Source organism: Vitis riparia, chromosome 2, assembly GCF_004353265.1.
Source record: "Vitis riparia cultivar Riparia Gloire de Montpellier isolate 1030 chromosome 2, EGFV_Vit.rip_1.0, whole genome shotgun sequence".
Lineage (NCBI taxonomy): Eukaryota > Viridiplantae > Streptophyta > Magnoliopsida > Vitales > Vitaceae > Vitis > Vitis riparia.
Genome location: NC_048432.1, coordinates 8,755,163 through 8,827,251, shown reverse-complemented (window position 1 = coordinate 8,827,251; position 72,089 = coordinate 8,755,163). Strand labels below are relative to the sequence as shown.

Below are 72,089 nucleotides of genomic sequence, written 5' to 3'. Positions count from 1 at the left end.
AGAATTCGGCAGCTGACGCCCTTTCATGAAAACAAAGTAGCCCGGTTCTTCACAATATCTTTATTCCTCAGGTTAACATATGAGAGGAAATCAAGCGAGCTGCAAAGGAGGATCCGTATATTCAAAACATGAGTCGGGTAGCTGCGGACCAGCCCCACGGCCACTATGTGTGGCACAATGGTCTACTACGTTACAAAGAACGAGTCATCGTACCAGCCGATCCTGCCTTACTTTCCAAGCTGATGCACGAGATGCATGACACCAAGATGGGCAGACACTCAGGCATACTGCGCACATACAAAAAATTAGGGCAACAATTTTATTGGCTAAGGATGCTTAGATCGGTCCAGGAGTACATCAAGGGTTGCATGGTGTGCCAGAAGGCAAAGGTTGAAACCTTGGCACCGACAGGACTCCTACAACCGTTGCCCATTCCAAATCAAGTATGAGATGACATCACGATGGATTTTATTGAAGGGTTACCGATTTCACAGGGCAAGGATACCATCATGGTAGTCGTCGATAGGTCAGTAAGTCAGCCCACTTCCTTACTTTAACCCATCCCTTTACGGCTAAGGGTGTTGCAGAAAAATTTGTGGAAGGTGTCATTAAGCTACACGGGATGCCCAGATCAATCGTTAGTGACCGAGACCCAATTTTTGTGAGCAACTTCTGGCAAGAGCTCTTCAAGATGTCGGGCTCCAAACTGCAGCTCAGTTCTGCATATCACCCGCAGACTGATGGACAAACTGAAGTTGTCAACCGCTGTGTTGAATAGTATCTCAGATGCTTTGTACATCAGTGGCCACGCAAATGGAACTTCTACTTACCTTGGGCTGAATACTGGTACAATACCACTTACCACATCTCCATGGGAATGACCCATTTTCAAGCATTGTATGGTAGATTGTCACCCACCATTCCTTCATACAACGAGGGCCTTTCACCAGTGCATGAAGTTGATCAGCAACTACGAAACAGGGATGAATTACTCCAACAACTCAAGGCCAACCTTACACGCTCGGTTAATCGGATGAAACAACTAGCAGATAAAAAACGACGAGACGTGTCGTTCGAGGTTGGAGAGCGAGTGCTGCTAAGGTTACATCCATACCGCCAGCAAACCATTTTCAAAAGAGTTCACTAGAAATTAGCCAGCCGTTTCTATGGGCCCTACGAAATCTTGGAGAAAATTGGTCCAGTTGCATACAAGCTCCACTTACCAGAAGGGTCGCGCGTTCATCCCGTATTTCACGTATCCCTACTCAAACGATACAAGACAAACGAAGAAAATGGTGTGAACCATAGCGAAGAGTTGCCACCATTCACAGACGAGGGGATAGTCATGTTGAAGCCACGGGCTATATTAGATCGCCGTTGGATAAAACAGGGAGCCCAGATTATCGAAGAGAGTTTGGTCCATTGGGAAATCTACCAGTAGAAGAAGCAACGTGGGAGCCCACCAAACAGCTGTTGGAAAGGTTTCTGAGCGTGGACCTTGAGGACAAGGATCCACCTAATGGAGAAGGTATTGATATGCCACGACGGTCAACAAGGGCCCTTAGGCCAAATCCCAAATATTTGGGATGAAGTTGGACGTGGAAAGATAGTTGCATGCGACATGCATGCAGGATTGTACGTGGGACATACGTGGAAAGAGTCGCAGGCGAAGTGCATGTAGCTGGGGTAGACTGGGTCACCTACAAGACTGGGTCACTGGCGTTGTGGTAGTGGCGTTGTGGTTGCGAGTTTTACGTCATTTTCTGTTAGTCATGGTTTGTGTTTAGTATGGGTATTGTTATGTTTCCATTTCCAGCTTTCCTTTTATTTCGGTTTCCGTGTATGGCTTAGCTTATTTAAAGCACCCGGAAGATATCAGTGAAAAAAAATAATCAATTGCTATTCAGAATTTTGTGGTACTTTCTCACCTGAAGAGAAACCCATTTACTAATTTTTTTTTATATTATTTGAGTTTGGGACCTATCACCCTTCATCTAAGCATATCTTGCAACTAAAGTCTTTATCACTAACCAAATGTTTCATGCCACCTAGAAGAGATACTTAGATATGATGAAGTGAAACTCATCAATTCGGTAAATATGCACCTAATTGCCCAAACAAAAGAAGTTCAAGCGAGGATGAAACATAATAAATAAAAGAATAATCTAAAAGATTGAAAATTTTAAAATAAGAGAAGCTATCTACAATTACCTTTTTTGAAAACTTCATGCATTAAGAACATTGGCTCATCAAAATAGATTTACACCCTCTATTTGAACAAGATTCTATTCAAGTGATTAATGTGGATATCCTAAAAAAAGGTACGTAATACAATTATACTATAGATTCATTTATCATACTAATATAGTTTTATTCATATTTTATTTTGTTGTTTCTTATTATCCATTTTTTAAAATTTCGTACTTCATATGCGTTATAATTAATGGTGTTATAATTTAAAAAAAAATAACAATAAAAATTAATTGATCCAACAAAATTTCATGGTAAAAAAACATTAATCTTTGATTTCTTATGTTTATTTATATAAAACTGTCTTTCTCTTGTTTATGCTAAAAATGTAAGTTATTCTTCCTAAGCATGGGTGTTGTATCCCATAGATTATGATTGTTAGATTTATGGGAACGTGTTTCTCAATAGTTATTTCTTAATATTGATTCATGTAGTCAATTATTTAGTACCTCTCAAAGCTCAAGAACTACCCTACTTTCATTACCTTTATGATATCTATTCTACATATTTCGGTTGTTGTTAAGAAACTAGAAAGAAGTTTTAAAATTATTCAAATTTGTTTAAACAATACTAATAAAATTTAAATAATTAAATGAGTAAAAAACTATCATTTGTAAGATTTTCTACCTCGATTAAATCCATGCTTACTAGTCTTGTATTATGTACTTTCCTTTACTTAGTGTGAGTAGATAAGTAGTTGAGCTAGGGATTTCATTTCTAGTGAGGTGACTTTTGTAAAATTTATTCTACAAGTAAAATTTGTTACAAATTTAAATGATTGGTTGAGTTAATTAATTCTTTTGTTCGTTTTAATTTAATATTTTGTGTATTCATAATATTTTTGTTTTAATTTTTTGAGGTTGGATTATTGTTGTTGCTTGTCTATGAACATTGCATATTTTTTTATATAGTTGGATAAGCCCAATTGGACTAAGGATAATACAAGATGCCAAATCTTTTGATCTATGAAAACCCCATCAATCCATTGAAAATGGACGACGACAATGGAGAGACTAAGAGGAACCACCAATCCCAAATTGGAACACCTAGGAGACTATTTGGAACAACCAAAAGCTAGTGTACCCTCTTGAATTGTCATACATTACAATATCAAATTCTTCAATATTCAAAGGGAAATTATCAAATTATAATTGCATGTCAAAATACAATATATGTGTCTTCTAAATAAAAATTTCCATTCACATTCAAGGTTAAGGGGAAGTTGGGGCTCAATAATCTTAAATGTTCAACTATATAAATGTTAGTTGAGGTACAAATGATGTCCTTTAAAAGATACATTCCATTCAAATGTATAATGACTTTCAGAAAGAAATTTATGATATTGACTTCAATGATAACACGTCATGACATGATTAAAAGGAATGATATTAGGAATTGATCAGTTTATACCTCAATCATAGATTTGAACCATGGTACACGGTAAACTTCTTTTAGAATGGGTTAACTTGAAAAACACATAATTTTTTTGAAACATGTGCAATGAAGAGTTTGTGAACAATGACCCTAAAGAAGCCTATTACTTCTTTTTGTAGTTGGATGAAAGTTTCAAAGCCTAGGTTTCTCATTCAGCTTAGTATATATGAATGACCAAATAAGTAGTAGTTTATGGCTTGGGTGGATATTTGTTTAAGCTAAGGAAATTGGTGTTATTTACCCTTATTGTGTTTGAAAAAAAATACTATAGAGGCAATTAAGTTGAAAAATGAAATTTAAAATGAAAAGTTTCATTCCTACTATTAAAAGAGTTACATGTGTGCTTTGTGATAACACTTCATACATGACCCATTTCACCCCCACAACCTTGGATTCAAGGAAGGCATTAATATTGTAAGCATTCCAAATGTCTTCTTAGAACTCTCCTTTCAAAGAAATATATTCAAGGGGAAAATCAACACAAGTTAAATTGAATGAAGAGTGAAAAAAGAAGTACAAAACAAATTGCTTCTCCACCATATTTCCAATGGTGGTAGATGTCATCAAGCTCTATCATAAATTGCATAATAGGTTAAGTAGATGGATGATCCAACATTGGTCTTTTAGTTTCTATTCAACTTCAAACTGAGGAAATCCTCATGAGAAGGTTAGCTAGTTTTGTATTGTATTTCTAACATGAGAACCCAAGCTGTCAATCCCATGTCTTGTTAGTTGTATAAGAAATTTTATAGGTGATTATAGAGCCAAGTGGACGAAGGAAAAAAATGGACAACCTAAAACAACATTGAAGAATGAAAGTCACATATGCTTGAATGACTATAACACTTGTTCACCCTACTTATACTAATTTTAGTAAAAATATATATATTTTTTAATATATTTATGTGCAAGGAACTTAAAGACTTAGTTGCCACTAATAGTTTATGGCACATTCCTAGGCACTGGTAGCTTAGGTGAGTTGCAAAAAAATGGTACTTAGCAAGGTTGCTCCCATGAATCCTAAGGAACCATGAATTAAATAACTTGAGTTCTATGACAAATTCTTTGCCCAAAAGCACATATCACATATAAATAAATGGTGAAGTGCATACCTCACAAATGCAACTGATATAATTTCATTTTGCCTCTCAAGAATAGTTTTGTAAAAGCCTTCGAAACTTATTCTTGGGGAATTTGACCTAAGAAAAATGAGGTACAAGTGATAAGGTTAGTATATAAAAATTAAAATTAGAATAAAACATGTTGAAAAGAGACCATAGGTTTCATATTTGTGGAGAAAAATGGTAAAAACTACTTGTAGAATGCTAGTTGAAAGACATGATTAGTTGTGCTTAACCATAGTTGTAAACCACACTTCAAACCACATTGATTTGAGTGTGAATCACTGGTTCAAAGCATCCTTCCATCACTATTGCATTCTTGTAGTTGCATACGTTCTGTTATATAGCTCCTCTACTCGGAGAAATAATTCATTATTATCAAGCATAAGTAGAGAAAGCCCATAATCTTTATACAACTGTAAAAAAGTTGTATTCAATATAATCTCAACTTTCCATTGTACTAAGCAAAAATTATAAAAGATAATCAATAAACCTCACTTTACACATCATCATCCAATTTTCTTGACTTTTTGGGTGAAAAATGATTCATTTGGAAACTTTATGAAAGAAGTTTTAACATTTTTCTTAAGGAGCCAAAGAGACAAAATCTAACAAAATCCTAATAAAGAAAAGGTCTATCCAAATATGAATCTCCTGAAAATGTTGATTAATAAGGTACATAGTATATAACTTGAAATTAAATAAGTTAGATTACAAGTGTGCTTACATATGCCATAAGAATATCATGTTCTAAACAGGCAAGATTCTTTCTTTTGGACATTTTATGGTGATTGATTTAATTCCATCATTTTACTAAAAATATTTATAAGGATGTCATCCCTCTAACTCCACCATGGCTTATATTTTCATACATGTAAATAGATGCATTAATTCATTATAATATAAATAACAAGTTAATGTCAATTAATCTAACACTACACAGGTTAATTTTCTCAAATGTAAAAGTAGTTAGACCAATGGCCGCACCATTACTCTCTAAAATTTAAAAATGCACATTGAACAAAAGAAACTATTTATAAATATCATTATTTTCATCATAAATAAGATATGCACTACAAAAATTCTTTTTTCTTCCAAACAACTTACGAAAGATAATTGAATAAAAAAAACAACATTTTATGATTTTATAGTTTGGTTTATAAATGTATGTCCCTAAATAATATGTAAAGACCTTCACCACATATTTTGAGAATGGAAAATGAAAAAACCATACCTATTTCTGACTCCACTCATGCCATTGTATTTACAAACCATGAGAAACAATCCTACATTAAGAAAGTAAAAAGGAAATAAATAATTTATCATCATAAGAAAAATATAAATAAGAAATTTATATATGATATGAATTAAAAAGATAAAAAATAAAGAAATAAACTTTTCCATATTGTAGGAATTAATGGGAAAACAAATAGGCAAAGCCATGGACACCAAATATGCAAACATAAAAACACACATCTAAATATGTCTAGCCTCTTAAAAGAAACATAATCTTTGTAGGTATGGGAAAGATAGACTAAAATATTATCTACCTTGATGCAACAATTCAAACATACCATAACTTATGAGATTCCCATTGCAAGTTGAAAAAAAATAAAATCTATAGAAATGGTAGTTCAATTATTCAAATGTTGTCACTAAAATTGAATGTCTGGTATGAACATTGGTTACAACATAAAATGACAACTCTAACTCTAATTAAATTACCAAGAATATAGATTATTATAAAGACCTATAGCTATTGAAGACTAGTGAAACATATGATAGAGATACCAATGAGAAGTTTATACAAAACTAGAACTCTGTGAACTAATTCTAGCACTAAAAGATTCTGAAATGTAGAAATTTAAAAAATGATTTAAAAGCTCGTTGAGATATTTTATACTAAACAGTCGACTATTGAAAACGCCAACATGTTGGCTTATTAACACTAAAGCCTAAATCTGAAAATGGAGTAAGTCCACGAGTATTTGTATGAAATCACTTGAAATTTATTTTATAGCTTAGCATATATTGAATAATTTACTAATATGAAAAAAAAAATTAAAGATCTATGCTCTTCAAATGGAGCTCACAACCCAATCTATTGCAATAGAAATTCAATAAAGAGATTGCATGCATTAATTTCGTAGGCCATGGGATAAATAAAAACTATAAAAAACAACAATGAGCCTATTCTACAATGGATCAAATCATACTTTCCCTAATCTAAGGTTTGTTTAAATATCTGAAAACTCCATTGCATGTCGTAGATCAATAGGATGCATGCCTCTAACTTCCTAGGGATACTAGATCTTGTTGGGATAGAGCCCTTAAAATATGCTATGATGTAAGCATAAATAAAATTTATTAATATTTATATTATGATTTTGAAGCTCATTTTGAGAGCATAGGGGTTTTCTTATTGTTATCTTTATATTCTTTTATTCTATGAATGTAATTAAGATCAAATCTATTTTTTGGATCCCAATCAAGGCAAGCACCAATTTTTAGAGGATTGAGATGGCTTTCAAGAAGTAAAGGATGCATTTCTCCCTAGAAAATTTGGGGGAAAATGTGATAGAACCCCTGATAGAGCACAATTATGTTGACTAACATACATTTAGTATTGACATGAATAAAAATGTGAAAACTACATAACTTATTCTTTTATGAAGAAGTACTAAACATCCCAATTGAGGGTTATATTAGTGATAGGAGTCGCATTTGACTACTTTGCAATTTCTATTAAGAACTTGAAAGGCTACTCAATGAGCTAATTATTGTAGAGACTAAACATTAAATTATAAGAGGAAAGACAATAACTTTACCCATGCCTTAATATAGCCACACCCAACTTTTAAAGTTATAATCATTTAAAAATAAAACCTCAAAGAGTGCTTATTAAAGTTAGAATAAATAATTTGATGTCTCTATATACCTATAACATATTATGAGTGAAAGGTTAGAGGTTGGTATCTAGTGTTTGTTTGACTCAAAATAAAACTCTTTTCTCTTCTTCAATGGAGCTTAATGAAAAGACTTGACATTGTATGAATGCATGACAACTATATTTTGCATTCATGCTATAAGTATGGTTATCATTGAGAATGTTTTTCTTGGATAAAAACCCCAATATTAGAGGAAAGGTATGCATTACCCTCCTTCCCCCCCAAAAGAAAAAAAAAATGTTTTTAATGTGAGAATCTCTTTGATGGAAGGTAAAAACTTTAGTACTAGTAGTAAAAAGGAAAAAAAAGAAAGAAAGAAAGAAATAAGTTAAAGGTCATACCATAATGTATGCACAAAAGTGATCCAACTCCACTGATTCGAATAATTGCTACCATAACATTGTCTCTTAACTATTTTGCATTCCCAAAACCACATCTCAATCTTCATTGTCTCATAGTTTTCCTTCATCCATTTGGTTATGGTGCAAGTTAAAACAAGGATCAAAGATCAAATTAGCACCACTTGATATGAATAAAGTTAGTTACTACATTGTTTTAGAAAAAATTTATATATATGAAAAAACATACTCTTAACTTTTCATAAATGAAATACTAAAGTTTGGTGATCTAGGTTATGATATACCTAGAGAGGGGAAAATAGGTATTTATTTCTTTTAACCCAAATTCTTTTAATTTAATTCCTTTTTAGTATTTAGAAATTAAAAAAAAAAAATTGAACCAAGAGACAAAGATTTTTCATGTGAAAAACCACCCAATCTCATAAAGCCTATGTGAATGTAAAAGCCATGGGTTAAAAATTGTAAGTCACAAATCCACTATTGAAAGAACAATACACAGTTTTACCTCACAAATGTTATCCCTAAGTCTTACTTCCCAATACCTATAGTCTTCACATTTGTAACATAGCATCACAAGTGCTCCCAATGGACTCGACCTCAATGCGGGGATACAGATCTATCTCAACCCAAAGAATACGGAGATGAACTTCTTGAGAGTTTTGAATGTGAGGAATACTCATATGATTTTTTTTTCAATGTTGGCATCAAAAAACAAAAACCATCTTGGCATGGTATTTATAGGATAAAAACCTAGTGAATAGGATCTAAAATTTTCAAAAAAATAAAGCCAATTAAAAGTATAGAACAAAATAGAATTGTTCAGGGTTTAAATTTTATTGCAAGCACTTAAGCGCCCTTACAAAAGCTTGAGCGCTCCAAGCAGCTTTCCGAGTTGCTCTTGACTACTCTAAGAGCTTTAAAAACATTTTTTTTTTAAAACCATTTACACTCAATTTTAAAACATAATGTTCACTCCATGCCATAATTGAACCTTGTTAGGCTTTCTTGAACCTCCCTATGCTTACTTGTGTCATTCCATTTTATCACACAACAATCTCAAGTTTTCAATGGAGAATAAGACACATAAAACTAGAAAATTTCAAAGTTGGGATGAATGGAACAAGATTTCTAACTCAAACTATATATCAACAAAATAGTCTTGCATATTTTCACATAACATCTCATATTACTTTGAGCTATGGAATGAGATTTATAATGAATATTGAATACCACAAAAAATGATGGTTTGATATATTTTATGAAACTTTGGTTCATTACAAGTATTAATTATCATGGAAAAAACCTTCCCCTACAATAAAGGACGTTTAAGGTAAAACCTATAGTTGTTAAGATTAATCTAACAAAGAAAAGTAGCTTAAAAAAATAGGTAATGCCAATATGATTTGGTATTAAGATTAGCTTTGTTAAATAAAAGAACAAGTAAATTCTAAGCTCATATATGAAAACCTACCATTTAACTAGAAACCAATAAACACATATGTAGCTGGAATACAACATAAATACAAGTGCTCGATTAATGAAATGACAAAAGTTGAACTAGACATAATTTTGAAGATATGAAAGATATTAACACCTATCTCACAAAAAAAAAGGTATAATATGAAACATTTTCATTAAAAAAAAAATAGGAAATATATTAAACCCCTTCAAGAGGCTATGCTTCCATATTTTAAGTCCCATTGAAAGTGTTTTTCTCATGCAAGTCTTCCTATAGCCTAAATAAGTGGTTGATTTCATATCATAAAATTAAGAATTTTTTTTTTTATTGAAAAAGTAATTTAACATTTAAAACGTTTATATAAAATACCGTAAAGTGTTGAAAAAAGCTTAGTAAAATAAAAGTTTTACTTTTCACATGTTCCATGCAATCAAAAAATTTTAATTGTTCCCTTCTTCCTACTCTTTATCCCTAATTAGATAAGCCATCAAATACAAGGCCAAAGTATAGAATTAGTCTAAATTTTTGTATGGAAACATTTTATCTAATAGGTAGAAATATAAAATCTCAATCTACTTTGTTTTACCTCCTTTACATATAGATTACTACACTTTCAACTGAACACATCAAACTTACATTTTGTTTAAATGATGTAGTGTGATTTATTATAAGGAACCCATAAATGGCAATGAAAATTACTTTTTACATTCAGTTCTAGGTATTTTAATAAGAAGAAATTTTTCTAATTATCCTTATAAGTTAAAGGACAATTATTTAAAGAATTAAGAGACAATGATTTTGGTACTTGACTTATCTTCTAGTCACCTAAAGATAATTTTCAAAAAGCCAATAGAAAATAGACCGTTATCTTACTAACCTCTATAAATAGGGAAAGAGTTGTACAAAAGAAGTTGTAGAAAGAGAAAGCTACATTAGAGGCTCCAATCTTCACTTCCTCAAAGGCTCAAGTCTTTAAGTTCTCACATTATAAAAGTAAAAATTTCAAAAATTTAAAACCCCTAGAAGAAACCGGGTTTGTTGTTTTTAGCTTATTCAATGCTTTTGCATAGACAATAATCATTTTTATTGTACTTACAAAAATTTTGTAATGCAAAGACAAGGTAGTAAGTGAATGGCAAGAACTTTTAGATATTTTTCATAAATATATATATATTATAGCTTATGAGAATTCCTTAAAATTCCTTTTACCAATTTTTGAGTCTAAATTCATACCATAACATATATATTTTTTTATTAAATCATGCAACCTTCTTCATTTATTTTCTATCAAAATTTAAAAAGAAAAAAAGAAGAAAAAAAGAGAGGAGAAATAGTGAATGAATTTTAGCCTTTTGAACAATGAATTTTGCAATGCAAAATTCCTTACAATGTTTCTTATTTTTATGCGCTTAATATTGTTTATTGAGGAAGTTGAAGAAATAAAAAAAAAAAAAAAAAAGTTTTCAAACCTACAATCATTCCTTATCCCTTGCACACAAAAATAATTCCCAAAATTCAAATTTTTACACTTTTTCTTTATTTAGTTAACTTCTCTTATACTATATAGAGCATAAAAGTATTCTTTACGAGACACCTAGTTGAATATAATGCATAAAATTCTCAAATCCATAAATCATAAATAACTATGGACATTCTCATCTTAACATAAATTTAATCATAAAGCCAAAATAGCCTCGAGAAGAAATAATCAACACCCTTGATTTTCATCATAAAGAAATAATCAAATCCCTTAATTTTCATCAATGATAAACCTCTAAGATAATAACCCATAAGAGATTAGCATCCAAACCCTTCACAATCCTTTATCAACTTAAGCCTGAAAAGCTTACTAGCATGAAGGAGGCATACAACCCTTCACATCAGAATTGAACGCAACCAAGAAAAGTTATCAAACCCTAACTATCCAAAAAAATCTAGTAAGAAGAAGTGGAAATCTGTAAAATGACAAAAGAGCATAAAAGAAATTTGTAAGTCAACAAACCTTTGTTCTGACCATGATGATAGCGACAAGAGAGGCTTTAGATTTATGTTCTTAGCGGACAACTAAGAGAAAACCCCTAGTGAGATGATTGTTGAGTTGAGAAGATGAGAATTGTGAAATACGGCTATGGAGCATGTAAGAACCGAGAGAGAAAACCTAGGGTTAAAAGTGAAACCAAGGTATTTATATATCTAAATTAGGGTTTCTTGTGTGTAACAAACATATTGTAGGTGGGTTGACTATAACATGACTAAGTCGTTTAAACATCCTTAATGGGTCAACCAAATTTTAACCTAAACTTATTTATGTTAAACATATACTTTATTCCTTCATATTGGTTTGAGTTGTCTTACCTTTCTAACTCTTACCTCAAACCATGGAAATAATTTTTTTTTCTCTTAAGTGATGTTCAATAAAGGTGATTCCCCATTTTACATGTTGGAACTTGGCTAGTCACACTAGGCTTCTCTGATCTATTTTGGTCTTGGGCTGCTCATCCTTTTTCCAATTGTGTTAGCTGTTAGAGGACTAAGATAAATCTGGCTTTTTCTTTTCTTTTCTTTTTCCTATCACTATAAATTATCATTGCATAGAAGAACGATAATATATCATTTAAATGAAAGCCTGGTTTGACCCAAACACTAGTAGGTCATTAAAATTTTTCCTTGTAATATTATATTTTCTCATTTTTAACTTAATATAATTAAAATGATATTTGTCTATGAAAGTACCATCAATATTTTAAATACGGATTTTCTTTATCTTATGACTAATGCAATAAGATTTTTCTTTTAAAAAATAAATGTATTACAAAATACTAGTGTAGATAATGTTAATTTTTTGTAAAAAAAAAAATTAAGAATAAATAAAAAACTTAATATCACAAACCTTAAATATTCCTTTTGACCTTGAATATCTTCTTGAATGTGTTAATTTTTTCTATGCCAAAAAGTCCTACAAACATAACTCATCAAAGTTGAAAACCAAAATATAAAGCAAAAAATTCAATCCATCATTTTCCATAAATAAAACATCTTTATATATTATTTATTTTATATAATAAGCTTTCAAAAAAATAGACTACTAGCTTATTATCACTGACTTGGGCTTTGTCTAAGCTCACGTGTGACACTTAGATAACTCAACCCTCTTGATGTTGATAAGTTAGCCTTCCTCTTGTACTTAGCTAGCTAGACTAAGGTACATGAGCAAGTTTTGACATGAGCAGGCCAATTATATGAAATTCTTGACTTCAAGTACAAAATTTAGGATAAAGTAATATGATTTTTTTTTTCATTTTTTTTGTAAATAGACAGCATAATTAAATAGAATTTTTTGCTATCAATATAAAATTAATGATAAAAAAATGTTAGTTCAAAATCTCCTCTAATGAAGTTTTGATAATAATAAAATGGAGTTAATAATATTAGTGGTTTCATCGATTGAGCTTGTCAGTTTTGGTTCTTGTGAATTAAGTCAAACTAAATAATGGATAATCTTGGATTAATAAAGACTTGGATAATTTGACAAACTTAGGAATCTTGTATAAGATTGGTTTTACAATGAATTAGGGTTAAATTAAATATTTCATGCGTTTAACCTCTTTAAAATCATCCATAACATGCCTCAAATTGAGTTTATTTTGTAAAAAATGAATGAATTCACATTTGACTCAAAATTTGGGTTTTAATCTTCTAAAAACATGTTTAGAAGGTTTATAAAAGGTTTAGGAAAGTTTCTTATGGTTCTCTAACTTTGATTTGATCTTAAAACATGCAAAATACCTCAAGCGGTCAAGTTTTAAGGGAACCATTCAAATCAATTGGGATTTTCGAATCCAAGGGAAAGACTTGGCTTGAAGTCTTTTGAATATTAGTGTATACCATTAAACTTGGATCAAATATGGGATTGTCAAATCACTATAAATATCATTTTTAATATCTTATTTCTTATCTCTTTATTTCTTCCCATTGTGTTGTATTCATTTATCACATTAATTTAAAATTAATCAAAGTTTTTAAAAAGTAATTAATGCCCAATTTACTCCCTCTTGAGTGTGTACCTAGGTGGGATTAACTAGATATTACAAATAATCGTGCAAAGCTATCTATGATAAATTGTGTCTCGGTTAAATATGAACCCTATGTTGTAAAAAGATAATTCATCTCTACAAAACCAATTTTTCATTAAAAAAGAAAAAATATCACCAAAAAGTCATGATTTGTCACAATGAAAATATGTTGTTACAAACACTAGTTATGACCCAACAATCAAATTAAATCAAGGAAAAAATAAAATAAAATTCAAAATTTTCTTGATAAAAGTAGAAGAAAATAAATCATAATGAGCTTTACATTTAATTTTTATCATTTGTATTAAAGAATAACAACATTAAAAAAATGATAAAAATTTAAAGAGTTTATATTTATATATTTCTAGTTTTATTCATTTTTTGGTTTATTTATTTATTTTATTTTTAATTTACTTTTTCTCATGCCGTTGTTAATTCATATCAAGGCTTGAATTGATGAAAAATTTAATTTAATAATCTAAATAAAACAATTAATTGGAAATTGTTAGGACATTGAGTTTTGTGTAATTGTTAGCAATTTTGTTTCAATTTATGTTTGGTCATAGAAGTCTTTTTAGATAGTGACTTACTCTCCATTGAATATCAAGGTTTGTTGTTCATCCAACAGGGAAGTCACAAGTACGTCAAAAAGGTTTAGCTTGTGGCATATAAGGGTTTTTTAAGGTATAAAAAGGTACGATATCATTTTGGGACTTAAAAAAATGTTTTTAAAATGATTTTTCATAAAGTATGGGACACTCAAGCAATATTGAACACTTAAGCGGAGTGCTTAAGTAGTCTAAGTATGCTTAAATGGTCATATCAATCCTACCAAGTTTGGAAACGTATTTTAGATGAATTTCACTCAAACTCTAATTTGGAAACTTAAGATACTAGGAAACTTTTGTCTTATGCCTATATATACCTCTCTAAAATAAGGGTTAGAGATTTGGGCTAAGAGATTAGAGATTGTAGAGATCTAAGAGTTTAGAGACCTCTTATTCTAAAGGGGGATTCCTTGGGAGGACTTATTATCACACCATTCCCGATCTCTCATTCAAGGATTTGATTCTTTGAATTGTAGGTTGAAGATACTAGGGAGCAACAGGGACTTGTTGCGTTGCGGATGTGGATCAAGTTGTAGGTATTAGAGAGTAAGTCTTTAGGGTAAAATGACTAAGTAAATATGTGTAACTTGATTTCGAATAGTGGATTTAGATTGGTAGGTCATAGACGTCGTGGTTTTTTTTATCTTCACAAGTTTGTGGGGTTTTCCACATTAAAATCTTATGCCTCATTGTCTATATCCTTTATATTTCAAACAAATATAAACCCTCCCCCCCACCACCCCCCCCCCCCCCCCCCCCCCCCCCCCCCCCCCCCCCCCCCCGCCCCATCTCCATAGCATTTCATTCACTCATCCATTTTTTGTTGTGATTTAAAACATTCAAGTCCTCTGTAACTTCAAGTCTAGTCATTTCTGTTTTTTGCCAAATATTTGGCATTCAAGAGAGTACAAATCTCTAAATGATTCATTGTTTCTTTTGATTTGAAGTGCTATTATCACAAGAAAATGATTGTTGTACCTTAGAAGATGATTGTCAATAAACCATAAGCACTTGAGTGGGACAAATTTGTCCACATGAATGGGACAAATTTGTCTTAAAGACATAGAGTCAAACTATAGCCTCGATCAACCTTTTTTTATTTGGATAACAGTGGAAGTTGCAAAGTTCAATAACAATTTGAATATCTTATAGAAGTCCACATTATATTAATAGACAAGTTCTATAATAGTATTGAATCATTGCCTATCAAATATTACTTTGTATGTTTCTTAAGTCCCACTCAATTTATATCTTGGTTTTAATGTTTTTTATATTTTAGTTCGTTATACATACATATACATATATGTATATATATATATATATATATATATATATATATATTCAATAATAAAAATTACAAATTAGATATTAACTATATAAATACCCTATCAATTTCCTTAAAAATATTTTTTTCATCTGGGTAACGGAGTTGTCAACAAGTTGCTCTATCCTAGAGAAGAGGTCAAATATAGAAACTCAAGTCCTTGATGATCTCAAAATAAGAAACTTTGAAAAAATGATCTTCTATGGATATTTTAGAAAATGAAACTAGATTCTCTCATAATTTTCTAAGGATATATATTTTAGGATCTTTTAAGTGTTGGATTCTTGACTTTCCTAAGTTGCAAAACCATATGTAGCTTACCCATGAAACTCATGGGAGACAACCCCAATTTTGAGTCAAGGTGAATGTTGTTGTGCTCCCATGAAATTGAAAAAAAAAAAAAATTGTTTTTTTTATTCATTCAAAGGGATAAAGAAACTTGGTAATGTCTTGACTACTTGAGAGCCTTATGTCATGACTCATCTTAGGTCCTATCTAATGTGTAAATCATACACACTAGTGCACTCACCATGGGAAACATATCTCAAAGGCCATGACCAACCATCCCCCCAACTAGGAGGTAGTGCACTACACCCTTAAATGGATTGCCTAAGTCTACACATCGGTTGTGAACAAATCATCTATTTGAAAGGAACCTATGACTTTAATTTTCTGTGCAACTCCTTATGCACTCAAATCACATACAATACAAAAGATGCTAGGTTAGAATGCTCATAAAGTGTAATGCGTGGAACAAGGATAGATAAAAGTGAAATTGAATACCATTAAATAATAAATTCTAAATTTGTTACATCATGTCATGCTTGTAAGGGCTCTATCTTAACAATTGTATCATACATGATGGGTTCCTTTCTTTAAAGATTCAAGTTATGGGTTCCTTAAAAGCATGATAGGATAGAACCCTTAAAAGAATGACATGATGTAACAAAATTTGGAATTTAGTTTTTAATAAAGTTCCATTTTCTAATAAAGAAATGCAAAAATAGAAAAATAATTCGAAAGAATAAAATTTTTTGTTAGTTTTTCCTACTCCTAACTTATTAGGCACATTGCCCCTAAAGTGCATTGAAAGAAAAATGTAGGAAAGGAATAATCACCTTAAAAATGGAGATCAACAACTTTTTACTTCACAAAAAAAAAAAAAACCAACGAACAAGAAGAACAAGTTAGAACATTTATTTAAGGAATGAAATGCAAATTGGACAAAAAAAAAATCCCTAAATGATAAAAGAAAATGTCAATAAAAGTTAGTACAAATGTTAATGGAAAATCATGCCAATTAAATAAGTAAAAATAAAAAAATATAGCAATGTATCCCAATATCTAGGAAAAAAGGGAGAATGGAACAAAAGTCATTAAGCATCATGTATATTCCCAACCATAAGTAGCATGAACCTTTTATTTTTCCTTGTATCAACAACCTCTTCCTCCTCTTACGTAACAATCATTATAATCTCATCAAACCCTAAAATAGACTCTTAATCATCATCATCAGGAGTAGAATCATCCTTAACCACTAAGAAGAAATTTGTCTTCTCAGGTACTTGTTCTCAAACATTTTCTTCATCTTCTTTTTCTTCTCTCTAAGTATCTTCTTCAAATAGTATGGTTACCTAAATTTTAATAAGAGAAGCTTGAGAACCATCCATAATTACAACAAATGTGGATCTAATAAACATCTATTGAATTTGAGTTCTACTCACTTAAGAATATCATTTGAGCTTGAAACAACTTTTAGAATGGTAATGTTGTATACACTCCAAGCTGAGAATAAGAAATATTGGTGTTTGTTAAATAAAAGAAAATGGAGGATATATTATTGATTGAAATATAATAATAAACTAAGATAAATAACAAAGTCTAGTTATGTGTGTCATATATAACTATTTTAGGTTGCAAATTGTTTTTGTATTCTAATGTAGTAAAGGTACAAGGAGAATCATGAACAATAAAGAAAATAAATAAAAAATAAAAAAACACGTGTTCTTACACAATTTTCAAAATCATGATAAAAAAGAAATAAATAATGTCCTAGAGAAAATGACAAAAAATGTAATATCATAACATATTAGAGTATAACATCAAATTTACGTCAAACTTGTGCTAGACCTAAATATTCATTTTATTTTTTGTGTTTGTTTCCTTGTAATCTATACATAGTTGAAAAAACTTGCAAAAATTGATTATCATAAAGCTTTTTCAATAACTAATATAAATCCTGAAAAAAAAAAAAGGAAATGAATATTTTTTTTGGGGAGAGAATTCTCATAAAGTCCTATTCAACAAAAGAATTCAAATGGTGCATGGACAATAACCATTTGGCATAATAAAGAAAAAAATGGAAAATGCTTTTACACAACAAATGAGATATTCAAAACATTAAATTGAGAAACCAAAGGCTTAGTGATCAGCTATTGTCAAACAATGAATAATACGTACAACCAAGAAGATACATGTGAACATGGACGATGTCATGAATTAATAAAATTGATAGCACCAACACTATTGAAATCTTCCATTAGTGTAGACAAAGAAACTCTTCATAAACCAAAACAATAAATAAAATGAGTACCTATTCCGTAATAAAATAAACATGAAGTAATTTAATTTTGTTGCATAATGGAAGTAAGTAATGATAGTCCATTAATTGTTTTCCTTCTTCCTCCTTATCATCATTTATTCAGTAGAAAACAACCTTTTCCCATCAACCAAATAGATGAGGTGGCATGGAAAAGTGGTCATACAAGTCAATTCAATAAGCTAGCTAATCATAGGTTCAATTTAAATATAAGATTAATTACCATGAGTTGATTTCACATGACACTAAAAAAATATCGTATTAGTCTTCTTATCATATGAGCTAACATCAAAATTGTAGAAAATGGAGAAGACAATATTTTTTGGAAACTTAAAGGATGAAGAAAAAATATGGCCATGACATTTGGATCTATGCATGTTATATGAGTTATAGATTGTATCAATAAGGTGACTCATCTTAAGTTTAACTTAAAATCCAAAACATTCATGCACTTATTTGACGTGACAATTGAACAAATCCCATATTAATTTTCAATCATATGAACTGACACTTAAATAATAGAAAACAAATCAAATGTTCTTTTCAATTTTAGATTAAAATCATTTTTGCTACTTATATATATTATTTTTAATTGAATTTGAAATTAAAAAGAAAAAAGAAAAAAGTGCAGTAAAAATCCATCTTCAAGGTAAAGGATGCACTCCATGTCATGAAGAAAATGTTTTTAAGAGCATAATGCACTTTGAACATGAAATAAGGTAAATTTGATGGAATCCACCATTCAAGTTGTACAAGAAATGAATTACTTCAAAGAAAATAATAGTTGTATTTACTTAGATGAAGTTATTGAAAATGACATGACACAAGCTCACGGTTATTAAAACATTGAGAAGACCATTGCTTAGCATTTTCTACAACTAATGGTTTCAAACCATAACACATTCACTATTGAAAAATTAATTTCATACTTTTATTTTCTTAAATATGATATAGTTACCAATCACTAAGTATCTTAAAGATTTAAACCAAAAACTCTCACATGGAATATGAATAAAGGGTATCAATGTAACCATCCTTCTTTAGCATAAGGAGTCGTTCTCCTAAAAAGAAGTCTTCATTGGGATAGTTATGGTAAGTAGAACTACTTCTATGTTGTTTTATATTCCTTATCATAAAATTCAAAATCTCCTCCACTTCATAAGGAAACATACTCTCTAAAGAAAAGTTATTTCTCTTATAGTTTGGTCTCTTTTGGCAATTCCTAAAGTTATATGAGCAACATAATATTTGAATCCCAAAAAGGGTCACATATATAATTAATAAAACATGAAAAAATCTTATGTAAGGAACTATTATAATAAATCATTATTGTGTTCAATTCATTCATATTATGTTTCTTTAAATATTCGTTGTGGAAGACTTTATGACATCGAGAGAACTAAAACAAAAACAAATATATATAAGCATTAGTTCTTATAAAGACTAGCTATAAAGAAAATCAAAGGACAAAAATGAAAAATGTAAGTATAAGGAAAAAAAAAACGACAATTATAAGGAGTATTAGTTACCTAATTATAGAGCACAATAGTGTGAGGATGAAATTTGGATTTACTAAAATTGTATTTTCTATATACATCACACGAATAATAGATTAGCCACTCAAAACAATGAGATGAGAAGTTAATCTTTCAATGTAGCATACATTTTCAAAATAAGAAAAGGAAGATTTGAAAAAAGAAAAAGGATATTTGTATAGACCTATTTTATGGAGGAAGAGCAGAAGTATGTGATATCAAATTTTTACAAGGCTACTAACTATTTATATGTTGATTAAGCTCAAACTAAAAAAGGATAAAACATATACTAGAGCTTCTAACTATGCAAATCAAGTTTAAAAATTTTTTAGACGTGCCTGAACAATGCACATCTTCCTACTTCATCAACTTGAGCTTTTTAGATTATTTCACATTTTTTCCATTGCATGTGTCCACACATGCTACCCTTGCTACAACTACACCATCAGAATTGTGTTATATAAATTTTGCAATAATATATTGTAGAATGGAAAATTTATAGAACCACTAACCCTTATCGATGTTTGTCATTGACACATATTCTACAAAAGAGAAAATTAGCAGTCAACCTAATGAAAGGAAAGTAATTTTGAAAATGTCTAGAGCAATAGAGAAAATTAGTAGTCAACCCAATTAAAGGAAAGTGATTTTAAAAATGTCTAGAATCTTGCATTGTCTATGATGTGAAGTAGAGAAGTGGTTGATAAGTACATGTAATGTGAAATAAAATAACATTCGATTAGATGAAAGTTGAGTTTGAAATATACCATAAAAAGTACATTAAGCTAATCATTATAAGAAAATGAAAATACAATAGTGATGTAGAATTATCGTGAGGAAAAATAAGGAAATGTTAAATGAGATGTGCCAAAAAGAATGCTTATATTTTAAAGATATGATATTTGTCGTTATCAAAACCCTAAAATCAAATAGCAAGGCATTATTGAAAATCACAATTGGAAAACAATGCCAAATTATTTAATGTTGATTTGCAATATCATTATAATGCATTAATTAGAGGAGAAAAAAAACCAAATAGTGTTGTAGAGCACATTAATTGACAAACATACTGAGTCATATAGTGGAAAAAATCCCTTGAGTAGTTTCACAGATAAAAAAAATGATAGAGGAAAGAGTATCAAACTTAGTATCTTCATTTATTATATATATATATATATTCCCTTTTCTACCTTTAAGCAAGTCAAGCTATGTAATTTCAAACAAAGACACATGCACATATCTAATTCCATGTTTCCCTTCCATTCTTACATGAAATAACAAGGCTTTTGATGCATAATAACAACAATATCCAAGTTAGTGAATAAAAGAAAGACATCCACCTTTATGAAAAACCCTTGGGTATCATTAACAACAACGTAGCAAGGTCCCTTCATCTAGGCATATGTTGCAACTAAAGTCTTTATCACTAACAAAATGCTTCATGCCACCTAAATTGAAGAGATACTCAGATATGATGAAGTGAAACTCATCAATTGGGTAAATATGCACCTAATTGCCCAAACAAAAGAAGTCCAAGCAAAAAATGAAACATAATGAATAAAAGAATAATTTAAAAGATAGAAAATTTTAAAATAAGGGAAGCTATCTACAATTACATTTTTTGAAAACATCATGCATTAAGGACATTGCATCCTCAAAGTAGATTTACACCCTCTACTTGAGAAAGATTCCATTCAAGTGATTAATGTGGATATCCTCAAAAACGTTATGTAATACAATTATACTATAGATTCATTTATCAATCCCATATAGTTTTATTTATATTTTATTTTGTTGTTTCTTATTATCCATTTTGTAAAATTTCTTACTTCATATGCGTTATAATTAATGGTGTTATAATTTTCAAAAAAGAATAGTAAACTTTAATTGATCCAACTAAATTTCATGGTGTAAAAACATTAATATTTTATTTCTTATCCTTATTTATATAAAACTATCTTTCTCTTGTTTATGCAAAAATGTAAGTTATCTTTCTTCCTAATTAATCATGGGTGTTGCATCCCATATATTATAACTGTTAGATTTATAGGAGCATGTTTCTCAATAGTTATTTCTTAATGTCGATTCTTGTAGTGATCAATTATTTGGCACCTCACAAAGCTCAAGAACTACCCTACTTTATTTCATTACCTTTATGATATGTATTCTACATATTTCGATTGTTGTTAAGAAAAAGTAGTTTTAAAATTACTCAAATTTGTTTAAACAATGCTAATAAAATTTAAATAATTAACTGAGTAAAAAACTATCATTTATAAGATTTTCTATCTCAATTAAATATGTGCTTACTAGCCTTGTATTATGTACTTTACTTAGTGTGAGTAGATAAGTAGTTGAGCTAGGGATTTCATTTCTAGTGAGGTGACTTTCTTAAAATTTATTCTACAAGTAAAATTTGTTACAAATTTAAATGATTGGTTATGAGTTAAGTACATCTCTAATTATGGTTTTATTTTTTATGTGGCTTTAAGTATGCTTTATAAGGCTTAAAAAGTCATATATAAATAGAGAGCAAAAGTAGAAAACCATTGCTTAGTCATAATTCTACTATTTTTAATTGCAACTTGACATTAAACTCTCTTTATTATAGAAAGTTTCCTCACAACCATCAATTTTTAAGAATCAATTTATTAACCTTAAAAGCCATTCACAAATTGTACTACTTCATCATCTTCAATCCTTTAATTATGACTCTTTTGTATGACATCAAGTTCTTTTGATTAATTTTACTTTAAGTTCTACACTTGGGACATTTTACGTTGCAACTAACCGAGTTTATCAAATTTTTGGAACGGTTATAGGTACCTAAAAGAAGGATGGAATTTCTAAGAGTTTTATTTTTAGTTTTGATCATCACCACGATTTCATTTTGCTTAATTCTTCTGTTAGTTTTAATATAATATTTAGTGTATTTGTAATATTTTTATTATTTTTGTTTTAATTTTTTTGAGGTTGGATTATTGTTGTTGCATGTCTATGGACATTGCATATTTTTTGCATAGCTAGATAAGCCTAATTGGACGAAGGATAATACAAGATGCCAAATCTTTTGGTCCATGAAAATGCCCATCAATCCATCGAAAATGGACGAGGATAATGGAGAGTCTAAGGGGAACCACTAATCCCAAATTTGAACACCTAGGAGGCTATTTGGAACAACCAAAAGTTAGTATATCCTCTTGAATTGTCATACCTTACAATATCCAACTCTTCCATATTTAATGGGAAATTATCAAATTATAATTGCAAGTCAAAATACAATATATTTGTCTTCCAACTAAAAATTTCCATTCGCATTGAAGGTTAAGGGGAAATTGGGGCTCAATAATCTTAAATCATCAACTGTATAAATGTTAGTTGAGATACAAATGATGTTCTTTAAAAGATATATTCCATTCAAATGTATAATGACTTTCAGAAAGAAATTTATGATGTTGACTACAATGATAACACGTCATGACATGATTAAAAGGAATGATATTAGGAATTGATCAGTTTATACCTCAATCATAGATTTGAACCGTGGTGCATGGTAAACTTCTTTTAGATGGGTTTAACTCGAACAACACACAATTTTTTTGAAACATGTGCAATGAAGAGTTTATGAACAATAACCCTAAAGAAGCCTATCACTCCTTTTTGTAGTTGGATGAAAATTTCAAAGCCTAGGTTTCTTATTCACCTTTTGTACATATGAATGACCAAATAAGTAGTAGTTGGTGGCTTGGGTAGATATTTTTTTAAGGAAATTGGTGTTAGTTACCCTTAGTGCGTTTGAAAAAAACTATATATAGAGGCAATTAAGTTGAAAAATGAAAATTGAGATCAAAAGTTTCATTCCTACTATTAAAAAAGTTACATGTGTGCTTTGGGGTAACACTTCATACATGACGGACTTCACCCCCACAACCTTGGATTCAAGGCATTAATGTTGTAGGCATTTAAAATGTCTTACTAGAACTCTTCTTTCAAAGAATTGTATTCATGGGGGAAATCAACACAAGTTAAACCGAATGAAGAGAGGAAAAGAAGTATAAAGCAAACTGTTTCTCTACTATATATATTTCCAATGGTGGTAAATGTTATCAAGCCCAATCATAACTTGCCTAATAGGTTAACCAGATAAGCAATCTAGCATTGGTCTTTTAGTTTATATTCAACTTTAAATTGAGGAAATCCTCATTAGAAGATTAACTAGTTTTGTATTGTATTTTTAATATGAGAACCCAAGTTGTCAATCCCATGTCTTTTTAGTTGTAGGAGCCATGTGGACTAAGTAAAAACATTGGACAACCTAAAACAACATTGAAGAATGCAAGTCACATATGCTTGAATGACTAGAACACTTGTTCACCCTGCTTATACTAATTTGAGTAAAAATACTTTTTATTTGAATATATTTATGTGCAAGTAACTTACAGACTCAATTTCCACCAGTAGTTTCTGGCACATTCCTAAGCTCTTGTAGCTTGGCCGGGTTGAAAAAAAAAGTCACTTAGCAAGCCTACTCCCATGAATCCTCAAGAACCATGAATTAAATAACTTGAGTTATATGACACATGCTCTACCTAGAAACACATGTCAAATATAAATAAATGATGAAGCACATACCTCATGAATGCAACCAATATAATTTCATTGTCCTTCTCAAGAATAGTTGTGTAAAAGCCCTCGAAACCTATTCTTGGGGAATTTGACCTTAAAAAAAAGGTACAAGTGATAGGGTTAGCATATAAAAATTAAAATTAGAATATAACATGTTGAAAAGAGACCATAGGTTTCACATTCATGGAGAAAAATGGTAAAAACTACTCTTAGAAGGCCAACTCAAAGACATGATCAGTTATGCTTACCCATAGTAGTAAACCACACTGCGAACCACATTGATTTGAGTGTGTTTATCAATCACTAGTTCAAAGCATCCTTCCATCGCTACTGGATTATTATAGTTGCATACGTTCTATCTTATAACTCCTCTACCTGGAGAAATAATTCATTATTATCAAGCATAAGTGGAGAAAACCTACAATCTTTTATACAACTATATAAAAGTTGTATTCTAATATAATCTCAACTTTCCATTGTACTAAGCAAAATTTTTAAAAGATAATTAATAAACCTCATTTTACACATCATCATCCAATTTTCTTGACTTTTTGGGTGAAAAATGATTCATTTGGAAACTTTATGAAAGAAGTTTAACCTTTTTCTTAAGTAATGAGCCAAAGAAACAAAATCTAACAAAATCCTAATAAAGAGAAGGTCTATCCAAATATGAATCTCCTCAAAACTTTGATTCATAAGGTACATAGTATATAACTTAAAATTAAATAAGTTACATTACAAGTGTGCTTGCATATGCTATAAGAATATATGTTCCACATAGGCAAGATTCTTTCTTTTAAAAATTTTATGGTGATTGATTTAATTCCATCATTTAAATATACTATCATTACTAAAAATATTTATAAGGAAGTCATCCCTCTAACTCCACCATGGCTTGTATTTTCATACATTCAACTAGATGCATGAATCCATTATAATATAAATAACAAATTAATGTTAATTGATTTAATACTATATAGGTTAATCTTCTTAAATGCAAAAGTAGTGAGACCAATGACCTCACTAAAATTTAAAATGCACATTGAACAAAAGAAACTATTTATAAATATCATTCTTTTCATCATAAATAAGATATGTACTAGAAAAACTCTTCTTTCTTCCAAACAACTTACGAAGTATAATTGAATATATATATATATATATACAACATTTAATGATTTCTTTTAAACTTAATTCCTCTTTAGTATTTAAAAATTTTTTAAAAAAAATCAGTTGAACCAAGAGACAATGATTTTTAATGTGAAAAACCACCCACACAATCTCATGAAGGTTATGCAAATGTAAAAACCATAGGTCAAAAATTGTAAGTCACAAACCTAGTATTGAAAGAACAATACATAGTTTTACCTCACAAATGTTATCCCTAAGTCTTACTTCCCAATACCTATAGTCTTCACATTTGTAACATAGCATTACAAGTACTCCCAGTGGACTCTACCTCAATGATTGTGGGATATAGATCTATCTCAACCTAAAGAATACGAAGATGAACTTCTTAAGAGTTTTGAATGTGAGGAACGCTCATATGAATTTTTTTTTTTCAATGTTGGCATCAAAAAACAAAAACTTTCTTAGCATGGTATTTATAGGATAAAAGCAAAGTGAACAGGATCTAAAATTTTCAAAAAAATAAAACAAATTAAAAGTATGAAATAAAATAGAAATTTTCAAGTTTAAAATTTTATTGCAAATGCTTAAGCGCCCTTACAAAAGCTTGAGCACTCCAAGCAGCTTTCCAAGTTTCTATTGAGTACTCTAATGTTCACTCTATGCCATAATTGAACCTAATTAGGCTATCCTGCACCTCTCTATGGTTACTTGTGTCATTCCATTTTGTCACACAACAATCTTGAGTCTTCAATGGAGAATAAGACACATAAAACTAGAAAATTTCTAAGTTGGGATGAATGGAGCAAAATTTCCAACTCAAACTATATATCCTATTGAACTAACAACATAGTCTTGCATATTTTTACATTGCATCTCATATTACTTTCAGCTATGCAATGATATTTATAATGAATATTGAATACAAAATAAAAAAAAATGATGGTTTTGATATATTTTATGAAACTTTGTTTCATTACAAGTATTACTTGTCATGGAAAAAACCTTCCCCTACAATAAAGGATGTTGAAGGTAAAACCTATAGTTGTTAAGATTAATTTGACATAAAAGTAGCTTAAAAAAATGATGAGTTTAATTTGAGAGAGGACAGGAGAGATAGGAAATGATGAAGTTTTGAATTCTACCATTTTTTTATTCACTTCATGCAGGTGCATTTATAGATGCATAGATAACTGAAACACAAATAGTGGCCTATGACTAAGGAAGTGGCACAAATCGAAATTCAAAGGAGGGTGTGGAGGTGTTGCCCACGTAACCATGATCTGAGAGTAAATAGGAGTGTTGCCCACGTGATCTGCATGCAATAGGAGGAGTGTTTCCCACGTAACTGTGACCTGCATGCAATAGGAGTTGGAGCAGGGATTTTGTATCATTCCCTCCCCCTCAAAGCGTCCTTGTCCTCAAGGATGGAACTCTGGGTATGCTTTGGAGAACCGCCATGCATTCTCCTAGGCGGCATCTTCAATTGGTGCGCCCAACCACTTCACCAAAAATTCGGTGCGAGGTCTGTACTTCCCTTTGTGAATCACGCGTTGAGCCAGGATGGACTCCGGTTGTGGCAATAATATAGATTCGTCCGAAACTGGCGGAAGTTGAGCGGATGTGGGGGTGATTGACCCCAAATGCTTGCGTAAGAGGCTAACATGAAATACATCATGAATTTGGGACCCCACGGGAAGAAATAGTCTGTAAGCCATTGGTCCGACCTTCTCTAGAATTTGGTATGGGCCAAAAAAACGGGGAGAAAGTTTTAAAGACTTCCTGAAAGCTACTGAAGTCTGGCGGTAGGGCTGCAACTTTACGTAAACGAAGTCCCTAACATTGAACTGAACATCTCTTCGACATTGGTTTGCATGACTTTTCATTCTATCTTGTGCCATCCGAAGATTGTGACGTAACTCCTTCAAGATTTCATCCCAATCTTGGAGATATTCATCCACTGCCTGGACCCGCACTATGCCCGGTATGTAAGAAAGGAAGCTTGGGGGAGGCACCCCGTAGACTACTTCGAATGGGCTGAATTTGGTAGAGGAATGGGTGGAGGTGTTGTAACTAAATTCTGCCCATGGAACCCATTCTACCCATTTCTTCGGTTGTAGTCCCGCAAAACACCGCAGATACTGCTCCAAGGTGCGGTTGACAACTTCAGTTTGGCCATCAGTTTGTGGGTGGTAACTAGAGCTCATATTCAATTTAGTCCCTTGCAACTGGAATAAGGTCTGCTAGAAGGCACTTGTGAAGACCTTGTCTCTGTCACTTACGATGGATGTAGGAATGTCATGGAGTCGAACCACATTAGAGACAAACGCCTTTGCAACTGTGACCGCCGTGTAAGGATGTTTAAGAGAGATGAAGTGGGCATATTTTGATAGACGATCCACGACGACCATGATGACAGAATGACCATTGGAGTTGGGCAGTCCTTCAATGAAGTCCATCGAAATATCTGACCATATTTGAGTTGGAATTGGCAAAGGTTGGAGGAGACCTGCTGGTTTCATACAATCAGCCTTGTATTGCTGGCATACCTCGCAAGTTTGTAGAAACTCCTTCACCTTCCGCCGCATATTAGGCCATACAAAGCTCCTATTAATTCGGTGTAGTGTCTTATAAAACCCAAAATGACCACCCGTTGGGGAGGAGTGGTTGTCTTCCAATATCAACGGGAGCAAGGTGGAAGAAGGGCCCAGATAAACCTTTTCATCATAGAACCAAACCCCGTCGCGCTGCACAAGGTTATGTGAAGCACGTCTGTTCTCTAAGTTGGTGTAAAAAGGGTCTTGGAGGACCTCCCTCTGAAGTGTTTGCCACCATTCTGCACTTGGGATAGAAGTTGAGATGAAACAGACTTCTACCCTGCGAGATAAGGAGTCTGCGACTTGATTTTCTGGCCCTTTCTTGTATTCGATGGTATAATCATACCCAAGGATTTTGGGCAGCCATCGTGTCTGTACGGGAGTGGTAATCCATTGTTCCAGCAGATATTTAAAGCTCCGGTGGTCAGTGCGAACTGTGAATGGTTTACCTAGCAGGTAGGGACGCCATTTTTTTATTGCCTTGACAACTGCCAGTATTTCTTTCTCATAGGTGGATAGTGCCAAAGCTGACCCTTTAAAGTTTCACTGAAATAAGCCACAGGGTGGTTATACTGAGTGAGAACTGCCCCTATCCCAGTCCCGCTTGCATCACATTCTATCACGAACCTTTGAGTGAAGTCTGACAGACGTAAGGTTGGCGGATTGGTCAACACCTCTTTTAATTTGTGGAAGGCTTCTTCTGCTTCACTACTCCACTTGAATTGGTCCTTGGTTAGGATTTTGGTTAAGGATGCTGCTATGCCACCAAAATGGCTTATGAATTTTCGATAGTGTCCTGCTAAGCCTAGGAACCCACGTACTTCTCTAGCTATAGTAGGCTTAGGCCAAGTGACTACTGCTTGTATTTTGTCCGGGTCAACAGATACTCCTTTTTCTGAAATAATATGGCCCAAGTAGGTGACCTGTGTAACTCCAAATTGACATTTTGATTCTTTGACAAATAGTTGGTTAATGGACAGTATATCAAAAACAATCTGGAGATGCGATAAATGATCATTCCAAGACTTGGAGTATACCAGTATGTCGTCGAAGAATACGATGATGAATTTCCGGAGATAGGACCGAAAGATATCGTTCATGAGGCTTTGAAAAGTTGTTGGGGCATTGGTGAGCCCGAAGGGCATGACCACAAATTCATAGTGTCCTTCGTGGGTCCTGAAAGCGGTCTTCGGAATATCTTCTGCTTGCATCCGGATTTGATGGTATCCTGATCTTAAATCCAGTTTAGAGAAGAACTTGGCCCCATGGAGTTCATCCAATAACTCGTCTATCACTGGAATAGGGTACTTGTCCTTGATGGTGATATGGTTCAAAGCCCTGTAGTCGACACAGAACCTCTAAGAACCATCAGCCTTTTTGACCAACAACACCGGTGAGGAGAAAGGGCTCATGCTTGGTCTAATTAGTCCCGAACGAAGGAGTTCAGCCACCATTCGCTCTATTTCTGCTTTCTGGTAGTATGGATATCGGTATGGTCTCACATTGACTGGTTCAGTGTTAGGCTGCAGTGGAATTCGATGATCGTGTGGGCATTTAGGAGGCAAGTTGTTTGGTTTCTCGAAAACCCGAGCATATTGGTTCAGCAGCTCTACCATTTCTGGCGATTGTCGAAGTGAAGGGGACTGGTTATGGGCAGGAATAATTTGAAAAAAAATCTTGTGCCCCATAGATTTGTACATTCCCTGTCATCCAAAGCCTCAATGTTAAAAATTCCAGTAGTGCGTCTTACCCCATGAAGAGTATGCTTGGTGCCTCCCGATTTGAATGACATAGTGAGAGCCTTATAGTCTGATTCAATTGGACCTAGAGTCTCCAACCATTGGACCCCCAAGACCACCTGACAAGCTGCCACTGGTAGGATGTAGTAGTCTGTCGTGACAGGAATTCCTTGGATGGTGAGCATAAGTCCTGGACATTGCCCCGTGCACTCGATCCGTTCTTGATTTGCCACGATTACCTGAAGTTTCTTCTCTCTTACGACTGGCAATCCGAATCTGGAGACAACCGTTTGATCAATGAAATTATGAGTGCTGCCACCGTCAATCAAGACAGTTAGGTCTTTGTTCTTCAATCGGCCTAGAACACGGAGGGTTTGCGGGTGTTCACCCCCGGTAATGGCATGGAATGATATCTCAGGTAAGGTGTTAATCCCCTTTGTTCCTTGCTGGTTGTCACCTAGAGCGTCTTCCTCTTCTGGTGGTGTATTCGTGATCATGAAAAGCTAGGGCCATTCACATCGGTGTCCCTGGAAGTATTTTTCATCGCAATAGTAGCATAATCCCTTCTCTCTCCGCTCACAAGCCTCCTGATTGGTGATTCGGCGAACCGGCAACGAGGAAGGATTTATGCTATTATTGGACCGCTGGGTTGGATTAGGTCCAAGAATTCCCGCGGAAGGGTTAGGTCCCTTCTGTAGCGTCGCTGTCATTAGGATGCAGCTAGGAGTTGCTGTTTTCTTTTGAAGGAGATTACGCTCTTCAATCGGTCTTGCTACTCCAATGGCACTTGCAAGCGTGCGTGGTTGCTTAATCTTGACGTCTAGGCGAATGTCATCACGTAACCCTGCAATAAAGCAACCGATGAGAAATAACTTAGGTAATCCGTCGACCTGGTGGGAGAGTCCCTCAAATGCCTCCTGATATGCAGCCACTGTAGTTGTCTGCTTTAGGCGGGATAATGCTTCAGAAGGATCTTCATATTCGGTAGGACCGAACCTGAGGAGAATGGCCTTGGTGAAATCATTCCAAGAAAGGGGTCCTCGAAACTTCGTCAACCAACGGTGCCACTGGAGTGCAATGCCTTCAAGATGGAAGGAGGCAAACTGAACTTGGGTTTCAGCTACAATGTTCTGAAACTCAAAATATTGTTCAGCCCTGTAGATCCAGTTGATTGGGTCTTCCCCATTGAATCTGGGAAAATTCAACTTAAGGTGTTGTGGAAGATGTGGGCCAGTATTGGTGATTGCGGTAGTGGTGTGCGAGTGGTGAATTGATCCCTCTGGTGCAAAGGGGTTGATTTCTGGTTGGGAGTGGTTGGCACTTCGAGTTACTCGCAAAGCTTGGAGCTCCATCAAAACCGCCTGTAACGTAGCATTCACTTGATCAAAACTTGACTCATGTCGAGCCAAGGCTTCGTTGACCTTGTTGCGAAACTCAGCATTGGTTTTCTCTCGTGTGTCCATGAAAAAAAAACGCAGCTCTGATACCAAATGATGAGTTTAATTTGAGAGAGGACAGGAGAGATAGGAAATGATGAAGTTTTGAATTCTACCTTTTTTTTATTCACTTCATGCAAGTGCATTTATAGATGCATAGATAACTGAAACATTAACTGAAACACAAATAGTGGCCTATGACTAGGGAAGTGGCACAAATCGAAATTCAAGGGAGGGTGTGGAGGTGTTGCCCATGTAACCATGATCTGAGAGTAAATAGGAGTGTTGCCCACGTGATCTGCATGCAATAGGAGGAGTGTTTCCCACGTAACTGTGACCTGCATGCAATAGGAGTTGGAGCAGGGATTTTGTATCAAAAAATTAGGTAATGCCAATATGATTTTGCATTAAGATTAACTTTGTTAAATAAAAGAACAAGTAAATTCTAAGCTCATATGTGAAAACCTACCATTTAACTAGAAACCAATAAACACATGCAATTGGAATATAACATAAATATAAATGTTGGATCAATGAAATTACAAAAGTTGAACTAGACATAAGTTTGAAGATATGAAAGACATTAACACCTATCTAAAAAAAAAAAAAGTATAATATGAAGCATTTTCATTTGAGAAAATAGGAGATATATTAAACCTCTTCAAGAGGCCATGCTTCCATCTTCTAAGTCCCATTGAAAGTGTTTTTCTCATGCATGTCTTCCTATAGCCTAAATAAGTGGTTGATTTCATATCATAAAATTAGGAAATAATTTTTTTATTGAAAAAGTAATTTAACATTTAAAATGCTCATATAAAATACTGTAAAGTGTTGAAAAAAGCTTAGTAAAATAAAAGTTTTACTTTTCACATGTTCCACACAATTGAAAACTTTTGATTACTCCCTTCTTCCTATTCTTTATCCCCAATTAGACAAGCCATCAAATAAAGGGCCAAAGTATAGAATTAGTCTAAATTTTTATAGGGAAACATTTTATCTAATAGGTAGAAATATAAATTCTTAATCTACTTTGTTTGACCTCCTTTACATATAAATTATTGTAGTTTCAACCAAAGATATCAAACTTACATTTTGTTTGAATGATGTAGTGTCATTTGTTACAAGGAACATGTAAATGGTGATGGAAATTACTTTTTACATTCAGTTCTAGGTATTTTAATAAGGAGAAAATTTTGTAATTATCCTTATAAGTTAAGGGAAAATTATTTAAAGAATTAAGAGATAATGATTTTGGTACTTGACATTTCTTTTAGTCACCTAAAGATAATTTTGAAAAGGTTAATAGAAACTAGACCCGTTATCTTACTAACCTCTATAAATAGGAAAACAGTTGTACAAAAGAAATTTTTGAAAGAGAAATCCACATTGGAGCTCCAATCTTCACTTCCTCAAAGGCTCAAGTTTTTAAGTTCTCACATCATAAAAGTAAAAATTAAATTTCAAAATTTTAAAATCTTCACAAGAAATTGGGGTTTATGATTTTTAGTTTATTCAATGCTTTTGCATAGATAATAATCTTTTTTGTTGTACTTAGAAAAAGTTCTTACTACAAAGACAAGGTAATAAGTGAAAGGCAAGAAGTGTTAGATATTTTTCATATATATATATATATATATATCTTATGAGTATTCCTTTGAATTCCTTTTCCAATTTTTGAGTCTCGATTCATACCATGACATATTTTTTTATTAAATCATGCAACCTTCTTCATTTATTTTCTATCAAATGTTTAAAAAGAAAAAAAAAACAGTGAATGAATTTTAGCCTTCCGAACAATGAATTTTGAAATCCAAAATTCCTTACAATATTATGTACTTTTATGCCCTTAATATTGTATTTTGAGGAAGTTGAGGAAATAAAATAAATAAATAAATAAATAATTTCAAACCTACAATCATTCCTTATCCCTTGAAAACAAAAATAATTCCTAAAATTCAAAATTTTTGCACTACTTCTTTATTTAGTTAACTTCTCTTATACTATATAGAGCATAAATGTATTCTTTACAAAACACCTAGTTGAAGATAATGCATGAAAAATCTCAAATCCATAAATCATAAATAACTATGGACATTCTCATCTTAACATAAATTTAATCATAAAAACAAAATAGCCTCAAGAAGAAATAATCAACGTCCTTGATTTCATCATAAAGAAATAATCAAATCCCTTAATTTTCATCAATGATAAACTTCTAAGATAAGAGCCCTTAAGATATTAACATCCAAACCCTTCACAATCCTTTATCAACTTAAGCCTGAAAAGCTTATGAGCACGAAGGGGATATACAACCCTTCACATGAGAACTTAACTCAACAAAGAAAAGTTATCAAACCCTAACCATCAAACAAAATCTAGTAAGAAGAAATAGAAATCCCTAAAATGAAAAAAAAAAACATAAAAGAAATATGTAAGTCAACAAACCTTTGTTCCTAACCATGATAATAGCGACAAGAGAGGCTTTAGATGTATGTTCTTAGCAGCCAACTAAGAAAAAACCCCTAGTGAGATGATTGTTGCGTTGAGAGGATGAGAATTGTGAAATGCGGCTATGGAGAGTGAAGAACCAAGAGAGAAAACCTAGGTTTAAAAGTGAAATCAAGGTATTTATACATCGAAATTAGGGTTTCTTATGTGTAGCAAACATATTGTAGGTGGGTTGACTATAACATGACAAGCCATTTAAACATGCTTAGTGGGTCAACCAAATTTTAACCTAAACTTATTTATGTTAAACATATACTTTATTCCTTCATGTTGGTTTGAGTTGTCTTACCTTTGTAACTCTTACCTCAAACTATGGAAGTAAATTTAATAAAAAATAAAAATAAAATCTCTTAAGTGAAGTTCAATAAAGGTGGCTCCCCATTTTACATGTTGGAACTTGGCTAGTCATACTTGGCTTCTTTGATCTATTTTCGTATGGGGTGACTCATCTTTTTGCCAATTGTGGCAGTTGTTGGAGGACTAAGATAAAGGTGGTTTTTCTTTTTTTTTTTCTATCACTATAAATTTATCAATGCATACAAAAACAATAATATATCATTTAAGTGAAAGCCCAGTTCGACCCAAACACTACTAGTTCAATAAAATTTTTCCTTGTAATATTAAATTTTCTTGTTTTTAACCCTACTTTTAACTTAATCTAATTAAAATGATGTTTGTCTATGAAAGTACCAGCAATCTTTTAAATAAGAATTTTCTTTATCTTGTAATTAATGCAATAAGATTTTTTTTAAAAATATATGTATTACAGAAAACCTATGTAGATAATGTCAAAAATTAAGAATAAATAAATAACTTAATAGCACAAACCTTAAATATTCCTTTTGACCTTCAATATCTTCTTGAACGTGTTAATTTTTCCCATGCCAAAAAGTCTTACAAACATAACTTATCAAAGTCGAAAACCAAAATATAAAACAAAAAATTCAATCCGTCATTTTCCATCAATAAAACATCTTTATATATTATTTATTTTATATAATAAGCTTTCAAAAAGGTAGAATAACAGCCTATTATCACTGACTTAGGCTTTGTCTAAGCTAGATAACTCAACCCGCTTCATGTTGATATGTTAGCCTTCCTTTTGTACTTAGCTAGCTAGACAAAGTTAGGTACATGAGCAGGTTGTGATACGAGCAAACCAATAAATGTTATGATTATATGCAATTCTTGACTTCAAGTACAAAATTTAGGATAAAGTGTTATAATTTTTTTTTTCTTTTTTTTTTTCTGCAAATGGACAACATAATTAGATAGAATTTTTTCTATCAATATATAAAATTAATGATAAAAAATGTTAGTTCAAAATCTCCTCTAATCAAATTTTGATAATAATAAAATGGAGTTAATAATATTAGTGGTTTCATTGATTGAGCTTGTCATTTTTGGTTCTTCTGAATTAAGTCAAACCAAATAATGGATAATCTTGGATTAATGAAGACTTGGATAATTTGATAAACTTAGGAACATTATATAAGATTGATTTTACATTGCACTAGGGTTAAATTAAATATTTCATGCATTTAACCTCTTTAAAAGTATCTATAACATGCCTCAAATTGAGTTTATTTTCTAAAAAAAATGGATGGATTCATGTTTTACTCAAAATTTGGGTTTTAATCTTCTAAAAACATGTTTAAAAGGTTTAGGAAAGTTTCTTATGGTTCTCTAACTTTGATTTGATCTTAAAACTTGTAAAATACCTCAAACAATCAAGTTTAAGGGGAATCAATCAAATCGGTTAGAATTTTCGAATCCAAGGGAAAGACTTGGCTTGAAGTCTTTGAATATTAGTGTATACCATCAAACTTGGATTAAACATGGGGTTGTCAAATCACTATAAATATCATTTGTAATATCTTATTTCTTATCGCTTTACTTCTTCCCATTGTGTTGTATTCATTTATCACATTAATTTAAAATTAATCAAAGTTTTAAAAAAAGAAATTAATGCCCAATTTACCCCATCTTGAGTGTGTACCTAGTTTGGATTAACTAGATATTACAAATAATTGTGCAAAACTATCTATGAAAAATTGTGTCTCGGTTAACTATGAACCCTAAGTTGTAAATAGATAATTCATCTCTACAAAACAAATTTTTCATTAAAAAAAAGAAAAAATATTACCAAAAAGTCATGATTTTTCTCAATGAAAATATGTTGTGGCTAGCAATCAAATTAAATCAAGGAAAAAAATAAAATAAAATTTTAAATTTTCTTGATAAAAGTACAAAAGAAAATAAATCATAATGAGCTTTAAAATTAATTTTTATTATTTGTATTAAAGAAAAATAACATTAAAAAATGATAAAAATTTAATGAGTTCATATTTATTTTTTTCTATTTTTATTCATTTTTTTTGTTTATTTATTTATTTTATTTTTAATTTATTTTTCTCATACTTTCAATAATCCATATCAAGGCTTAAATTGATGAAAAACTTGATTTAATCATCTAAATAAAATAATTAATTGGAAATTGTTAGGAGATTGAGTTTTGTGTGATTGTTGGCAATTTTGTTTTAATTTATGTTTAGCCATAATTTAGATAGTGACTTGCTCTCTATTGAAGATCAAGGGTTGTTGTTTGTCCAACCGAGAAGTGACAGGTATGTCTAAAAGGGTTTGGCTTGTGGCATATAAGGTTTTTTTTAAGGTATAAAAAAGTTTGGTATTATTTTTGGATTTAAAATGATTTTTCATAAAGTAGGGGACACTTAAGCGATTAATCCCGCTCAAGCAGTCATCCGACTCAAGCGGCATGGAATGCTCAAGTAGAGTGCTCAAGCAATCCAAGCCCACTCAAACAAAATGGAATACTCAAGTAGAGTACTCAAGTAGTCCAAGTCTGCTTATAAACCGATCATATCAATATTGCCAAGTTTAGAAATGTATTTTAAATGAATTTCACTCAAACTCTAATTTGGAAACTTAAGATACCAAGACTTTTTTGGCTTATACCTATATATACCACTCTAATAACCTCTTGAGGGTTAGATATTCAAGCTAATAAATTAGAGATCGCAGAGATCTAAGAGTTTAGAGACCTTTTATTCTAAAGAGGGACTCCTTGAGAGAAAGCCTTATTACCGCACCATTCTCGATCTCTTATTAAAGGATTTGATTCTTTGAATTGTGGATTGAAGACCTTAATCCCTTTGGAGGGACCGAATGATCTATTTGGGAGCAATTGGGCATTGTTGCGTTGAAAACTTGGATCAAGTTGTAGGTACTAGGGAGTAAGTCTTTAGGGTAAAGCTCAGCCAAGTAAATCTATATAACTTGATTTTGAAAAGTGGATTTAGATTGATAGGTCTTAGACGTCGTAGTTTTTTTATCTTCACATGTTTGTGAGGGTTTTCCGCATAAAAATCTTATGCCTCATTGTCTATATCCTTTATATTTGATATTCTGTTTGAATTGCCTAGAATAGGTCAAATTGATTAATCTTAATATATTGTAAGGCTTTCTTAAAAAGGTGCATATCTATTTTTTCCTACTTATATTCTATTTGACGACATTAATCATCTTGAATTGATTGGTTAATTGATTATTGAGATTGTTGGATTGGTTATCTTGGTGGTTGTGGTGGTTATACCTATAATCAATTATTGATTGATTTGTTAGGATTATTGTTGAGTTTGTTAAGTTTGGTTATTTTGGTGGTTATTGTTATCACTATCATATCTCAACATATATTTTAGATATTAACAATTATATTATCTTTATCCCTAACCAACTATAATATATCCTGAAAAATTAAAAATTACCTTTTGGTATACCTAAATATTTTAGGTATAATCTATTTATTTATTTGATATCCTTGATATCCACTAGAGTAAGAAAAGTTTGTTATAATTTATAAATATTGTTTTTCTAAAATCACCTATTCACCCATTTTCTAGGTGTTCCCTATTGGACTTTCAACTATTATTCAAGTGGTATTTAGAGTAATACCCATTTTTCAAAAACCATAATTGCAAGTGTTATTCTTTGTGGGGCAAATGTTTGTAATTTAATTTCCTCCCACCTAATTAGAGAAACATAAAGGAAATTGCACAATTTAGAAAACCAAATGTAGTGGATGTTGGAATATTTATGTAAATGAATGGAAATTAGGACACATCGTTTCCTAATGGATACTAGGTATTTTAAAGGATGTGTCTAGTATCTTAAAGACACATCTCTTCTAATAAGTCACCAACAAATCTATAAATAGTGACCCCCCCCCCATAACATTTTATTCATTCATTCATTCTCTCTACTCTCTCTTATTTCTTGTCATTTAAAACATTGAAGTCCTCTTTAGCTTCAAGTCTAGTCATTGCTCATTTCTACCAAATATTTGGTATTCAAGAGAGTACAAATCACCAAGTGATTCATTGTTTCTTATGATTTGAAGTGATACTATTACAAGAAAGTGATCATTGTATCTTGGGAGACAATTGTCAATAAACCATAAGCATCTGAGTGGGACAAACTCATCTTAAGAACATAGAGTCAAACTCTAGCTCTAATAAACCTTTTTTAATTTAGATAATAATCTTAAGACAAATTTTGCATTTATTTCTAATTTTATTACAATTGATTTTTTTGGTAAAGATGGCTTCTGCATCTTCTATAAGACCTCTTGTTGTTGCACAAGGTGAGAAACCTGAGAAGTTTATTAGGAAGAAATTCAAGAGGTGGCAACAAAAAATATTGTTCTACCTTACAACTCTGAATCTTGCTCAGGTCCTATATAAGGATGCCTCTATGTTCAAGAATGATGAAATTGATAAACAAGTGCAAGCAACTTTGGAAGCTTGGAATCATTCTGATTTCTTGTGCAAGAATTACATCCTCGATGGTTTGGACAACATATTATACAATGTGTATGGTCCAATAAGAACTGCTAAGGAACTTTGGGAGTCCTTAGCTAGAGAAAAAAACACAAGATAGAGGATACTGGTTTGAAGAATTTGTAGTCAATAGATTTCTGGAATTGAAAATGATAGACTCCAAGGTAGTTATGAGTCAAGTCCAAGCACTACAAATAATTCTACATAAGATACATGCAAAAAAAAATGGTATTAAGTGAGACTTTCTTAGTTGCAACTATAATTGAAAAATTATCACTTTCTTGGAAAGATTTCAAAAATTACATGAAGAATAAGCACAAGGAAATGGGACTTAAGGACTTGATTGTGAGATTAAGGATTAAAGAAGACAATGGAATTTTTGACAAGAAGTCAAGAAAGTTTCCTATAGAATCCAAGGAAAACTTGGTAGAGCATAAAATGGGCCAGTGATATAAAGCAAGTTTTAAAAAATCAATGGAAAATGCTCCATGTGCAACAAACAAGACTAGCAAGCTAAGGATTGTTGTTCCAAAGGACATGACAAGTAAAATCAAGTATATATGGCTGAAGAGGAGAAACTAGAAACTGATGTGTTAGATCTAATGCTTTTTATTGTGGTGTTTGAAGCCAATATAATAGACAACCCCAAGTAATGGGGGATATACACAGGAGCTACTCGTCATGTATGTTTGAATATAAAGATGTTTTCTTCTTATGTACAAATAAAGGGAAGAGAGATATACATGGGTAATTCAACTACTTCCAAAATTGAAGGCATGGGAAAGATGATATTGAAGATGACCTCAGAAAAGGAACTCACTCTCAATAATGTGTTGGATGTGCCCAATATTTGTAAGAATCTAGTGTTTAGCTCATTATTAAGTAAAAATGGTTCAATATGGTTTTTAAATCTTGTAAGTTTGTAGTCACCAAGAATGGGGTGTATGTGGGTAAAGGGTATCTTGCAAATGGGCTTTTTTAGATGTGTGTAATGACTCTCCTATGAGATTTCAATGATAATAAAGCTAGTTCTTTTGCTAATTTTCTTGAGTCTTTTTAATTTGTGGCATGATAGATTAGGACATGTGAATTTCAATTATTTGTGCAAATTAAGAAATTTAAATTTATGGCCAAACTTTCACTTTAATCCTAATCACAAGTGCGAGACATGTGTAGAAGCTAAGCTAGCTAAAGCATTCTTTCATTCTATAGAAAGGAACACTGAACTTTTATAATTAATTCATAGTAATATCTATGATTTAAAGTTATGTAAACTAGAGGAGGGAAAAAATATTTCATTACTTTCATTGATGATTGCACAAGATATAGTTATGTATATTTACTAAAAAGCAAATATGAGGCCTTGGAAGTGTTTAAACACTATAAGAATAAGACTGAAAATCAACTCAGCAAGAAGATAAAAATGATAAGAAGCAATAATGGTGGAGAATATGAAGCGCCTTTTGATGAGTTTTGTTTAGAACAGGGTATTATTCACCAAATCATTGCTTATTATTCACCTCAATCAAATGGTATTGTTGAACGCTAGAACTGAACATTAAAGGATATGATGAATGCTATGTTAATAAGTTATAGTTTACCCTAAAATTTGTGGAAAGGAAGCAATTCTTTCCACTAACCACATTCTATCACACAAGAAAAATGATGTAACTCCATATGAATTATGGAAAGGAATAAAACCATCTTGTAAATATTTGAAAGCATGGGTTTAGCTAAAGTAGATATTCCTAATCCCAAAAAGGTTAAGATAGGGCCTACAACAATTGACTGTGCTTTTATTAGTTATGCCAATAATAGTAGTGCATATAGGTCCCTTGTATATAAATTAGATATTCTTGATATTCATGAAAATACTATCATTGAGTCAAGAAATGGCCCATTTTTTTTAAAACACCTTTCCTTATGAAAGTATACCAGAGAAAAGTTCTTAGAAAAGAACATATGAGGTTGCTAGTAATAGTCATCAAGATGTTGAAGAACCTAGATGTAGTAAAAAGGCCAAAGTATCTAAGTCATTTGGTCTTGATTATCTAACATACATGTTAGAAAATGAACCTCATATATTTAAGAAAGCAATGTCCACTCCAGAAGCTCCGTTCTAGAAAGAAGTTATTAATGGTGAAATTGAATCCATCATGAAAAATCATACATGGGAACTGGTGGATATCCACCAAGTAATAAAGCTTCAGCTTGTAAATGGATCTTTAAAAGAAAATTGAAGGCTGATGGATTAATTGATAAATATAAAGCTAGACTGGTAGCTAAAGGTTTTAAACAAAAAAGAAGGCCTTGACTTTTTTTATACATATTCACTAGTCACAAGAATAACTTCCATTAGAGTATTGATTTCAATTGCTACATTACATAATCTTCAAATTAATCAAATGAATGTTAAGGCAACATTTTAAAATGGTGAATTGCAATAAGAGATTTATATGGAACAACCTAAACAGTTTATTGCTCCTAGACAAGGGAAAAAGATGTGCAAGCTTGTTAAATCTTTGTATGGATTAAAACAAGCACCAAAACGATGGCATGAGAAATTTGACAATATTATGATGTCAAATGTCTTTAAGATCAATGAATGTGATAAACGCGTTTATGCTAAGAGCACACTAAATGGTTATGTAATAGTATGTTTGTACATGGATGATATGCTAATTTTTGGAAGTAATAATAATCTCATTGTTGGGAACCCTAGATTACTCTATTCCCATGCCCTAAATCATGTAAGATGCATGAAAATGTATCGTAAACTCTCTAAATCTATTGTAATGGACAAATAGGTATAATAAAAAACCATAGAAAACATAGATCTAGAGAATAAAGACACATACCTTTGATTTAAATATTCCCATATCAATTCCAATCGTAGTAGATAACTCTAAAGTCGTAATGGATCTCATAAACACCATGACCTTCCACCTATTGACTCTTCCTTGTGTCTAGGCACTGAGATGGTGGAGATCTCAAGGGTGGAGACTAGCATTCTCTCTCTGGACTGAAGGGGAGAATGGTAAGACTTAGAAACCCTAACCCCTAAAGGGGTGTTTTAGGATTCCTACTGGGCTTAAGTGACTTAAGCCTACCATATGCTTAGGTCACTTAAGCCCACCATAGGCTTAGGTCACTTAATCTAGCCCAAAAAGGTTGCTAATTGATTAATTAACCATACAAGGCCTAATTAATCAATTATCCTAGTCAAGAGATACTACTCACATATTCTTGTGCAAGCTTGCATAATTAACAAAACGCCTTTATGCACAAAAGTGAACTAAAAACCCATCTAACCCTTATAAGTCATGCCAATAAGGAATATAAGCTCAAAGTGAGGACCATTGGGACCTATAGGAGTATTGGCTCTCTTATAATCAAATTCAGAAATTGACTCAACATCCCACTATACAGAGTCAACTACACTCTAGTACCCTATATATATTATAATGACACACCAAGTGCTTAAGTCAGTGACCTATTATCTACTGCTTACAGATTCCCCATGAATTCGTGTCTGTAATCTAACAAGGTAGTGCTATCACCTATCAAGATTACTTCTCAAATCCTTGAGTTAGAGATCTCACTTATTATCTGATTAAATGACATATCCTAACTCCAAGAAGCATATGTCAAATTCCACTAAAGGAATTACTATGACCACTGATTTAATGATCACATGTCCTTTAGATCACCTAAGGGGACACATTGTCTCAATCCCATGAGATATCATGATGCCTTTATTAAGAATACCTGTTGCCACCTACCTCTATCAACAGTTACCCAATCCATAGGAATATATGACCATTTTAGGGTCTCACCCATAGGTCAAGGCCTCCTATTGATTTTGGCACAAGCTTAATATCCTCTCAAGATTGAGAGTCCATGCAATATAGTAGCTTGGTGAATCATGACAATTGATAACCTTGTGCCATGATTCGCCATAGGTCCTGTCCAATGTTCATCACATACTACACTCACCATGGGAAACTCATCCTAACAACCAAGACAAGTCATCCCTCTAATTAGGAGGTGGTGTCCTACAGTCTCTAACAGATTGCCTAAATCCATGAACCAACTGTGGACAACTTATCTACTTACAAGGAACCCATGACTGTATCTTCTATGCAATTCCTAATGCACCTAAGTCATGTACAATATAAGAGACATGGGTTGAATGCTCAAATCAATGTCAATACACGAAAGAGATAGCAAGAGGATAGTTAGGCGTAACTTTGTTATATCATGTCATTCTTTTAGGGGCTTAATCCCAACAATATTTAGAGCTACCAAGAAAATGTTGACCAAGCATTTTGATATGAAAGATATGGGTATAACAATTATGGTTTTTTGAAGTTTTTGATGAAAAATATGGTTAGAAATCATTAGGAAATGAGATTTCTAACATTTTTATTATTTAAATCCTCAATCTGGTGTCTGGAATACATGGAAACCATCGGGTTTCATTTCGAGTCACAAACGGGTCAAATAGACCTAGTTGAAGGTAGAAGACAACTACATAGGGCATGTCATTTTGATTGTAAAGAAGGAAGAAATAAGTAAAAAGAAAAAAGAAAAAAGACAATAGCCTAGTTAGTCTCGGCCTTACTTTTCCCTAGCCACTGCCCAAGTTCGACTCCTCCTAACAACAATCTTAAATACAAAATAAAAAATAAAATTTCGTGTTTTAGATATTTTAATTTATGAATTTCTTTATGGATATTTTATGTGCTAAATTATTTATTTTTGTTATTTGTATGTATATTTTTTTTATTATGCATACAACATTAAGTTAAATAATTTTGCACATTAAATTAATTCTTAAAGGCTCTTTATGGATTTAATTTTAGATATTTATGTGCTTATAATATTTATTTCAAAATTTTGTGTGTATGATTTATTGTTTTATTATACATGTAATATTAAGTTGAATAATATTAGTACATTGATATTCAGTTTTTTTGTGTACATATTGCTTATGGTTTCATGCAATTTATAAGAGCTTTTCTTGTGAATTAATTAAATGTCAAATATTTTTAATTAATTAGGGAGTAGCCATAACATCTTTAATTATGCAAAATTATATATGATCACATATAGAAAAATGACATTACAGATAATTAATCATATTTGATATAATAAAATTTTATCCCACAAGAATTTGTTTTATACTTGTATGATTAGTTAGGATGGAATATCAAATTATATTTTTTAATTACCAATAGGAATTAGGAAAAGGAACATAATTTGATAGTTTTATTATAAGGTTTTACATGGATCTAATTGAATTAGAACTTTAGCCCACAAACAAGTTTTATGTCACTAGATTCATAATTTTAGAACATGATTTACATTGGTAAAACACAATATATGGTTATTAGTCTCAATTTTGAAATATAAGCATGCATGTTTAATTTTGTGAAGTCATGCAACCTATGAATTTCTCTGATATAAAATGTGACATTCCCGACTTGAAGGTGATAACTATACTTGGAAGGAGATAATTCTCCTTCATTTGGGGTGTATGGACATTGATTATGCTATTAGAAAAGACAAGCCAACCATTACTGACACTGGTATTACAACTAAAAAGGCTCTTTATGAAGAATGGGAGCGATCAAATCGCCTTAGTGTGATGTTCATAAAGACCAAAATCTCTGTTGGTATTTGTGGTTCTGTCAATTAGCACAACAATCTCAAGGCATTACTGAAGGGTATTGATGAGCAATTTGTGACTTCAATTAAGGCACTTTCCAACACCTTGATAATGAAGTTTTCAACCTTAAGGTTTACTAATGTGAGTGGTGTGCAAGAGCACATAATGCAAATGAGGGACATTGCGGCACAATTGAAGACACTTGAGGTTGAAATGTTTGACTCTTTCCTTGTGCACTATATTTTAAACACTTTTCCACAGCAATATGGACCCTTCAAAATATCCTACAACACACACAAGGATAAGTGGTCAATTTATGAACTTCTAACCATGTGTGTTCAAGAAAAGGAAATGTTGAAAATGGAATTGGGTGAGAGTGCATTAATGGCAATGGAAGGAAAGGATCAGATTTAAGCCAAAAAGAAAGGGAAAGGTAAATATCACCCCAAAGTGGAATCAAGAAGGCAAATAGGTGTTTTTTTTTTTTTAGCAAAAATAAAGGGCACATGAAGAAGGGTTGTACCAAATTCCAAAAATGGCTTGAGAAGAAAGGTGAACCAATCTCATTTGTTTGTTATGAATCTAATATGGTTGATGGTGGATTGATTTTGGTTCTACAATCCATGTTTTAAATACCTTGTAGGGTATGCAAAACCTAAGAAAGCCAATGCCAAGTGAGCAATGCATTTATTTAAGAAACAAGATATGTTCACATGTGGAGGTTGTTGAAACATGCATTTTAATTCAGTTGCAAGAGTTGTACCTTTGGGTTATTCCTTTAGTTTTTATGAGACATCTTTCAATTTGTTTTATAAATCTAATTTGGTTGGAAATGGCACATTGTCTGATGGTCTTTTCTTTATCAATTTGCAAAATGATACCACTAATAATGCTATGCATGTTCACACTAGTACAAAACGATGTGTTATGAATGAAGATTCCTCTATGCTGTGGCACTGGAGATTGGGACATATCTTCATATAGAGAATTAAGAGATTAATAAATGATGGAGTACTCAGTACTTTAAATTTAACTGATTTTGACACTTGTGTGAACTGTGTTAAGGGAAAGTAGACCAACAAGTCTAAGAAGGGTGCCAAGAGGAGCACATACATATTAGAGATCATACATTTAGATATTTTTTGTCCATACATGGACACGTATGGTCTAAAATACTTCATCTCCTTCATAGATGATTACTCATGCCTTTAAAGTTTTTAAGGTTAAAGTAAAGAAACAATGTGGAAAACAAATAAAGATCGCGAGAATAGATAGAGGTGGAGAATATTATGATAGATACACTGAGGATGGACAAGCACCTAGTCTGTTTGCAAAGTTTCTTCAAGAGCATGGGATAGTTGCTCAATACACCATGCCTGGTTTCCCAGACTAGAATGGTGTGGTAGAAAGAAGAAACCAAACATTAATGGACATGGATAGGAGTATGCGTAGCAACTCCAAGCTTCCTGAATCCTTGTAGACTAAAGCTCTTAAAACAATAGTGCATATATTGAACCGGATTCCAACAAAGGTTGTCCCCAAGATGCCATTTGAATTATGGAAAGATTGGAAACCGAGTTTGCGACATATACGCGTTTGGGGATGCCCGTCTGAAGTAAGAGTTTACAATAGACAAGAGAAGAAACTAGACCCAAGAATCATTAGTGCATATTTCATTGGATATGTCAAAAGATCTAAAGGGTATAGATTCTACCATCCATCTTAAATAACTAGGATTGTGGAGTCAAGAAATGCTAAGTTTCTTGAGAATGACTTGATCAGTGGGAGCAATCGATTCCAGGACGTGTTTCTAAAAGAGATCATATTGATGCTCAATCTTCCACTTCAAGTGATAGATTGATTGTCATTCACAACGCCCCTCAAGTTCAAACAAGTGATGAATAGCCAATCATTGAAGTTCCATAAACTGCTAATGACAATCTAGTAGATCAAGTTGTTCAAGGTTCGCCAAAAATTATTGAACAACTAGTTGAGCAACATGATTCTTAGGAAAATGTTGATACAACATTAAGGAGATCTACCAGAGCAATAAAAACAACAATACTTAGTGATTACGTTGTGTCTCTACTAATAAGACTACAACATTGGAGCTAAAAATGATTCTAAAACATTTTCACAAGCCATAAGTTGCAAATAGTCAAATTTATGGTATAAATTCTATGAAAGATAAGATGAATTCTATGGCATCTAATGGAGTCTAAAATCTTGTTGAGTTTCGATGGTGCAAAAGCTATTAGATGTAAATGGGTTTTTAAGAGAAAGAAGGATTCATTGGGCAACATTGAAAGATATAAAGCAAGACTCATTGCTAAAGGATTCACTCAAAAGGAATAAATTGACTACAAGAAGACTTTTTCTCTTCTATCTAAGAAAGATTCTCTTCGTATCCTTATGACATTAGTTGCACATTTTGACTTAGAGTTGCAACAAATGGATGTGACAACGGCCTTTCTTAATGGAAATCTAGAGGAAAAGGTTTACATGAAACAACTATAAGGATTTTCCTCTAGTGGTGGTAAGCATCTGGCATGCATGCTTAAGAAATCCATATATGGATTGAAACAAGCATCCCGTTAGTGGTATTTGAAGTTTCATGATGTTATCTCTTTATTTGGTTTCATGGAGAACATTATGGATCAATGTATATACCAGAAGGTTAGTGGGAGTAAGATTTGTTTTCTTGTTTTGTATGTGTATGACATTTTACTTGCAACCAATGATAAGGGTTTGCTACATGAGGTGAAATAATTTCTCTCTAAAAACTTTGATATAAAGAATATGGGTGATGCGACTTATGTCATTAGCATTAAGATACATAGAAACAGATTTCGAGGCTTTTTAGGCTTGTCTCATGAGCGATATAAACAAGGTATTAGAGAGATTTTGGATGAAGGATTGTTCACCAAGTATAGCTCCCATTGTGAAGGGCAATAGATTCAATTTGGACTAGTTCCCGAATAATGATTTTTAGCGGGAACAAATGAAGAACATGCCTTATGCTTTTGTTGTTGGAAGTTTGATATATGCTTAGGTCTACACAATACCTAATATTGCATTTGCTATTGGAATGTTAGGAAGATATCAGAGTGATCTAAGTATAAAGCACTGGAAAGCTGCAAAGAAGGTGATGAGGTACCTTCAGGGGTCCAAAGACTACATGTTTATGTGTAGATGGACTAATAATTTAGAAGTGATTGACTCTAATTCGGACTACGTTGGCTGCACTGATTCGCGAAAATCAACTTCAAGATATGTTTTTATGCTAGTTGGTGGGGTTGTTTCTTAGAGAAGCACAAAATAGACTTTGACTGCAACTTCCACTATGGAGGTTGAGTTCATGTCTTGTTTCAAGACTACCTCGCATGGTGTATGGTTAAAGAGTTTCATTTATGGGCTTAGAGTTGTGGATTCAATTTCTAGGCCATTGAGAATATATTGTGACAATTCAGATACCATTTTTATGGCTAAAAACAAAAAAAGCAGTATTTGAAACAAGCACATCGACATAAAGTATTTTGCCATAACAGAACATGTTAGAGATAAAACAATGGTTATTGAACATGTTATCACTAAATTAATGATTGTTCATCCTTTGACTAAAGGCATGCCACCGTTTAAATTTAAAGATCATGTAGATAGATTGGGACTCAGTTCCTTTGTGTGATTTTCGTTATAAGAACAAATGTTATTTTCAATGAAACTTTATTTGTGATGTTTTTTCATATTTGATTTTCTTTTTGTAAACTTATTTATTTGTTGAGAAATATTGTTAATCTTTGGACCTAGAATAAACATAGGGCTTATTCATTAAGTTATATGGGCTAGTGTTTAAGAGACATGATGCATTGTGATACATGAAAGATAATACTCGGTTTTAGAGGACCTATCGTCGTGATTCATGTGTTTTATTCTTGCTATGGTGAATGATGGAATATATGGACTAAGTAGGAGAATGTTGGGATTTTGTTTCTCTTAGACCTTCGGTAACAAATAGAAGACGTGATTCGGAATGTGGTCCACATTCATTCCATCAATTTAGAAACGAGGATTAATGTTCAGAACCACGTTCGCATCATTGGCCCATGTTTTGTGCACACTCGAAGTAGACTCTATGATGGAAAGAGTCTTTAAAAGGGTAGAACACTAATGGGTTGGGTCCCCTAAGCCTTTAATATCTTTCAGTCTAAAAAAAAACCACCTAAAAAGATGGTTAAGAAAGGTTTGGAAACACCTAAAACCATAAAAATAAAGACATTGTTTTTAACCCATGAGTTTGTGAGAATGGCAATGGCGAGAGATACGTTTTTAATCTATTTTCAATATTGCTTATGATCTAATTACTATGTAAGGATTGTTATGAGCATGTTTAGATAATTTATGTCTATCAATGGTCGCTTTTATACTCTCTTATATTCCCCCGTTAGGCAAATATGAACAAGATCCTGATGGTTTCTCAAAGGAATACCCTCACCCTTGTTCTTTGCTAACCCCAGTTCCCGCCAACTACATAATTGAATCCAGAAAGGAGAAACTTTTGTTAGTAGAATATAGTCGCCTTTTGGAGAGGTCAAGTGCAGGTGTAGGTGCAGGTGCATGTAAAGAAGATGATTCTGAATATGCGATATGCTTGAATTGCATAGAAGCAAGGCATGAAGTGAGAGAGGTAGGAATTTTTTCTCATGTGTTCCATAAAGAGTGCATAGATATTTGGATGGATTAGGGTCAGGTAACATGCCCTCTTTGTAGATCAAATCTATTGCCAAATGATCAAGTTCATAGATTTCAAAATTCTTCAAAACCATAGAAGTTCTCTATTTTAGAAGCCTTTTTTGCATTGCAAAATTTAGAGTTTTCTTAACATAGAAAACCATCTATCCTTTTGTCCATCTATCTTTTTATATTTTCTTATTGTAATTAAAGTCTTGTACCAGTTCAAGATTCTTGCTCAAACTCTTCTTGTAAAATTAAGGTATTATTTCAATAACAAAGTTTGTTTCAATTTTTGCCTTTCTTCTCAAATATAATTGTTTTTTGTCTTGGTTTACAAATGGTATCAGTGACAGGTTATGCTTAAACTAATTAATATTATGGATTGAAACTGTTTATAATCAATAATTAAGTTCTAAGTTAATTAAAGGACTTTCCATGAATAGATTGGTGAACCCTGTTGACAATTTGGTTAGGGCAATAGTATTATAAGTCTCGATTCCCATGGGTGGACCCTATTCGAAAATTTCTTTGAAATTAACAAAAGATGAGATTATGATTATACACTATGACATTAAGTAATATTATGGGAAAATTGAGTAGATCTAGTTCGGTTAGATCTTTTTGGACTAATAGTTTTGCATCTTTATTTACATCATCATCATTTGCATTATATAATCAAAATATTATTAATAGTCAAGAAATAGATGTGATGGAAGCTTTGAGTCTAGTTAAAACTATTCTATAAAAATTAAAGAACAAACTATCTCTATTAATCAAAATATATAAACATTATAGTTATGAAATCAAAACATTATACATAATTATAGAAAGAAATATAATTACATTCATATTAGTTTGGTTCAAATAGCAATGAAACCTTTATTTTGACTAGGGTTAGATATTCTAATATTTTTTTGCCTAAGAGATGCTAGAGCTAGAGCAAAAAGATTTTCCTAATTCTATTCTTCATATGATTGATTCAAACCTTGTAAATGGTCTTATTTATTTTAAATGTTTTCCAAAATTTTCCATAAATTTGAGTGATCCAAGTATTTTGTCAAGTTTAAGTTTAAATATAAAAACAAAAAACATGAACTTTATAGAGCAAGCTCAAACAATAGCAATAATATATAGAATATATTACAAGTAATGACTACTCAATTAAATCCAAGAGTTGTAAGTCAATTGTAAAAGATGGACATTATTTTTACAATATAATCCTAAAAATACAAAAACTTTTGTTCCTGAAAAAATTAAAATGGAATGAAATTACTCAAGGTGGTCAATGGGAATCAAAAGATTTAGTGAATTCTAAACCTATTACACCCTTAATAAATCCCTCAGAAATCATTAAACATACATATAGTACTATTCAAATTGAATTTGGTTTGTCTTCAAGAAATCCTTTTGTTCAAGAACACCTTTCTTCAAGACCATTTACTTCAAATACTAATTTAAATAGTGTATATTTTAATTCAAATGTTCTTATTCCATTTATGAACAAGAATTTCAACTTATATTTCCTACTCAAATTAAATTGAATACTTCTCAAATAAATGTTATTCAACAACAAAGCTCTTTTGTTCCTAACAATACCTTTATTTAAAAGATTTTTTTGCTCTTTATAATGAGACTAATAATAATAATAATAATAATTCAAATCCCTTCCTCCTCAAGCTGGAAATGCTTTAACAAAATAATATGAAAATTATTTACAACAAATTAAGATGATTATTCCTTTTTTTCACTGGTTTTTTCAACTTAGAAAACCTCTTAAAAAATTGCAACTATAATAACTGAATAAGGATCATAACAACCACTAAATAATTATCAATTGACTTTTGATAATAATCTAATCAATGTCTCACCCTTTAAAATTCCTCGAACTAAGGATAAACAAACTCTTACAAAGATATTAAATAAGTTTAACAACAATTAAATTGTGCAAATCACTCCAACATTTTAGTCAATAAATAATAAAAATTTCTCAAATTTTATTTTCTTCTACTCTGGGAAGGAAGATAAGAGAATCATCACATCAACATTGTCTAAATCAATAGATCAACCCTTTATTATCCTTATAAATTTTGCAAAAAAAAAAAAAAAAAAAACAACTTTCAACACCAATAAAAACAATGTTACAAGAAATACTTATATTAGACAAACTTAGGTTGTTTAGGACATAAAAAACAATCAAATTTGAAAAAAAAAGACAAAAATTGAAACAAACTTTTGTTATCGAAACAATTCCTCAATTTTGTTATTTGATTACTACTCAAAAAGTGTTATTTCATAGCTTGTAATTAACTCTTTTAAACACTTTTGAGTAGTAGTTATTGCCTTTTAACCCAATTAACATGTTAAGGGCCCTTGCAATCAATTCTAATCAAATTGTGTTAAGTTTTGGTGTTTTGATAGCTTTTTGATCACCAAAGCAATTCAAGATTGAGGAGAGTTATTTGGAATCCATGGCAAAGCAATGAAGAGCTCAGAAACATGAAGAACCAAAGCTTTGAAGTCCTTTGCCATAAGCAAATCCGGAATGCAAGGAGAGAAGCAAAGAGGAGAAAATAGAGGACAGCAGCTGCAGTCTTCTTTCGCACTTTTGGAGCACTTCCCGAAGTCTATTTTCTACATTCTATATACCATTTCAAAGCTCAGGAAGTCAAGAATCCAATGCTTCAAACCGTGTACGATTTGGAGCTGAAATGAGGAAGTTACAGCCTTTGGAAGACAACTGCTCCAAGCTGAAGGAAGGATTCAGCAAAGTGTTGCGAAATCAGCCTTTTGTTGCGGAATGGTTTCGCAGCCTTTTTGCACAGTGCTAAGGAATTCCTCCTAAAGTTTCATGACACGATGGAATCCAAACACTGCAAGATGAAAGCCAACTTCGCAGCGCTGCGGAATCAACCTTTTGCTGCGAAGTAATTTCACAGCCCTTTTTGTACATCTGCGAAATCTCGCAGACCTCATTTTACACAGTGCAACGGTCCTGAAGCTTCCCGATAGTTGTGCACCGACTCTTTTAGATCTTTTCTTTTGATATTTTTTGTGTCTAAATTTCCATTTTCTCCTTGTATTCAGCCACTCATGTAATTCCTTAGCTAGGAAGTATCCAAGGAAGGGTAAATTACCTTCCTATATAAACTCCCTTGCATCCATTGTAAGAGGAGGATGAGCCATCATATAATATATCATATATAGAATCAACGAACAGAGCACTTGCTTTGTTTTTCCTATATATTCTTGTTTTCTCATTAGTTTTCTTTCTAGCCAATCAAACTCTGAGGATTTTTCTCAGAGGATGAGAGGCTAGGTTCTTTGTCTCTTGGAGTGAAGAAAGCCGGGTAAGTTTCCACATGCATAAATTGGAAGTTTTGTTGTTTTAGTTTTTAATGAAGAGAAAGTGTGACCCGTTAATGGTTTTTATCTTTTTAGTTAACTTAAAACGTCTTTAAATCACCTGGGCCAACACTTGGTAAGGCAAGTGATCTCCGTCCATGGAGATTCACTAGTTTACCCCTTGCGAGCCTCTAGGAGGTGACTTGAAGGTAGGATTTTCTAGAATAGCCAGCACTTGGTAAGCTTTTGGACTCCAAGGAGACATCCATTAGTTATCTCTTGCGAGCTTTTGACGGGTAATCCAAGGTTAAAAGATCACCTTGAATGGCAAGTGCTAGGTGAGAGGTATGAGCCATTGCAAGGTGCATCAGTGAGAGGGATTTAGTGTTTGAACCCATTAATGGGAAGCATCTGTACAACACTGGTTGGAGAAGGAACTATATGTTAATTCTCTAATGCGAGGAAAAGAAACAAGTGACCGGAACTCCCTTTTTGTATGAGGAATCTGAGCCTAGTGATCTGAAACTCCAAGAAACACTTTTCTTTGTAATTAAAATCAGCTATTATTTTTTGTTAGCTTAAAACCAATCTTTGTTCAAACATCTTTATGTTTTCTTTTAAAGCTAACCTTGAAATGAAAAGGCACCAATTCAGCTTTGAATTAATATCATTTGTGAAGTGAAAACCCATCCCAATGAACGATCCTAGAGCCACTATGCTATAGTAGCTTTGTCTTTGCTACCCTAGTATATGGTGTAATAGATTATAAATTTTTTTGATTACTCCCTCAATCAAGGGGCACCAGCTGGACACGAATCAGCTGAGACACCAATTAGACATGAATCAAATGGCGCCGTTGCCGGGGATGGTGCCACTTTACAGTGATATCACCTTTTCTAGAGTACTTGTGATCTTCATCACAAGTTTGGTGACTTTTCTTTTCCTTTTACTAACTCTTTTTATTTCTTTATTTTTCTTTGTTCATATTTTAGTATACCTTTTATTTAGTTTTTAGTTTACCTTAATTTTCTTTCTTTGAATTGTTTTTCTTTTGTTTTCTTTTGTGTTCTCTGTTCTTAATTCACAAATTGCTAGTTGTGCATGCCATATTGAATACCATAGCAGAGGAAGCCATGAACTTCATGAGTTATGTGGCTGAATTTTCAAGAGAATGGGGTGAACCAAATGCTAGAGATATGGGAAGAATGACGTCTCAACCTAAAGCTAAGGGTGAGATGTATATTTTGAATGACGGCATGGACATGAAGGCAGAGATTGCAGCTATGGAAAGGAGATTGGATGAGCTAGAAATGAGGAACATGCAAGAAGTGCAAGCCATCTCTCAGACACCATTGCAAGCTATGTCTTGTGCCATTTGTCTATCTTATGAGCACTTGGTGAAGGAGTGTCCTACCATTCCAGTGGAGAAGGAAATGTTTGGTGATTGCAACACCTACAATTCCAATTGGAGGGACCATCCAAATTTCTCTTGGAAACCACAGCCACCTCAGTATCAGCAACCTGCTCAAGCACCACAGCAAGCCTCAAACCTTGAACAAGCTATGATGAATCTTAACAAGGTCATGGAAGACTTTGTTGAAGCTAACAAATCCATCAACTCTCAAAGAATTGACAGTGTAGAGAGTTCATTGAACAAAAAGATGGATGAAGTGCAAAATGATCTATCTCAGAAGATAGGTAATCTCCAAGATTCAATTTCAAGGTTTGCCAACCTCAACAAAGTGCAAGAGAAAGAAAACTCTCCTTCTCAACCCTATCAAAATTCCAAGAGTATCCATGAAATGGAGGCTAAGGAGGGAGAATTTTCACAAAAGAGGGAAGTCAAAGAAGTGATCACTCTGAGGAGTGGTAAAGAGGTTGATCTGCCCACATGCAAGTTAGAGCATAAGGTAGAGAGTGAAACAGAGAAAGAAAAGAGGGAGGAAACCAAAGGAAAGAAAAAGGGGAAAAGGATAGAGAAAGATGGCTATGATGTTAATGTACAAGGAGAGCCACAGAGGATAGTCATCAAGGAAGAAATGATGAAACACATGCATCCGCTTTTTCTCCAAGCTTTGTATGGGAAAATCATACAAAGCAAGTCCCAAGTGAGAGATGCAAACTTCATATGGGATCCGGGCAAGCTAAATCAGGATCAAATTTTTTGATGGACTTAGTCTTTCTAAAGACTAGATAGTCCATATCTTTTTGTTTTACTTATTACTTGTTTTAATTTTGATTTCAAAGTTTTAATTTTGATTTCAATGCTTTAATTTTAATTTTAATGCTTTAATTCTACTTTGTTTTGATGTAATATAGGTTTTTGAATGATCTCAGGTGGGAGAAAATGCAAAGAAAGAAATCGGGAAGAAATCGGAGCGAAAATAGAGCAAAAACAGGGGAGAAAAAGAGCTCTACGAGATTTCGCAGCAAAAGAGGAATTCTCTGCGAAATCGGCCTTTTGTTGTGAAATCAATTCGCAACACTTTTCAATCCTCTGCGAAAATTTTCGTAGCTCCGAATCCAAGATTGGCACACGAGTGCCACTTCGCAGCACATGAGCCCCCATTTCGCAGCTGCAAAGTGGTCTGCGAACCACTAAGGCGTAAAAAGCCCCAATTCCGCAGCCATTACTCCATTCCGCAGGGTGTTTCGCAGCTGCGAAGCCAACTTTTGGCACACAAGTGCCATTCCGCGGTACAGTGACCTCAATTTCGCAGCTGCGAAACGGCTGCGAACCACCAAAGCATGAAAGATCTCATTTCTGCAGAGAAAGCTCCATTTCGCAGAGGATTTCGAAGCTGCAAAACCAACTTTTGGCACACGAGTGCCATTTTTGCAGCACAGTGACCCTTATTTCGCAGCTGCAAAACGGCTGCGAAGCATAAAAACTCCCAATTTCGCACCCAAAGCCCAATTTCGCAGGGTATTTCAAAGCTGCGAAATGGCTGTGAACGTAAAAACTTCCAATTTCGCAGCCAAAGCTCCATTTCGCAGGGCACTTTTGGGCTGCCAAATCACTTTTGAGCTTCAAAATGGCTATGAAATCATCTCCAAGCTTCGAAATGGCTGCAAAATCACCTCCAAGCTTCGAAATGGCCTTCAAATTTCGAAATTGACTTGCAAAATGGAGGGAAGTTTGCAAAAGCACCTTGCAAAGCTAAGGAAAGTTGCTAAAATGCCAACAGAGCCCCACGCACCAGCTGAGTACCCTCTGGAACTCATGAACAACCATCTTTCTCCATTTTAGCCGTGGCCAAGACTAGAGGAGAGCCCCGTGCACCCTGAGATCACACACATAAAGCCTCTCATTCCATTTCTTACCTCTTAAAACCATCAGAGCCCATAGCTCCAACTGAGAGCTCCAACTGAGGAGACTATGCCACCTAAGGAGACTACCAAAGCAGAGGTCAAAGTGCTAATCCAACCCACTCAAGAGGCCACCACAGATGCATCAGCTCCACAGGACCCTTCCATTACTTGATCATCTTTTTATTTTTTGTATTTACTTATTATATTAGTATAGATAATTTCATGTTTTGATGTCTTATATTCTGAGATTGGATGTATTACTGATGATACATCATATATAGACATCAATTCTTGTTTAAACTTGGCATTTTTTCCTCTACTCACTGACTCTTATGTTTTCTTTGAAACATGTGGTTTCAGACTCCATGTCACTCAGGAGGTACCACTTCCTCCCTATTTTTTTTCAATTGCTTTTGTCACATTGAGGACAATGTTCAGCTTGGTTGGGGGGAGAGTTGAGGAAGTAAGTATTGTTAATAATGCTAAGTTATTTTGGTAATTTAGTTGTTTTTTGCTTAATTTTAAAATTTTTAAGTTTTTTATTCTACTCTCCATGGTTAATAAGGAAAATTTTTCAAAATGAAAAGGGAGAAATTGAATTTTTGTCTTTTTACTTGACTTAGAGTTTATATTATGCTTATTAAAGTTGATGAATTGTTGAAACATCTATTGAATTCAACCTCAGTTCTTCCACTTTAAGCTATCCACACATTGTGCACACTAGGTTCCGATTATAAGATGAAAAACTATTTTCCCCCTTGACTTAGGAAAATTTTAGACTTGGTACCTTTGACCTCATTAATAGTGTTGGGACACCTTGTAAAAGGCCAATGAGTCTTTGAAAAAAAAAAAAAAGAGAAAGAAAGAAAAAATGTTTGCTTGCCTTGAAACCCGAGCAAGGTCCGAGGGGTATATGGTGAAAATCTTTAAAACCTGGTGCTCTAAGCCTTCAATGGTTGGGAGTCACCGACCTCAATGCTCGTTATAAGGGTGGATAGGTGTAGTTTAACATACTGTAGGTGCTTGGGTATTAAAAATTCATTCTCAAAAGTCCGGGGGTGAAATCCGAGGAGTTAGTGGTTGAAAAATCCTTAAAGCTTGATGCCCTAAACCTTGATTGGTTGGGAGTCATCGATGGACCCCCGTTACATGGACAATTTAGAAAAGAATGCCTTTAAGCTTTGCACTCCTACAAGAAAAAAAAAAATTGTGAAAAAAAGAGGTGCGTTCTTAGCCTATTGGAGGTTGATTAGTTTGCTAAGCTTTGAAAAAAAACTAGGTTGAGGGGAGAGATTAGTTCAACATACTATATTCGGAAGCTAATAAGTAACACTTAGATTTTTGTGGAAGAGTAAGGTTTGGTCCTTTGGAAGTGGAAATGATTTTAAAGCTTAAATTTGCATAATGCCTTCTCTTTAAGAATTGTGATTAGACAAGTTATTTGATAACTCTTGTTGAAGTTTGAGTTTTATTTCTTTACTGTTCCATGTGAGAGTTAGATCATCATGCCACTTGAAAATTGTTTTTTGATCAGCATGATGTTGTAAATTATAATACTTTTTATTTTTCTTTTTCTCTCCTTCATTGCTAAGGGACTAGCAATATGTCGGTTGGGGGAGTGATTACTACTCAAAAAGTGCTATTTCATAGCTTGTAATTAACTCTTTTAAACACTTTTGAGTGGTAGTTATTGCCTTTTAACCCAATTAACATGTTAAGGGCCCTTGCAATCAATTCTAATCAAATTGTGTTAAGTTTTGGTGTTTTGATAGCTTTTTGATCACCAAAGCAATTCGAGATTGAGGAGAGTTATTTGGAATCCATGGCAAAGCAATGAAGAGCTCAGAAACATGAAGAACCAAAGCTTTGAAGTCCTTTTCCATAAGCAAATCCGGAATGCAAGGAGAGAAGCAAAGAGGAGAAAACAGAGGACAGCAGCTGCAGTCTTCTTTTGCACTTTTGGAGCACTTCCCGAAGTCCATTTTCTACATTCTATATACCATTTCAAAGCTCAGGAAGTCAAGAATCCAATTCTTCAAACCGTGTACTATTTGGAGCTGAAATGAGGAAGTTACAGCCTTTGGAAGACAACTGCTCCAAGCTGAAGGAAGGATTCAGCAAAGTGTTGCGAAATCAGCCTTTTGTTGCGGAATGGTTTCGCAGCCTTTTTGCACAGCTGAGGAATTCCTCCTAAAGTTTCATGACGCGATGGAAGCCAAACACCGCAAGATGAAAGCCAACTTCGCAGCGCTGCAGAATCAACCTTTTGCTGCGAAGTAATTTCGCAGCCCTTTTTGTACATCTGCGAAATCTCGCAGACCTCATTTTGCACAGTGCAACGGTCCTGAAGCTTCTCGATAGTTGTGCACCGACTCTTTTAGATCTTTTCTTTTGATATTTTTTATGTCTAAATTTCCATTTTCTCCTTGTATTCAGCCACTCATGTAATTCCTTAGCTAGGAAGTATCCAAGGAAGGGTAAATTACCTTTCTATATAAACTCCCTTGCATCCATTGTAAGAGGAGGATGAGCCATCATATAATATATCATATATAGAATCAACGAATAGAGCACTTGCTTTGTTTTTCCTATATATTCTTGTTTTCTCGTTAGTTTTCTTTCTAGCCAATCAAACTCTGAGGATTTTTCTTAGAGGATGAGAGGCTAGGCTCTTTGTCTCTTGGAGTGAAGAAAGCCGGGTAAGTTTCCACATGCATAAATTGGAAGTTTTGTTGTTTTAGTTTTTAATGAAGAGAAAGTGTGACCCGTTAATGGTTTTTATCTTTTCAGTTAACTTAAAACGTCTTTAAATCACCTGGGTCAACACTTGGTAAGGCAAGTGATCTCCGTCCATGGAGATTCACTAGTTTACCCCTTGCGAGCCTCTGGGAGGTGACTTGAAGGTAGGATTTTCTAGAATAGCCAACACTTGGTAAGCTTTTGGACTCCAAGGAGACATCCATTAGTTATCTCTTGCGAGCTTTTGACGGGTAATCTAAGGTTAAAAGATCACCTTGAATGGCAAGTGCTAGGTGAGAGGTATGAGTCATTGCAAGGTGCATCAGTGAGAGAGATTTAGTGTTTGAACCCATTAATGGGAAGCATCTGTACAACATCGGTTGGAGAAGGAACTATATGTTAATTCTCTAATGCGAGGAAAAGAAACAAGTGACCGGAACTCCCTTTTTGTATGAGGAATCTGAGCCTAGTGATCTGAAACTCCAAGAAACACTTTTCTTTGTAATTAAAATCAGCTATTATTTTTTGTTAGCTTAAAACCAATCTTTGTTCAAACATCTTTATGTTTTCTTTTAAAGCTAACCTTGAAATGAAAAGGCACCAATTCAGCTTTGAATTAATATCATTTGAGAAGTGAAAACCCATCCCAGTGAACGATCCTAGAGCCACTATGCTATAGTAGCTTTGTCTTTGCTACCCTAGTATATGGTGTAATAGGTCATAAATTTGGTTGATTACTCCCTTAATCAAGGAGCACCAGCTAGACACGAATCAGCTGAGACACCAATTAGGTATGAATCATTATTGAATATATATAATGAGAGAGGGCAAAGAAAATTGATATTTCTCTTACATTTTAGTTTCCTTTCCCTTTGTCTAGTTGTTAGGGCATACCTTTTTGTTTTTATGAAATTTAACACATTAAATTTATCAACATTTATTTGCATGTTTATCTTTTAAATTTTATTTGTTTGAACATTTTAAAGCATAGGAAAACAACTTCTTTGCTTTAATTTCAATCTATAATTTCTGAAGTTTAAATCCTTTTATATATTTATAAATTTTATTTATTGTTCTTAAACACAAAAATAATGGCGATTTTTTGTTTTATTTACTATAATAACTTGGTTTACATCATCTAACTTCAATAAATTTAAATTTATATGTTCTGAATAGAAGTCCAACTCTGGTGGTAAAAGACATGACTCCAGAAAAAGCTTGGAGTGGATCTAAACCATCAGTTGATCACTTTAGGATGTTTGGCTGCATATCACATGTTCATATTCCTGATAGCAAGAGGATTAAGCTTGATGACAAGAGTGTGAGATGTGTTCTACTCAAAGTTAGTGAGGAGTCGAAGGCATATAGATTGTATGATCCAATCTCTTAGAAGATACTAGTAAGCAAAGATGTGAAGTTTGAAGAAGAAAATAGTTGGGATTGGAACAAGAGTCATGAAGAAACCATTATAGTTGATCTAGACTAGGGAAAAAGTGACAAAGAAGCAGTCCCAGTTGGTACCAATAGAGGAAATATTGAAGTTGATCACCATGACAATACAATGGAAAATATGGAGGGTAATGATTCAGATGAGTCAAATGAAGAAAATCTACTTAATCCTAATGAAGGAATAATCATAAGGTCACCAACTTGGATGAGAGATTACGAAAGTGAAAAAGGTCTATCTGAGGAAGAAGACACTGCATACCAAGTTTTGTTTGCCAATAATGATCTAGTCTCATTTAGCGATGCTGTGAAAAGTATGAAATGGAGAAAAACAATTGATGTAGAGATAGAAGCCATCAAGAGGAATGACACATGGGAGTTGATAGATTTACCTACTGAAGCAAAGAAAGTTGGGTTAAAATGAGTTTACAAGACAAAGCTCAATGAGAATGGAGAAGTGGATAAGTATAAGGCCTAATTGGTAGCAAAGGGTTATAGTCAAGAACATGAGGTGGATTATACTAAGGTTTTTGTACTTGTAGCTCGGTTAGATACAATTCGAGTGGTGATTTCTCTTACAGCTCTAAAGGAGTGGACAATCTACCAGTTAGACGTAAAGTCAGCCTTCTTACACAGTGAACTAAGTGAGTCTTTGTTGAATAGTCTCCTGGCTATGAACAAAAGGGCAATGAGTAGAAGGTGTATAGATTGAAAAAGGCTTTGTATGGACTGAAACAAGCTATGCAAGCTTGGTATAGTCATATAGAGCCCTATTTTATGAATGAAGGATTTAAGAAATGCCACTGTGAACATACTTTGTTCATCAAAACTGGAAAATGAGGTAAGATCTTGATTGTGTGTCTCTATGTGGATGATCTTATATTTATTGGGAATGATGAAATTATGTTCGCTAAGTTTAAGAAATCCATGATACTTGAGTTTGATATGACTAATCTTGGAAAAATGAGATACTTTCTTAGCATTGAGGTGATGCAAAGATCAAATGACATCTTTATTAGTCAGAAGAAATCCACATATGAGTTGTTGGAAAGGTTCAACATGGACAAGTGCAATCCAGTTCACAACCTTATGGTTCCTGGACTCAAGCTTACAAAAAAAATGGAGATGGAGTGAAGATTGACAATACTTTCTATAAGATTGTGGGACGTCTTATGTATTTGACTACCACTCGACTGGATGTTATGTTTGTGGTGAGTCTCATCAACAGATTCATGTACTACCTTACTGAACTTCATTTGCAATCAATAAAGAGGATACTAAGGTACTTGAAAGGTACCATTGATTTTGGTGTGTTCTACAAGAAGGAAGGAAATGAGGAACTAATTACCTACGCAAATAGTAATTATGCTCGGGATTTAGATGATAAGAAAAACATTTCAAGTTATGTGTTTATGTTGAGCTCAGGAGCAGTGTCTTGGTCCTCAAAGAAACAACCCGTGGTCTCCTTGTCCACTACTGAAGCTGAGTTTATTGCTACAACTTCATGTGCTTGTCAAGCAATATGGTTAAGAAAATTATTGGAAGGTCTCAGCCATGCTCAACATGATTCTACAACAGTTATTGTGATAACAACTCAAAAATCAAGCTTTCTAAGAATCTAGTGATGCATGGTCACTGCAAACACATTGATGTTCGTTTTCATTTCCTTTGTGAGCTTACAAAAGATGGAATTGTAGAAATGGTTCATTGTCATACATAGGAGCAAGTTACTGATATAATGACTAAACCTCTAAAGCTAGATGCATTCTTGAAAATACGTGATTTGTTGGGTGTTTGTTTGGATCCTGGAGTACATTGATTGTTGAAGCATTCAGTTTAAGGGAGGATGTTAAAGGATTTCTTTTAGGTAGTTTGTTATTGATTTGTTTGTATTCCCTATTGATAAGGGATGTGCTATTTAGTTTGATCTATTCTTTAGTCATAGACCACGTTTCTAGGACTATTAAACGTTGATTACTTTTAGTTCTATTTGAGTTATCTTTCTAAGGTTATTTATAAGCTAGTAAGTTATTTATTCAATAACAAGATTTCTTAACACACACACACAGTAACTCATCTTCAAAATAGAATTGAATTCATGGAAGAGCAAGAACCGGTTCTTAATTCATCATATGAAATTTCAATCCTTTCAACAATTAAAAAAGTGATTCTAATATTAGATTCAACTCTCATGTTAGAGTTCATCTTTTCGAGAAAATCTAACAGTTAAGAAAAATTTAGAACTCAAATACCAAAATGCACAAAATTTCAAATCAAATTAACCACATAATTGGTTACTAAGAAAATGTAGGAAATGAAAAAGGAACCCTCTACTCATCCGACACTAGCCACCTCGCTTTCACTTTTCTTTTCTTTTGCTCGATTTTACCATAAACCAAAGAGATGGTAAACGAAAATACTTTAGCATAATGGCAAGGTTTGTTGCCACGGCCAAGGAGCAAGATCATTAGATTCATTGCCATAGCAAGAAGGACGGCGAGGAGAGCACTGATGACCTAACCCCATCAGTGTCTATGACTTTACAATCTTTGAGTTCACCACCCCCATGTGTAGCCCTAGATTTCTAAGGAAAACACCTATGTTTGATTGTAGGGAAAACTATGGAACTAAACCTTAAAACAAAAAGCAAATAACCGTTAGAAATTTTATTTTATTTAGATTAAAAAAATTACAAATGATGTAATTCAAAAACGATGGATTTAGGATTTAATGCTTAATTCAATCCTAAAAATAATTATTGATTTTTCTAAAATGAAATGGCACGTATATATATATTTCCACCTGGCATGCATAGGACCTTTTTTTTTATATAATTATTTTGTCAAGAATACAAACGTCATCTCTAAAATTATCATTTTTTTGCATAAAAACAAAATTTGTTACAAAAATCTTCTTTTTTTTCCATAAAAACTTATTTGTGGCTAAAGTTATGATAGCAAAATATTAAATTTGCTGCAATGTCTTGGTAACTAGTACTTTTTATTGAACTTTTTGAAATTTCAGAGTAAAGAATTTTTTTTCTCTCTCGTGATTGATCTTCATATCCAGCTCTATAATTCTTATTCTCTAAGGGGAAAGAAAAAGAAACCAAAATTTTCAATTCAAATCATCCAAAAAAACACTCTACCTATATCAACAAATATATTTAGAAAGACTTGTCAAATAAACTCCAGTAGTGTTTATACCCCAATGGTGCCTATGTAGTTATTCACATCAGAATCATTCTAATATCACAAATTTTGACTTGATTAACTAGAAAATCAAATTCCATACCAAACATTAATGGCTCTACCAATAAAACAAATTCAACTACAAAGCGAAAGATAAACCCCTTGAGAAGGTCAGTTCAAGGCAAATCTAAGAAGAATAAGCAATTTTCAGACAGATGAGTCTTTGAGGATCAAAATCTTGAGGAGATCATGGCTGCAAACAAAGTTTGCTTCAAAATTTGTGAGACATGATGAAAGACTATTTGACATGAATAAATATTATGGTTAAATATGACATTTTGCCATTTGTATGAAATTTATAGAAAATCTTGTGATTAATTATTTATGATGAATAATAATATAATTGTTAAACAAAACAATAGATAACAAAATTTTATTAAAAAATATTTTTTATAAATAACTTTTATCTTAAATATATACCAAATTCATGTCAAAATCTTATGGAAAACTATTTACCATAAAATAAATAGATGATGTAATTGAATGTAGGGTTTTAATGCCAAGACAAATTTTATCCTGAAGAACTTTTACCATGAAAATAAAATTTAAAAAAAAAATCTTTTTGTTGGAAGTCGCACGTAGTTAAAAGACAACCATATTATTTCCCTTTTCTAGTATTCAATCTAGGGTATTATGAATGACCATATTTAAAATAAGCTTTCCAACAAAGTATAATTGAGAAGTTTGTAATGAGTCTCAATGAGCAGTGATACACTCCCCTAATATAACATTTTTGCAATAATTTTTTATTTTTATTAATTAGCAGGAAATCCCTACCATGTTTCCCCATATATGAATTTCCCTCACAAATCTTTTCTAGCAATAATTATTTATGCTATGTTTGGCTCCCGAAAAGTAACAAGGAAAGAAAAAAAATATTAAATGATTTTCTCATATTTGATTTCAACATAAAAAAAATTCAAAAGAAAATAAAAATGTAATTAAAATTAGTTAAAAATTTATATATTTTTAAATTATTTAATCTTTATATAGAAATGGAAAAATAAGTGAAATGAGTTTGAAGTAGCAAATGAAATAATTTATTGATTTTAAATCTATTTCCTATTTTTATTTTTATTTTTTTTCTATTTTCTTTTATTCACATTTTCTGATAACTAAACAATAGCCTTAGGAATCTGATATTTTAAATACAATATTAATTTCCTTAACTGTCTAGGATTTTTCCAATTCTGCATTTTTGTTAGATTTTATCTACCCTCTATAAATGCATTCTCTCCTTTTTATAGGTACAACATTAACTTCTTTAACTGTCAAGGATTTTCCCAATGATGACCTCAATTTTGGGTGCTAAGAATCATAAAATATCCCATCATCTGTGTGAAAGTGTGAACTCACATATGTTTTGAGTGGTTCATCTTTTTCATTGTTCTTACAACTGTAAAAGCTCAATGAAGTCTATTGTACTATTTGTTGTTTTTCTGCTCTTCAGATATGGGGACTGGATACTAAGTACTGAAGCAGGTCCAGCTTCCATTGCTAAGCAAATCTCAGTCCCTGGAGATTTCAAATCAATTTCAGATGCAATTGCAAATGGTGTTCCGTCCGGGAATAAGGAATGGATTTTGATTAAAGTTGCCCCTGGCGTATATAAGTAAGCGCTATTGTCTTGTTCTTTTATATTATTTTGTGTGTAGATAATTCAGCCATGCCTTCTTGCATGTAGTGAAAATGTCTCGTTTCCTCCTGAGAAACCCTATGTGATTATAAAAGGTGGCGGCAGAGATAACACCATCATTGCTTGGAATACTGGTAATCAAGGCATTTTGGGCGCTGCTTTTGTTGTAAGCGCAAACAATTTCATTGCAAAAGATATTACTTTCAAGGTAATTTTCCAATTTGTGTATTTTATGTAAGAAGAGCATTTGAATACAACTCCTCATCATGAATGTCATCCTTCTTGACCTAATTTGTTGGCATTTTGGCTAAGTATGGAGACCCGCATTTTTCCTCAAATATATGCTAGGTAATTATCATCCCAAAACATATAATTTACTTCAAGGTTGTGTTTGGTTCCCAAAAAGTATTAAGAAAAGAAAAAAATATTAAAGAAAATGATTTTCTCGTGTTTGTTTTTGTCATGAAATATACAAACGAAAATCAAATATAATTAAAATTAGTTGAAAACTTGTGTATTTTAAAATTATTTAATTTTTTATGTAGAATAGATGAAATAAGTATAATGAGTTTAAAGTAAAATATAAAAATAATTTGTTGATCTTAAATATATTTTTATTTTCCTTAACTCTTTTTCTTTTTGCTTCTTATCTAAAGTAAATTGGATTATGCTGCACAACAATTAACTATCACATTATTTCCTATTGTTTCCTTAGAACACAAACAATCTTAATGACGTAGCTCCAGGAGTTGCGGCCACCGTACAAGGAGACAAGTGCTCTTTCTATAACTGTGGTTTTCTCGGTGTACAAGATACGTTAGCGGATTTCAACGGTCACCATTTCTACAGCTCTTGCTACATTGAAGGCGTAGTTGACTTCATTTTTGGTGGTGGCACCTCCATTTACCAGGTTAAGTTCAACTGAATATCTACAAGTGAATAATTCAGAGTTAAATTATACATAACATTTTCTTTTTAACTGTCTTTCTATGTACAGGACTGCACAATAAACGTGACAGAATATGGTTTTATAACAGCACAAGCCAGAGAACAAGCCAACGGATCATCGGGTTATGTGTTTAAATCTGCGAATGTGATTGGAAAAGGTCCAACATTTCTGGGTAGAGCATGGAGGCCTTATGCTAGAGTTTTGTTCTATCAATCCAAATTTGCAGACATTATAGATCCAAAGGGATGGGATTCTTGGCGAAAGCCTGAGTAAGGCCTCCATATTAATTCATTTCTCTTTAGCCGTGCACTTCCTGTTCTAGCTAGTACTTCCATTCCATTTGTAGCCCAACATATATAATCGTTAGACGTGACCAATATATGTGCATTGATGATAGGAACCAGATAAGTTTTTCAGAGGTGAGTTGTACCGGACCAGGAGCTAATCAAACAGGGCGAGTTTCTTGGATGAAAACTCTAAGCCCCGCTGATCTTGAAGGGCTTATCAGCATGTCATTCATTGATCAGGACGGATGGCTAGGAAATCAACCCAGCATTTAGTTCAGTTTGATTGATCAATATCCGGTACAATCAAGTTAGTTATAATAGTGAAAAGAGGACAAATAGATGAAAAAAAAATTGGTTTTTTGTACCTTGGTCTTAATGGGATTCCTTTTTGTAGTTATTCTTTCCTTCATGAGTAATGGAAAGGTGATAATGATGACATCTGTTACTTGGCATTTTTTATGGCTTCATGATGTTTCTCTTTAATATTTTGACCATTTCTATGATGACTAGGGTAAAGTTTTATGCTCTGATAGTTTCTTGGTTAAATCCAGTGTTGGGCCGCTTTGTTGACTTGTTTTCACCATCCTTTAGATCAGTCTTCGTTAGCACCAATTATTTGTACCTTTGAGGATGATCTATCCTTTGAGATAATGATAATGATGGTCTGATCACATTTAATGCCTTGTAGCAAGGTAGGTCCCTTAGTGGTGTTGTGGTGATTGTTGATTGGCTCTCTTGCCTTACTCCTATTCTCCCCTATTTTTCTAGGTTATTTTGGCGAATCAATCTTCGTTAGCACTGATTGTTATACCCTCAAGGATGATCTATCATTTGAGATAATGATGATGATGGTCTAGTTGCATCTAATGCCTTGTAGCGAGGTAGGTCCCTTAGTGGTGTTATGGCAATTGTTGATTGGCTCTCGTGCATTACTACTATTGAGGTAACATGTTGTGCTAGATTCACATGTTCCTACATCTTCCCCCTATTTTTCTAGGTTATTTTGGTGAAATAAGCAAGAGAATTTATATGGTAATGCATTTTTTCAAGGTGATGGGCCTTTTGATCATTTGAATGCAATGAGGAGTCGCTATAAGATTCTTGCTTCAGTAGGAATTTTGTTGTTTCACTAGAAGGGTGATCTCCCTTTCTTAAAGCCTAGGCAATAACGTAGGAAGAAGAAAGTACCTTAGATGTTTATCCTAACATTTTGTACAAGAGGTCTAGTTGCTTCTTAAGTGACTTGAGCTCACATTGGGCTTGGGTCACTTAACATAGCTAAAAAAAGGGTCCTAATTAATTAATTAGCCCACTTAGGCTCCAATTAATCAATTAATCCAGTTGTGAGACTCACTAACCCCTATGTAATCTTATGTGTTTATCAAAATGCCCTTATACATACAAGTGAGCTAAAAATCAATTCGACTCTCACAAACCATGTCATCAGGAAATATGAGTTTGATTAGGGACTACTAAGACCTATAGGACAATATTTACTCTCTTAAAATCTAATTTTGAAGTTGACTTAACATCCTATTATAGAGAATCAACCGCACTTCAGTATCTTATGTAATTACAATAAGACACAAGCACTGGGGATGGTGACCTACTATTTACTATATGCAATCTTCCCAAGAACTGGTGTCCGTGATCTAATAAGGTGAATGCTATCAACTTCTCAAGATTACCTCTATGATCCCTAAGTTATAGATCCTCTTTGTGGACCTACATTTTATATGTAGTCCCACTCGATGGCAAGACTCACTTTTTATTTGTGAAAAAATGATTTTCAAAAAAAGACTTAAAGTTGCCACTTATTTTAATGAAAAAAAACAAGAAAAAAAAAACCCTAAGTGTAACTCTCGAAAGGAAATATGGGTCTTCAAAAACTGAGTCGGGTTTAGGGATCAAGTTACTTATCGGGAAGGTACGGTGATAAGTTGTAGCACCCCTCTAAGCCTTAAGTAAAAGTCTCTACTAATTGAGTCCAAGTAGTTATGGCAATTGATTGATTAATCTATGGATACCGAGGATCAAGGAGTATATCAAAATAATAGTGAAAGCATAACCAAGGAATATCCAAATAAACCATACACATTCAATAATCAAGGAGAGGAATGTACCTTATCAGTGTGCTAAGCGCTTCCATAAAACAAAAGCGTTAGTTTGCAAAACAATTTGACATGTCTAGATTAATATCCAAAAGGCCAAATAAACTAATTGTGTTTCAATTAATATCAAATTAAATCACAAGTGGATTACCTCACAGAAAAATCAGCAAGTGGTCAAAACAGAAGACTCTACAAAATAAATTTGAAAAAAAATAATTAGATGTTGAATTTTATCACAAACATTTTTAGAGAACATCTCATATATGTGTACTTTATCATCCAAGTGGCCAAGTTAATTAATTAAATCCCATTTACTACTAGATTTCATAAAAAGCATAATTTGTCCAAAGCAGAACAATTTTCCATAGCATGCAAGAATTAATTTATTTAATTAACTTAGAAATATCCTAAAATCCCACAAAACTTCACATAACTTATTTAGTATGTCTATTTTTTTCTTTTAAAAAATAATCACAGGGTAAGATCACATACATAACATATTTAAAATTAAATAAACATCTTTCAACTCCAGAAGAATACCTGTGCAGTGGGTATAATAACAAAAAATCATCTTTCATTTCTTAATGTTTTATTAAATTTAGAAGTCTAGATTAAGGGGAAAATGTCTAAAGAAATTAAAGAGGTCGTTTAATAATTTAATTTTGCCAAACAAGATTGAGTGTAAAAAACAGAGTGAAAACTAAACTTTCTAAAAGATTGATTTATATCTTCTAATTAGAAAATTATTTTTAATTCAAACAAAATTCTAAAGTTGAATTCAAGAAGTCTAAAATACCATGGAATAATTATAAATTTTTTAAAGGCTTTCTAAATAGTTGGATTCTAATTTACAAGTTCAAAGGTACAATGAACTATCAACAGTGGCAATGGAGAAATAGTTTTTAGAAATTTTCATATTTAGGGATTCTTTAAATTTATCCTAAAGATGATTTCAATCATGTATCAAAAAATATTTAACACCAATCATTCACACACTATCATCAATAATTTTCAATCAAACTTTAATATATGGTCATAAATGATTCTCTTAAAAAAAAAAAACATATATCAAAAGATCAATAAGCCCATCAATATACAATCTCCAAAAATTCCTAAAACTCGGTCAACATGTAGGCATCAATGAATTTAAAGTAGTCAATCTCAAATTACTTTCTCCAAATTCTCAAGATACAATATCAAATAATTAATAAAATTCATGAACATTCACAATATATATAAACATCGATGGTTCTCAAATATTCAATATCAAGCGATCATAAAAAAAATCCAACACTCTATGTGGTCTATACATCCACACCAAACTTAGTCTAATACATCCAAAATCATGAAAATTAGAAGTAGGAGAAAAAGAAGATATAGAAAATAAAATCAACCTAGGAAATTAAATAATCTTACCTCAAGGTGTTTCCAAATCCGATTTTTGTCTTGATGTTCTTCAAGTTGATGGTGGTCTCTCAAGTTCTCCATAGTTCTTTCTCAAGTTTTCCATAGCTCTCCTTGTTCTCTCTAGGTTTTCTCAAAGTTCTCCCCAAATTCTCTTTCTATAGAGAACCACTTTTTTAAAAGATGACTAGGATAATGCTTAAAATGTGGCTCTGAGCCAGATGATGATCTAAAGGCACAACTCGAGGCCAAAGGATGACTAAGAGGACAATTTGAGTGTAGAGCTCATGACCCCTCTACAATGATAAAGTGATGGTTTAACAATGAAGTTCAGGCTGATCGATGGGTAAGGTAGATATGGATACTAAAAAGGGAGGAGACTTAAAGGTACCTAAAAGTGCGGCTGAGGGTGAATGGTGACTCAAAGGTATGGCTCGAGGCTAATAGAGGGTGAGATGAAGATGAATTAATGGTGCGACTCAAGGTCCAAGTGATGACTAAGAAGATACCAAAGATGTGGTTGTGAAGATCAAAAGACAACTGACATAAGACTAAGAAGGGAAAAGACAAAAGATACAACAACAGATACACTCTATGATACGCCTATTGACCGATCTTCTCTGTTGTACCAAAATACTTAAGCCTAATACATAGTAGCTTTGGCCAAGAAAAATTATAGAAAAAGCTACTACAACTTTTGTTTTATTCCAGGTGGCATCCTCAAGTGTTTTAATAAATTCTCAAAATAAGTGTTTTAATCTTAAAAATTCTCAAAATTCATTTATAATAAATTCTCAAAGTTTGTTTTAATAAATTTTAAAAGTTGTTTAATAAAAACCCCCAAGGTTAGTCTAAAAACACCCTCAAAGTAAGTGTTTTAGTAAATTTTCTTAAAGTTAGTGTTTTAATCAAAGTCCCTAAAATTTGTTTTAAATTAAAGTTCTCTAAGTTTGTGTTTGATAAAATGTTCCAAAAGTTTGCTTAATTAAAGTTCTAAGATTTTGTTTTAATAAAAAATTTTCAAAATAGTTTTAATAAAGTTCCAAAATTTGATTTAATAAAAAAATCCTGAAAATTGTTTTAATAAAAATCTAAAGGAAATAAAAATTGTAAAAATTTGTTTTCTTGGTAAATTAAAATTGGTTCTTGTAATTAAATTAAGTAAACCCCCTTTTTCCTTGTAAAAATCATTTTTCCAAAAATAGAATTGATGTTTATTTATAATTGAGAAATCTTGTTTTTTTTTTTTTTGTTTTTAATAAAGTGTAAATCAAAATCATTTCTTTGTGAATAGAAGATCAAATTGAAACTATTCTCTTTAATAAATTTGAATTCAATCAAAATTCTTTTAATAAAATCAAGAAAAGTCTTTTTTTTTTTTTATTTAAAAAATGAATTTTGGATGTGAATAAAAATTGAATCTTTTATAAATAGATTGAAAGGTTGTGAGTTAATAAGTTTGATATCTTTAATGCAGAATTGTTCCCAATATAAATAAATTTCTTTTGAACTTCCTTTGAAATGTTGCAACCTTAACAAATAATTAAATTCTATTTTGTGCATTTCACATTCATTAATTGTGTACATTCTTGTGTACTCTTTGTCTCACCTCATGACTTATATGTATCTTGTTGTCATTCAGTATCCTTGATTAATTAATCAATTGTCATGATTCCCTCCATTCGCTTAGTAGAGACCGCATGTATATGAGCTTAGAGGGGTGCTATGACTTAATCACTATACCTTTCCGATAGGTAAACTAGTCCTTAGACCTAAACACGAGTTTTTCAAAGATAGACTTTTCCAAAACTTAAGGAGTCATTTTTCTTATGGTTTTAGTTTCTTATTTTCTTTTCCCTTAAAAAAATAAAATAAAATAAGTGGCAATTCCAGTTTTTACAAAAATACAATTTTTCATTAAAGAAAGCGAGTCTCGCCAATCAAGTGGGGGACACAAACATGAAAAATACGGGTCCACAGGCTTCATGACATTATTCTTCAAGAGCATAAAGATAGCGAAGTTTCTAACCCTTTGTCACAATCTTTTAGTCCTAGTCCTTTATGACAAAACTAGTGGAATTAAACTTCAAAACATAAGAGTTGCCGGTAGTAAGTTGGCTATTTGAAAGTAGGTTCTTCTTTAAGCTAGGAACAACCATAACATTTTTTTAATCAAGATTAAGGAAAACTATGGTTCTAAAGGATGGATAAAAGCCATGAAAGAATTGGTGGATGAGAGATCGACAAGGAATGAAAAAAGAAAGAGCGTCAAGAGGTGAAGTCTTGAAAAGTTCAAGAATGCATGAAGAGTTTATGGTTCGAGCACGTGCTTTGAAGATTAAAAGATCATTTGCAACTGCAAGGGATAAAAAACCTAAACTTGATGCAAAAATGGATGTGAGGAGTTTGTAAATCAAACTTTTGACATGGAAGAAAGGAAATAAAACCTTACATTGAAATATCAATAGGCCACACCTAGACAATGTGGTACTGAATGAAAGAAGATCATGAAATCAAAATTTCAAGGGTGGAAAATCATAATTCTATTTAGGCTCTAGAAATAAAAAATTTCATTTGTATTCTCAAGGAATTGAAATGATCAAGGAA

The 72,089-nt window shown here is 32.6% G+C and overlaps 1 protein-coding gene across 1 annotated transcript; it reads left to right on the top strand.

Moving 5' to 3' along the window:
• The first annotated feature begins 38,364 nt into the window (after nucleotides 1–38,364).
• On the top strand, nucleotides 38,365–65,953 carry LOC117930183 (probable pectinesterase 55). Its single transcript, XM_034850684.1, has 7 exons — nucleotides 38,365–38,611; nucleotides 44,096–44,250; nucleotides 44,305–44,489; nucleotides 64,546–64,699; nucleotides 64,751–64,939; nucleotides 65,447–65,641; nucleotides 65,729–65,953. The coding sequence occupies exons 1-7, from the start codon at nucleotides 38,365–38,367 to the stop codon at nucleotides 65,951–65,953; spliced, it is 1,350 nt and encodes a 449-aa protein (XP_034706575.1).
• The last annotated feature ends 6,136 nt before the right edge of the window (nucleotides 65,954–72,089 follow it).

What these genes read in the sequence shown, in the direction of transcription:
- LOC117930183 (XM_034850684.1), top strand. Translation starts at nt 38,365, where the DNA reads ATGGCTTCTGCATCTTCTATAAGACCTCTTGTTGTTGCACAAGGTGAG. An exon ending in AAGACACTTGAGGTTGAAAT is followed by an intron (nt 44,490 to 64,545) that starts GTTTGACTCTTT and finishes TCTGCTCTTCAG; the next exon opens with ATATGGGGACTGGATACTAA. An exon ending in CAAAAGATATTACTTTCAAG is followed by an intron (nt 64,940 to 65,446) that starts GTAATTTTCCAA and finishes TTGTTTCCTTAG; the next exon opens with AACACAAACAATCTTAATGA.